This window comes from Neomonachus schauinslandi, chromosome 6 (genome assembly GCF_002201575.2).
Source record: "Neomonachus schauinslandi chromosome 6, ASM220157v2, whole genome shotgun sequence".
Classification (NCBI taxonomy): domain Eukaryota; kingdom Metazoa; phylum Chordata; class Mammalia; order Carnivora; family Phocidae; genus Neomonachus; species Neomonachus schauinslandi.
In genome coordinates, this window is record NC_058408.1 from 103,247,543 (window position 1) to 103,319,014 (window position 71,472).

The following is a 71,472-nucleotide window of genomic DNA, read 5'->3' on the forward strand; positions in this document are numbered from 1 at the left end:
ATTAACCAGCTCAGCTGGGGCTGAGGCCTAGATCCTTTCCCCAGGGAACAAGGGAATCAATTCCTTGTCACTGCTGTGGAGCTGGGAAGGTCTCTCCTGCCCTTTCCAGAGGTCCCAGATGTTAGAAGCTTTGGCCAAGGGGCCCTTGGAGTTCCCTGTCTGTAGCAACTAGTCAGTACAGACACCCCACCTTCCTTAAGTCACTGGTACTTGGGACTTTGTAGGGATGGGGACCACAGAGTGCACCTAGGAAGGCCCCACAACCTGGCAGTTCATCTCAAGTCCCCTCCTCTGTTACTTCCAGGGCTGGTCCCCAGGTCCCTGGTCCCTCACAGTTTTGGGTGCTTGAAGGGCAGAGCCCATCTCAAGAATGAGGGGTCCTGGGCCATGAAATGGATTTGAGAGCATCTCCATACAGAGTAAGCTGATGCCTCTTAAGGGCCTGAGGCCTCACTTGGGGTAGGTCCCTATTTTACATAGGAGGAAGCTGAAGGTCAGACAGAATGTTTTAAGCGATGCCCAAAGCTGTGTGGCTGATAGGGAGCAAGGCTGGGGTTTCAATCCAGTTATGCCCCTTCAGTTCTGTCTCCAGGCCTTCCAGTTGCCACCTTTGGAGACTCCAGAGAGTGGTCACTAACCCATCTGTCTCTACAGGGGAGCCTGGCACTGCTGTCACACATCTACCTCCAGGCCCTGGGATTTTCCTCCTTACCCCCATGACTCAGGCCAGTGCTGCAGGTCAGGCCTCACCCAGGTGGGGTGGCTTGTGTCAGGAGTCGGCTGTCTGGGGGTGTCCGGGCCCCTGCAGAGCTGGGAAGTCAGTGGCACCAGAACCTTCGGCTGGTGCGGTGCTGGGAAGGAGTGCCTATCTTGGCTAATCGTCCCTGGCCCCCTCAACCAGTAACTAGGGAGGGTACAAACTGGGAAGAACATCCTTTCTCTTGGGTAGCCAGTGACAGGACCAGGAAGAGAAATGGGCACCCAGGAGGCCACTGGCTTGGCCAAGCTCACCCAGTGGGTAGCCGGTGGGCAGGGTGGAAGTGAAGACCCAGCTTTCCCCTTCATCCCCCACTGTGACCTCTCAGGGCAGGCTGAGTGGCCTGCCACCTACCTAGGGCATGGCCTGGGGCCAGGAATGGGGAGTGGGTACAGGGACGGGACTCAGCACCCAAGCGGAACCTGGCCAGGGTGGGTTCCTCCCGGAACACAAATGCTGTGAAGTGGCTAGAATTCCAGGTCCTTCCCTTGGAGCCGGTGGGGGTGGGGTCTAAGAGCAGACCTAGGCCACTGTGGACTGAAGTGCAGTCCTTCCAAACCCCCAGGCCCCGCTCTGCTTGGCATCTCTTTGGGACGAAAGGCTCTTGGCCCGGGAACTCCCCATGGACATGGGAGGCTACCTGAAGTGGTGGAAAGAGAACTTCGGAGGGAGGGAGGAGAGCGTGGCCATAGCTCATTCTGTGGCCTCCAACAAGTCTTTGCTCCTGTCTGGGCCATGGCCTGTCTGTCTCGTGTGCGAGATCCTGGCCTTGCCTGAATTTAGGATTCCCTGGGGGGTCTGACCTGAGAACGAGAGCAGCGGCTGGGTTTGTGGTAACCACAGGGTAGGGAGCAGCATAATGTGTTGGGGGTGGGGAAGGCCCCAGGCCCCAGGCCCCAGGCTTACCCAACAGCCACACTGGTGTGGACCCAAAAGCTGGGGCTGAGTGAGCCGCAGGTGGGCTTGAAATGGAGCTCCGGGAAGGCGGGCAGGCCCACCCCGGCCTCTGAGCTTGGCGTGGGGTATGGCCGCCACCCTGTGGCCAGTGGGTGAGTTGCAGCCCAGCTGTGCCGGGGAGCAGGCAGCCCAGCTCTGGCTGAGACAGAGCTGGTCCCAGGGGGCTCCCAGGAAGAGAAGGAAACAGCATAGGGGTCAGGAATTGGGGGCTGCTAGGCCACAGTTCATGTTTCAACCTCTGAGGGGCCTTAGATCCAAGTCTGGAGAATGGGGCCTTTTCCTTGGCCTTAGGGGCTATTCCTTGTCTGGTCCCACCTAGAGCCTCACACCTGATGCTCACGGATGTACGCCCACACCTGTCTGCTTTATCCCCCTGGGGTCCAGCCCCCTGCCCAAGGGCTCATCCTTCAAGCTCCAGACACACCCAAGGAAGGCAAGTTGGTGGGCGAAGCATGGGCCCAACATTTCGTAGGGACGGGCCAGGCCTGGCTCTCCTCATTCCCTCCAGCCTGCATTCTGCCTCCTTCCTGTGTCTTCTCCCTAAGCCCAACGGCTGCCTCCGTAGGCAGTTGCTTCTCTGCTCTTGTGCTGTTTACAAGCTGAGGCGCTTGTTTTCTGCCTTTGTGTCCCTCCTCCTCTCCATGTGGCTCTCCGCAGCCTCTCATAGGAACTCATGCTCTTCCACCATGCTCGCCACACCGCCCGGCATTGCCGTGGCCTCAGGCACAGGCCTCCTCAGGGCAAGGGGGCAGCTGCGGCCATCCACCTCCTCAGCTCCAGATGTTCCCGCCGGTCCTTCCCTCCTACCCAGTCTCTCTGCTTCCCCCCTCCTCCGCCCCCCCCCCAAGCAGATGGGACTGTGGCCACAGGACAGTGGAGGCCAGGGGATCTCAGGGCAGGACGCAGGAGGAGTCTGGTGAAGGACGCCTTGGGGCAGGTAGCAGGTGGGCAGCCGACGGTGAGCTGCCAGTGGGGCTCAGCACTCAGCTTGCAGGCCCGGGAGGAGGACAGATCTGGGCAGAGCTCTCAGGTCTGGTATTTGTGTGGTCTTCGCTGAGCCAGTTCCTTCATGGGGCTGCTGTGAGAATTTCATGAGGTACTAAATATAAGGCCCCTTCCCTAGAGCCTGTCTTATGATAGATGCAAAGGGTGCATCTTAATATTATCATTACTATTATTATTACTCTTATCCTTTCAAGCCTCAGCCATATCCTGGCTGGAGGGTAACCTCCCCGCAAGGCAGTGAGGCTTAGTCTCCATCTCTTTGTGTTTCTTGAGGTTTCTTTCTCTCCAGCAATAATTGTAATTATATTCGCCACTTACTAAGGATGTACTATGTATCAGACAGAGCTAAATGCTTACATTTTCTCATTGGATCCTCACAGTACCCTTATGAAGCAGATAATATTATCATCCCCATTTTACAGATGAGGAAACTGAGGCTCAGAGAGATTAAGCAATATGTTCAAGGTCACACAGCCAATTAACATGGGATCAAGGATTCAAGACCATGTCTTTCTGACTCTGCTTTGTCTGTGCTCTGTCTCTAACCCAGTCTGTCCTCCAATCTAACCCAGTCCCTCCACAACACACACAGGCCCAGGTGCCCTGGCCCTCATGACCCAGCATGCTCCGTGACCCCCCTGAAATAGGGGCCCTCACCCACCTGTGGGGGTATCTGGCCCAGGCTGTGGTCTTCTCTGACGGGCACTTTGTGCTGTCTGCTTCCAGCTCCCTGTCTCCGCACACTTGATGCTGTTTCTATTTTTTGATTTGAGTTTAATTATAAAGCATGATGTGCTGCTCCCCTCTTCTGGCCTCCCCCTGACACTCCCAACTCACCCACTGGTCCCTGGCATGGTCAGTGCCAAGCCCAGCCAGGCACCTGGACTTGCCGGGGGTGGAGGCAGCCCGCAGGGGTCTGCTTGTGGTCTGGGTGTATGCGAATGTTGATTGTGGGGCAGAGAGAAGGAAGATCCGAGAAGCCATTTTCAAAGCGCTCTTGACCTTCAAGGGTGGTGCGAAGCACGGGCAGGTTAGAGCTGGAAGAATCTTCCATGGAGGAGGACAGAAAAGAGACTAGCCCAAACCACACGCAAACTGTCAGCAAGGCCAACAACAGAACCCAGATCCCCGGGTGCTTGGCTGGGAGCTGAGAATTATAGGACTAGCCCAGGATTCAGCTCTAGAAGACTCAGGCTGAGGAAAGTGGGGATACACTTACAAAGGTGTAGGTGAGGTTCAGAGCAGGCCTTTAGAACTGCCCTGGTCTGTAGTCACAAGCTGTGTGTCTAGAAGCCACTGTGCCCTCTGCCAGGCTCCTCCCTCCCCCAAAAGGCCTTCCTAACCCAGACCTCACTGTCCCTTGAGGCCAACCAGATGGTCTTTTAGGTCCCTCCCAAGGCCACTGGAGTCAGTTAAGGACCTTGGATTTGGGCCTGTTAAGAACCCTCCCTGCTTCCTGTCAAGAACCTCTTCCCGGAGACGCTCCCCATATACTCATATACTTCAGTATACTCTTCCCCACTCACACTCCCAAATGACTGACACAGAGACCTCTGCATTCCTGCAGCCACACCTACACGGGGTCTCTGAAGTCTGAACTCCAGGAGCTAGGGCTCAGCCCCTGCTGGGGTTCCCTGAGCCCTGGGGAGAGCTGATGGACGCAGCTGCGGCCAAGGGCTATCACGAACACTTAGAATCCCCTCCTGCTCTCCTCCCATCCTCGCACCCCAGGGAACTTGGAGTCCTGGCTGAGGAGCCTCAGGGATTGGCTGAGAAGGCAGCCCGTTCCCACCTGTGGGGACTGAAGACAGTAGCCGACCCGGAGTGCAGGCAGCAGGAGGAAGGAGATGGGGTAGCAGGCTCTAGGGCGGACCACACACTGGCTTCTTACCATCTTCTTGGTATCCACCTGGGCCAGAGCCTCCAGCAGCACCAACAGGGCCAGTGCCAGGGAAACAAAGTGGCACAGCCCCGTGGCAGGGAGGAAGGACCAGCTCTGGGGGAGAGATGAGCTCCATGTTATAGGCTGGCAACCCAAGGCCCAGACTGGCTGGGACTTGTCAGGGTAGGGGCAGGAACTGCCACCTAAACCTGCCTCTCTGCCTTGAGCCCTCTGTGTAAGGTCAGGTGGGTATGGGTGCTCAGAGAGAGAAGGCAGGTTTGGGGCCCAGGGCTCATGGAGAGAAATGACCTCTCCCCATCATCTTTCAGAGTCCCTGTGTATGGCCACATAGGTTGCACACTTCGTAACTCCTGGGGGTCCAGTTGCATTGGTGGATGGCACCTCCAGGACTTGTGCAATGCTGCAGCCTGACTGATTTCCCCAAAGCCAGCTGCCTGATGGGAAAGATGCTGAGGCCAGAGGTCAGGGTATTTAAGGGCTCCAGGCCAAGGAAGTGGGGCAATTGGGCATAATCAGAGATTTGCTGTTCTACCAGTTTCCTGAAACGTGTTTAGAGGAGAGAGCAGGATGGGAACATGCCATTCCTGTCTCCCTCTTGGCTCCCCATACCCGCAGAGCTCCCCACAACAGTTTCCCACCCAGCTCAGCCCTGGGCCTGATCCCCAAACCAGCTATAACCGTGATTTTCTTCCATTATACTCACCCCCAAACTCTAAATCTAGTTCTCTGTCCTGCCCTAATCCCCACCCCCAAGATGCTCACCCTCCTGCCAGCATCAGGAAGGGGTCAGGGTACTAAAGTGCTCCCCCTTGGTGGCTCTGGTTATGCATTCAGAGAAAACAGCTTTTGGTGGAGGGCTGGGCAAGGGGAAATTCAATCCACACCCCGGGAAGCTCTTGGCAGGAGAAAGCTGCCACTTTTCCAACTCATAAGAGAACCTAGGCCAATCACCCACCCCTAGCTGGCAGACCCTCTGAGCCAGGGGGTGCTGGGGCACACAGCCCAAGTCAGGGCTGAGGAGAGATGAGGGAAGGAGCAGCATGGGTAGGAGTTAGAGGTGGGCTAGGGCCAGTGGAAAGCAGCCCTGGGGCTTAACTCCCTAGCCGATGGCCCTCCGGGGGGATGTGAATGTGAGGAAGGTGGGCTGTTGGAGACAGACAGGAACAGATCCAGCCGGGGAGTGGTGGGAGAAGAAGGGCCATGGACACTGCCGCTTCTCACAACGATGGAGCCTGCACAGCCATCCACCACAGGAAGGGATACCCCTGCCTCCTCCCAGCTGAGCTGGAGGAAAACTTTTCAAAGGTGGCAGTTCCAGATGCCAAGGAAATTGAAGCAGCACACTGGGGCCTCCAGCAGCAATGGGGAGACCTAGGGGAGGAGGTGTTGAGGATCTGTTCCTCGTATGCAACTTAAGGAACGTCTGCTAATGTTCCAAATGGCCTGCACACAGAGCAGCAGGGCAGGGGGTAAATGGAAGCAGAAAGGAGCTGGATAGACTTCCAGAAGACCTCTATGTCCCACAGGGATTCCCCGCAACCAGAGAGGGAGCAAAGTTAGGGAGGCTCCTTCTGTGGATCTCTGAGATCAGACTGTCCAGGGGGGCGGGGGGTGCAGATAGAGAGAAGGGTGCTGGGTCCAAGGCAGGGAATGGAATGGCATGGTGACAGGAGAACTGGGTATCAAGCACGGCTCATGTGAGGGGGCCATGGCTGGTGGCAGGAGCCCCTGTTCTCCTTCCCCATTGTGAGAAGGAGACGCAGGGCTGACCTGAAAATAACTAAGCCTGGAGTGACAGCTGCAGCTGTAGCTGGGGTCCAGACCCAAGGGGAAGGGACGCAGAGCTGTGGGAAGGCCCAGACAGCCCCCAGGTGTCAGGACTGGCTGTGCTGCTACCGTGGTGGGGTTCAGGTGAGCTCACATAGGCTTTTAGCCAAGGAAGGGGGACAGGGCCTCAGGACCTGGTAAGAAGGCCTCACCGCTTCCATTTTATGCTTTCCACCTCTTTCCTCCCTGGCCTTTCCATCCTCTCTGGGGTCTGAAGAATATGGATGGGCTGGGGAGAGCGGGTCCTTCTGAAAGTTTGCCTCTGCCAGGCCCTATTGAGGCCCTGGGCTGGTGAGGGAGCCCAGCAGCTTGAGGAGTGGGCCAGGCCCCTTTCAACCCTCACTTCTGGCCACACACAACCCTGACAACCCACCTCTGAGCTGGTCCCATTCCATGTCCCCTGCCAGCCCTCACTGGTCTTCCCTGCCTCATTCCCTATGCAGCCCTTACCTGACCTCTCACTTCTCATGGCACCCAGCCTTGCCCCTCACCCCTCGTGCCCTGCCCAGCCCTCACCTGGCCCCTCAGTTCCGGCCTGCGCCCCGCAGCCGCTGGTCGAGCTGACAGAGCTGGTGGAGGAAGCCTCGGTTGGGGAAGACCCACCGGTGTTGCCTCACGGTAATCACGGCCTGGCGCAGGGACAGCTGATGGTGCAGCATGAGATAGGCCAGGACCAGCGTGGCGGAGCGGCTCACCCCTACCACACAGTGCACCAGGACCTTGGCTGAGGAAAACATCCTGGTGAAAGACCCTTTCCCACCTGCTGGCCCGCCCGGGGCAGGGGTAGGGACCCACGTGCCTTTCCCTGCTCTGCCATGGGTATACTCTGTAACCCTGGGCAAACTGTTCAGCCTTTATGGTTCTGTTTCCTGATCTGTCAGATGGGTATACCAACACCTATTTAGCCTACCCTTGGGATAGGGTCCAAACTCCTTAACGTGGCTTACAAGACCTTCTGTGAGCTGGCCCCTGCAGACCCTACAGCTTCATCTCAGCCTGCCTAACCCTGACCTTCACCCTGAGGAACTCACTTTCAGTTCCTTGAAGCTGTTCGGGGCTCTGGCCTCCAGCCTTAGCACATGCTATTCCAACCACCTATAAAACTTCTTCTGCTCTTCGTCTGACTAATGTCTATTACTCATCTGTCCAGTTTCAGCTAAGACATGGTTTCCTTGTATAGTCTTTCCTGATCACTCATGGTATCACTTGAATCACAGAGCAGCTCATCCTTTTTGCCTGTGGCCCAGTGAATACTGTTGTAGAGGGTGGGCCCCTCACTTCCCTGGTCCCCTGGATCAAGCACCCTTGCCCTGTTCCTGTTCTCCTAGAGCTCTTCACATTTACCCACTCATTTGAATAGTACTCATAATTATGATTGTCTTTCCATAAAACACATGACAACAAGAGCCATAAGAGCAGGGACTCTGCCTTGTCTAAGTATGGATTCAGTATCTAGCTCAGCGCCTGGCACAGAAAAGATAATAAACAGCGGGTAAATGAATAGATGATGAACAAATGAATGTCAAAGCGCTCTGGATATTAAAAAGTGCCGTGAGCCATAGTCTTGTCTTTCCTGTCAGGTAGACAAGAAACTGAAGTCCAGAGAGAGACACTGGCTAACCCAGGGGCAGGGAGCAAGGGGCATGACTCTCACCCAGGATGCACACAGAGCAGGGGCTCCAGCTTCCCCAGGCTCCTCTGTTCTACCCTGGGGAGTAGAAGGCGTTTTTTTTTTGTTGTTGTTGTTTTGTTTTGTCTTATTTTTCCATTTGAAAATACTTTGGGGTGGAAACCAGACATCTAGGTACTAAATGGCAATTTCTCAAGGCTGAATGATGGAGAGAAAGAACTTTTGCTGTTTGGGAGACTTGGCTTCCAATCCCGGGACTGCTCCTAACTCATGACATGACTTTGGATTCTAGGCCTTAGTTTCCCTGTCTGTTGAAGCAACAAGGTTGGATAAATTGCTGGAGCACTGAGCAGAGGATTTTTACAAACCTGAAGTCTTTTTAAAAACTAAAGATGGGAGGGCACTGATATTTGAGGGGAAACTGGACATCGCCCCCCATGAGTGAGCAGGATGGGATATGGGTTCAGACCCAAGTCCTACCCCCAGGTGTGCTGAGGGCACGGTGGATGAAGTCGGCTGCGGAGGAGAAGTAGGCACTGATGTCGAAATTGGGGAGGTCGTGGGCTGGTACCCCCAGGTAGCTCACACTGCTGCCGTAGAAATCAGGGCCACCCTGACAGTAGAGTCCCCCGTGGGCTGCGTTCAGCACGTGGGTAATGCCCAGCTTCCATAACTCAAAGCGGTTATTTGCCGTGGCCCTAGGAAGAGGAAGAATAGGGCTGGGTGCTGGCTGAGCCATGGGGTCCAGGAAGGAGGTTTTGCCTGGCCCCCTGCTTCAGAGGGACAGAGCCATAAAGGCCCAAAGGGAGCCACAAGGAACCCAGTAAGCTTGAGCCCCACCCTCAGAGCTTTCTGGTGGAAGAGTTGGTGGTATAGGGAGTTATCTTTAGACCCTCTTCGCTTCCTGAGGCCATCTGCTCCTGCCTTGGCCAAGACAGGAAGGAAAGAATTGCTTCAGTCCTGGAATCCAGCTGCCCCTCCTTTCCTGCCCCATGCCTTCCCACCCACATCTGGCCTCTCCTGGCCACTACCTCATACCTGTTTCTAATTTGCTAATGTGTAATGGGTGACACCTTCCCTGATTCACCTCTTTTACCCATTCTGTGTCCAGAGGAGGGAGGCTGGGACCAGGAAGGGGGGCTCTCTGTCCATCCCATGTCATACCTGGAAGCACCATTCCCCAGGCCTCTGTCCCCGAGACTCGCCAATTGTCTTGGATATATCAGAATGACTTCAGGATCTTCTGGGAGTTCCAATCATCCAGGCAGGCAAAAGCCCTGCTCCCCCTGGTGGTCACACCTGATCACTGCACTGTCCCCCGCACACTGGGGTCCTGGAGCAAGTCCCTGGCCTGGGATGTGCAGAGCAGAACTATTCCTCCTTGTTCCACCCGGCTCCCATCTCTGGTAAAGAGCCCAAGAACTGTCTCTCCTTGTCCCCTTCCCCACACCCCTTCGATCAGCTACCACTCACGCATCTCCTATGTAAAGGTTGGGCCAAACTTCATCCACATGGCTGCAAGAAATCTTCCCTGCCCTCAGGAGCTCCTCCAGTTCCAGAACACTGGGGCAAGGTGTGGCTTTGGCATCTCCCTTCAGCTCTGGGACCGAGGCTTCAGCCATGGGCCAGCCCACCCACCGCTCTGTCTCTGCAGTCACTCCTCTCTGCCTCTCCAGTGTCATTTCTCCTTCCCGGAGATTGGCAGGAACAGGTGGGACAGAGGCAAGTGACTCAGCAAGTCACAGAGGCCTCCAGAAAGAACAGGACATTTTTTCCCCAAGTCACCCCCCTAACCCCAAACTCCGTGACAACATGGAATCAGTCATATCTCTGCAAGTCACTTTACATTTCTACCTCAGTTTCTTCAACTGTAAAGTAAGGATAATTACACCTACCTGAAAGAATTATGAGGATTAAATGAAACAAAGGATATTCTGTGTTTAACACATAGTAGATGCCTAAGAAACATTTGTTGAGCTAATAGGGTTAGGGCCCTGAATAAGGCTATTTAGTTCTGAAGACTCAGTTAGAGTGGAGATCCAGGGTGGAGCGGGGGGTGGTTGGTTTCAACAATGAATGATTTAAAAAAAAAGCTCTGCAGGTCTGGGTGGGCCACAAACTGGGTGGGAACCATATGGCTGCTGAGTGAGCCTGTGGATTATGCAGCTCAGGGGGGAAGTTTCCTGCATTGTAGAGTCAGAGAAATATGGAGAGGAGGCATGGAGAATTTCATCTAAAGGATGATCATGGGGTTTGTGGGGGAAGGTTTGAACAATGGTTCTATAATTAAAATAGCTGATTTCTCAAAAGAGAAGGCTGAAATGGGCCATGTATATCAAAGTGGGGAGAAGGGAAGTGAATGTTGCCCTAGACCTTCTGAAGAGCCAAAGGGACTGTCATCAGAAACATTTTTGGGGTGGAGATTCCCCTGCTTACAAGGGGATCCGGTGGGAGAAGTATGCACTCATGTCCACTCTAGAACCTGTCTCCACCCCATCAGAGCCATTGAAGTCTGCCCTGCACTGGATGAGGAAGACAGTCAAGGAGGATTTGGAGCCCAGGTTGCAGGTGGTTTGGGATTTGGCTTATGCCAATTCTAGGCCTGGGTTGGGGACTTTCCGAAAATAGAGAGGAGCAGATTCTGAAGTTAGACAGATTTAAGTAGGAATACTAGCTTTAGGACATATTAACTGCGGTACCTCAAGCAGGTTACCTGGCCCTTCTGTGTTATAATACCCTGCAAAGTTGGCACAAAGATTAAGCGAGATATTTATATAGCATTTGGAATAAGGACTGTCAGAAAGTAAAGGGGCAATAAATGGTAATAATGATCATTGGATGCTGGCTCTTGCGGAGGAGCTGGCTTCCTCCAAAGGAATTTGGTAACCTCTTCTTGCTCCCATACCTCATCTACTAATCTCACAGGCCCCAGGCCATCTTCACCAGCCCCTTATTTTCTCCCACTTTGGCTCTCGGGCTGACGCATGCGCTCTCGGGTTTCCTCGCCGCGGTTTTCCTTCCCTCGCCCATCTTGAATCCCGCGACCCTTCCGGTCTGGGCCCCGCCCCCGCCGGTATGGCTCCGCCTCACGCCCATAGGGCCCCTCCTCCCGAAGCAGTTCCGGTTCGGATTCCAGTGGCTGCGGGAGCCGCAGAGACTAGCCGAAGCGATGCCTGCGCGCAGCCGCCACCGCCCCCGCCTCCACTCCGGCTCGCCTCCCCGGCCTCCGCCTCCGCCGCTCGAGGCGCTTCACGCTGGCCAGGCCGGAAGGGCCGGTGATTGCTACGGCGGTTCGGACGCCGACTCGGAGGTGGGTCGGGGAAGCCCGACTCGGACCGCGGAGGTGAGCGGGATCAGTGCCTGAGGAGAGGGGAGTTTGGGGAGCGCCCGCAGCCGGGGATGAGTTGGGAGTCAGGGGCGGAGCCGGGCTGCCTAGGACTGGGATCCGGAGGGGCCGCAGGAGACGGTTGAGGGAGCCGGGAGAGTCTGCCCTAGAATGGAATCTGGGAAATGGAGGCTGTTGAGCCGAGGGCCTGAGGAGGGTGACGATGGCTGGAGGCTGAGGGGCGAGGGTAGTGGGATACCTGAGGGAGAGGTGGCTTTGAAGAGGCAAGGGCTTGGAGGGTATGGGAAGCCGAGTAGTGAGGGAAGCACATGCAAGGGGTTCCGCGGGAATGAGGGGCCGGAGGAAGGGATGCTTTGGGATTTGGAGGTGGGGGCGAGGGATCGGAGCAGCCAGGACCGCGGTCGGTATTATGGCCTGGCGAGAGAGACGGGACCGGGTTGTGACGGACGTGGTAGCTGACCGAAGGTGGGGGGCGGGGGGAGGTTTGCTAATTAGGAGAAGGATTTAGGTTTGATTGGAAGAGGGAGGGGCTGTCTGTTAGGAAGTCATCTGACCTGAAGGGCCAGAAAAAGAGAAATGGGGTCAAGAAAGAAAAGGAGCCCTTGGGGATCTAATTCAAGACTTTGGCATTTTCACAGGTGTTTTTGAAAGCGCCGAAGATCACTAGGGTAATATGCTTGGATTGTGGGGCTTTCTCGTTTGTAGACAGTGGATCCTTTTAAGAATCTGGGACGGTGTTGAACACTGATTTGCCGCAACGGCTGGGGGAAAGTAGTAAAAAGGAAGTGATGTTTGGAAAAGATAGTGAAAGGAGTGATTCTGACAATAAAGATATCATTTGGGGGCGCCTGGGTGGCTCAGTTGGTTGGGCGACTGCCTTCGGCTCAGGTCGTGATCCTGGAGTCCCGGGATCGAGTCCCGCATCGGGCTCCCTGCTCGGCGGGGAGCCTGCTTCTCTCTCTGACCCTCCCCCTCTCATGCTCTCTCTCTCATTCTCTCTCTCTCAAATAAATAAATAAAATCTTAAAAAAAAAAAGCTATCACCTGGGTTTCTTCTAACAGTAATAGTGTGGGTTTTTTCTTTGTATTTTTTTTTCTTAAAGTTTACTTTAGATACCAGACAAGTTTAGATCTTTAAGAAAAAAGATTTAATACGTTACCTTTAAATTTAAAAAAGCAGAACAAGAATTTGGACACTTAGGTTTTACAGATACTCCGTATTGACTGGTTACACTTTGACAACTTGAGTTGACACATATATTTACTACAGGGTAAAAATATGGTCAGTGCAGGTGTCTGGTTAAAAGAGTTTATAAAACTACAGTTGACCCTTGAACAGCAGGGGTTTAGAAGCATGCAGTCATAATCCCCTATAACTTTTGACTCTCCAAAAGCTTAGCTAATAGCCTGTTGACCAGGAGCCTTACTGATAACATAAACAGTTAACACATTTTATAAATTATGTGTATTATGTATTATATTCTTATAATAAAGTAACCTAGAGCAAAGAAAATGTTAAGAAAATCATATGGGAGAGAAAATAAATTTACAGGACTGTACTGTATTTATTTTTTAAAAATCTGCATATACGTGAACCCGTACAATTCAAACCCTGTTGTTCAAGGGTCAGCTGTATATGTGAAATCACCACAGTCCGGGTGTACCAGCTCTTTCTCTCACTCATAACTCCAGGATTGGGGTCTCTTGAAAATTGAAGGGGTACTTTTGACAAGTTTGCAGGACCAATATTAATGCAATTTTGCATATATTGTATGAATAATATATATTTTTTAAGATTTATTTATTTGAAGAGAGAGACACAGCGAGAGAGGGAACACAAGCAGGGGGAGTGGGAGAGGGAGAAGCAGGCTTCCCACTGAGCAGGGAGCCCGATGCGGGGCTTGATCCCAGGACCCTGGAATCATGACCTGAGCCGAAGGCAGATGCTTAACGACTGAGCCACCCAGGCGCCCCTGAATAATATTTTTAATAGAGTGATCTAGAAAAATAAGAATAGAGGGTGCTTGTAGTAGGCAGTAAACAGAACTGGGATAGGTGGGTACCATAGATACCTTTTATAGAAGACATAGTACCAAAACAATAATTGTGCCAGAAAAATGATTGCAATACTTACATTCACTTTAGTAGAAATAAGTTAGTTTCCTTTTGTAATTGTTAAATTATAACATGGCTTCAGGAAGTCTTTAGCTATGTTTCATAAGATTACTTTTACAACTTTTTATTTGGTTATACATTTTGCAAATTCGTTGGCCATTTCAAAACAAACTTTTAATCAAGTGTTTCTTCTCTAAATGGGTATCTACTGTTTAATCTTCATGCAGTGAAAATGTACTGATTGCAAAATCTTTTAAATATTAGTTTATGTGTATAGACTGTGTCATATCTTCAGTGTACTAGTAATTATTTTTTCAAAGGAGAGATAAATTCTCTTTCCTTTAACTGTTGTCAAAAGATTAACTCCCTTTTCTCTAATTTAATACAAATGATCTTTAGTTGGAAGTTACATAGTATTACTGTTGTTTATGTTTCTGCTTAACCGACACCAGACTGAGATTCTCTAAAGACCGTGTCTTCATACTTAGCTCTAAATAAAAGTCTCAGCATTTAAAAATTTATGGAATTGAACTGAAATAGAACTCTCTATTAAGGTTACATCTTAATATTACTATGAAATTAAGTAAACCATTAAATGGAGTTGTACAATTAATATATTAGCATGCCTAATAGTTATTTTTGTTTCCCTTTGACAGTTCTCACACTTAGTTGTAAAGAAAATCAGTTTTGCGCTTGAGCTGTTTCCCTAAGACAAGAAGAAGCCATCATGACCACAATGGCAGAATGTGCAGATATACTTAGATAAATCAGTTTTGATTTCAGTAGTACTCTCCATTCTGTAAAGACTCTAATTCACATTGCACAACTACTTGTAAACATTCTTATTTTGTTAACCACTAAATCTTCACTGCTTTTTCAAAACTTTGCCATAGCTGATTTAGAGACATTTTCGTGGCTTTTTTGAGAATTGAAGTTTGAACATTGTTTTTGAGAAGTTGTTGTATCACAGATGTTCTAATGAATATTATTGTTATTTTGTCTTATAAGAATGACCATATTAATTAGATATTCTTTGAAAATTCTTACCTCCAGGCCTGAAGGATATGAAGTTAATAGTAGTGTGAATCTAACATGGCCATTAATCATGACAGTGATTCTTACTTTAGGTCTTACTGTGCTCTTAGCTTTGAGAAGTCCAGAAGTTAACAAAAATTGGAGAGCATGAACCAGACTCGCTTGGAGATCAATTCAGTGTTTACGTGATGCTTCTGTCACTGGTTCGTAATTTGTTATATGAGTATGGGATATGGATTTGTGACAGACTTGTGGTGTCAATATTCCTCCCCCCATATATACAGTACCATCATCACTGGATCTTAAGCCTGACCCCTTCTAGCTGACTCTAGACTTCATGCCTCCGTATTGAAATGTTCTGTTACTTCACTACACACTGGGTCCTCCCAGTAATAAAATCACTTCAGTACAGAATGTAACATGAGTTTATCTTTGCTCTTGCTTAGGACAGTAGAAACTGGGAAAACTTGTTTACAATAGTTTAATCACAGTGTTTCACAGAACAGTTTTTTATCCTATGTACCTCAAAGGGGTGTTGTGAAGGCAGTGACCTATATTTATATTTGTCTCAAATTTTTATAGTAGGTTTAATTAAGCATTTGAATTGTGGCAGTGGTCAAGAGAGGTACTAATGTATCTATTATCTTGACTCTTTGTACTCTTAAAATTCTTGACAGCTAAGACATTCTAGTAGGAGATGAGAACCATGAATTCTACTAATTTCGGGTCTTCTTATAAGTGAAACTGTATTACTGAGTTATTGGAAATGCCTGCAAATTAGTGGTAGTTTGAGACTAAATTAAATCGATGTCAGTTTCATCAATATAATATTGTCATAAAAGTCAAAGATTGCCAGAACCATACTTTAAATTGGGGGCCCAAGTCTGGTATATTTTCGCAATATTGTAATAGATTTTGAAATCTTGAGCCAGTTTCTCCTTTTCCATTATGTTGATTTGATTTGGAGGTGTAGCATATTTAAAAGTAAAGATTTTACTAATCAATATGTCAAACCACTAGCCTTTCTAAATATCATTTTAGTGATTAGAATAAGAACTAGAATTTTATATGCTTCTTTGCTGGTGTATTTCTTTGTACTGGCATACAGCCAGATCAAGAACCCTTCATCAAATTTACTACTAAATTTTCATCATTGTGTAAAAACTTTTACTGTAACTGAGGATTTAAACTGGGCAGTGTTATCTATTAGATTCTTACTCGTTGAGCTGAGACGGTTTTGGATGTGATACAGAATTAGGTGCAACCTGCTAGTGGGAGTCTTAGTCTAAAGGCAAGTTGGAGCCAGAAAAAGTTTGTGTTCTTTGGTATACATGACAACTTTTTTTTTTTTTAATAGCGTAGTAAGAGTGCATGGTCCAGGCAGCAAAAAATATCTGAGAACTGAAGTACAGCCTTTCTTCATATGTGCTGCCCCAAACTCTACTGCTTAAAAGTGGAACATAACAAAACAGTAGAGAATCACTGCTAGAGTTTCAAAAATTGATGGTAGAAATTGGTTCAGGGTCTTCGTAACTGTCTTGTAATTATAGAAGTTTTCATAGATGTTTTGGAAACAATGCTCTGTGCTTATTAAGAAAAAGTAAACTATTTTTAGATAAATATAAAGAGACAATAATAGTTTTGTGTTTGCTCAATGAAAAAATTTTAATTTAGAATTAAAGAAAATAAAGATGAGATTAGGAAAAAAAGCTTCATAGTCCTAAATACTACAAACTGCAGGGTTAAATGCCCAAAGTAAACTTTGTCCTTCTACATTGTAGTTTAGGCTTTTTACTTTCATAGAAATTAATTTTGTGCTCTGGTTTATGGATCTGCAGACTGGTATGATTTGTCTCTGTTGTGTGCATTATAATTAAGCTTTATTAGGTAAAATTAGACTTAAGCTTATTTTAGTGTGAGTTCAATTATAATGTATAATTGCCTGAAGGGGAATATATTAACATTAACTTTATATAATTTTAAAAAATCTCTTCACCCTTTTTTTCTCTTGAGATGTGGATATTATGTTTTAGGTTTTATACATCACTTGAAAATTATAATTTTTAAAAATTTTACTGAAGGGGGGGCACCTGGGTGGCTCAGTTGGTTGGAAGACTGCCTTCAGCTCGGGTCATGATCCCAGGGTACTGAGATCGAGCCCCGCCTCAGCAGGGGAGTCTGCTTCTCCCACTCCCCCTGCTCGTGTTCTCCCTCTCGTTCACTCTCTCTCTCTTTCAAATAAATAAATAAAAAGAGTTGGATGCTTAAAAATAAAATTTTACTGTAGGGGTGCCTGGGTCACTCAGTTGGTTAAGCATCTGACTTCAGCTCTCATCATGGATTGGGCCCCACTTTGGGCTCCATGCTCATAGCGAGGAGTCTGCTTGTCCCTCTGCCCCTCCCCAGGCTTGTGCTCTCTCCCACCCCCCCCAAATAAATAAAATCTTTTAAAAAATAAAAAATAAATAAAAATTTTACTGTATACCAAATCAGTAATAACTTTCAAAAATAGCACATTTTATATTTATAATTTATTTTTTTATTTTTTTTTATTTGACAGAGAGAGACACAGCGAGAGAGGGAACACAAGCAGGGGGAGTGGGAGAGGGAGAAGCAGGCTTCCCACTGAGCAGGGAGCCCGATGCGAGGCTTGATCCCAGGACCCCAGGATCACGACCTGAGCCGAAGGCAGATGCTTAACGACCGAGCCACCCAGGCGCCCCACATTTTATATTTATAAATCAAGTTTCATCAGTTGTTCTAAATTCCTTTAGGGGCATTTTAATGTATGATTTTTAAAGACGGTGTATGTTTTTTAAAGAAGATAATTGCTTCAGGCTGTACTCTAGTATTTTATTTTATTTTATTTTTAAAAATTTTATTTATTTATTTGACAGAGAGAGAGAGAAAGCGAGAGAGGGAACACAAGCAGGGGGAGTGGGAAAGGGAGGAGCAGGCTTCCCACCAAGTAGGGAGCCTGATGCGGGGCTCGATCCCAGGACCCTGAGATCATGACCTGAGCCGAAGGCAGTCGCTTAGCCGACTGAGCCACCCAGGCGCCCCTGTACTCTAGTATTTTAGAGTACACATGATCAAGTGAAACCACAAGGAAAATCCAGCATATTTAAAACCACTGTCACTATATGAACCTAGGCATTGTTTCTATAAGACACACAGAAAGTAAAGTTTTCATTTTACTGATATATCCTTTGTGGGGTGTTTTGTTTTGTTTTGTTTTTTAGATTTATTTATTTATTTATTTTAGAGCACACAGAGGGAGGGGCAGAGGGAGAGGGAGAGACTCCTCAACTGAGCACAGAGCGCAGGAGGGGCTCAATCCCACAGCCCTGAGATCGCGACCAGAGCTGAAATTAAGAGTTGAACACTTAACCAACTGAGCCACCTGCGTGCTCCTGTTGATACATCCTTTGTATTCTAAAGATTGCATAATGATAAATTAGAAACACGTAACCAAATTATGTGTTTGCATAATTAAAACCAACAGGATAGTTTGTGTCTTTCCAGTTATTAGTACCTGTCACTTGAGGAAATTTTCCCAATTTCTTCCCAAATTGTTAGAAGTATAGAATATTTATTTTTTTTTTAAGATTTTATTTATTTGTTAGAGCACAGGCAGGGGGAGCTGCAGGCAGAGGGAGAACTAGGTTCCCCGCTGAGCAAGAAGCCTGATATGGGCTCGATCCCAGGACTCCGGGATCATGACCTAAGCCAAAGGCAGACGCTTAACTGGCTGAACCACCCAAGCGTCCCTAAGATTTTATTTTTAAGTAATCTCTACACCCAGTGTGGGGCTCAAACCTACAGCCCCGAGATCAAGAGTCACATGCTCCACTGACAGAACCAGCCAGGCACCCCTAGAAGTACTTTTAGATACCGACAATAATCAGTTGCATCAACCTATAACATTTTTTTAGAGGTTGTTATGCTCTTGTTGAAATATTTTTATTAAGTTAAACTTGGTATTAAACAAGTCTTTATATGAGGAACTCCTCTCCTGTTGAGTTGAATTCTACTCTGATTAACTGGAATCACTGTTGTTATTTTGGTTTTTTGTTTACGTTATTTTATTACGCTGTTGATTCCCTAAAAGGTAATTCCACCTTGAGCAAAACCTTTATAAGACTTTACAATTGTTTTCAAATACTCAAAATTATTTCATATTAACCCAAAGATTTCAAAAGTTAAGAGTGGGTTTGACTATTAATTATAGATGACTATCCTAATGATTTAATTTCAGGCCTAGGGCAACACTAGCAGAAAGAGGAGTTGATGAGGATGACAATACTAGCTTACATTTACTGAGCAGTTTGTATTTGCCAAGCATTATTATAAGTGCATTACATGTATTATTCCAGGTAATCTTAACAAGGCTGTGGAGTAAGAACTAATATTCTCTTCATTCTCTTCCAGAGCCAGCATTCTTAACTACTATGCTTTCTGGGTTTTATATCAAATTCTGTTGCAGAATAGCTGTCTGAAATTTATTTAACTTTCAAGCCTTTATTGTTTCTGAAGAATTATACTGGATCTTTCAGATCATTCCTAATTCTACCATTTTAAGAATTCTGTCATCCTGATTTACAAAACATTATATGTTTAATGTTTCTAATTAGTTTCTGTTTGTAATCTCTTGGTCTCAAAGTATAAAGGTTAAGTCATTTTCTAAAGTCATACTGTTAATGGGTGATGGAGCTGGATATATAATCAGATGTTCTTTTGGAATTCTTGGTCTTGTTAGTTGCCTCAGTATTTCTTACCTTTTATTTAGTGTGTATATGTATACATGGGTTAATAGTTGAATTTAATTGATTTTTTAAATTTTCTATTCATATCTATTTGTGTGATGTGCTTCAAACAGTTGAGAAGTAATATTGTTTTCATTTTCTTTTTTTTTTTTAAGATTTTATTTACCTATTTGAGAGAGTGAGCGAGAGAGAAAGAGAGAGAGTGCACTAGCAGGGAGAGGAGCAGAGGGAGAGGGAGAAGCAGACTCCCAGCTGAACAGGGAGCCCAATGCGGGGCTCAATCCTGGAACTCCGGGATCATGACCCAAGCCTAAGGCAAATGCCCAACCGACTGAGCCACCCTAGCACCCCTTGTTGTCATTTTCTTGAGTCTTTTCCCTTTGGATATCAAGTATTACATGCTCATTGTATAAAATTCAGGAATTTTAGAAATATTTAAGGTAGAGACTGAAAGAGTTCACTGGAGGAGTAACTATTAATAGTTGGACATTTTACTTATTTAAAGATATATGCATAGGCTACATGTACTATTTTTTAGGACATTTTGCTCCTTTAAAAGTTTTTTCAACTTTAATTTTGAAATAATTAGATTCACAGGAAGTTGTGTAGATAGTACAGAGAGATCCCACTTACCCTTCACTCAAGTTACCTCACTAGTTATATCTTACATAGTTACAGTACAGTATCAACACCATTCAAAATGTGTGTATAGTTGTGTGTCATTTTATCATGAGTAGATTTGTTTAACCATTGTACCAATCAAGATATAGAGGGGCGCCTGGCTGGCTCGTTGGAAGAGCATGTACCTCTTGATCTCCAGGTTGTGAATTCGAGTCCCACGTCAGGTGTAGAGATTACTTAAATAAATAAATAAATTTAAAAACTTAAAAAGCCTAAAAATTTTTTTAAAAACATAGAATTATTCCATCACTATAAAGATCTCCCTTGGGTTAACCTCCACACCCCTGATACATACTCTTCCTAACTTCTGGCAACCTCTAATCTCTTTTCTACCTATATAATTTTATCATTTGAGGATATTATAAAGGGAATCATACTGTATGTGACAATTTGAGATTGACTTTTTTCACTTAGCACAATGCCCTTGAGTCCCATCGATTGTGTGTATCCATGGTTTATTAATTTTTATTGCTGAGTAGTATTCCATGGTATGGATATGCCACAGTTCCACAGTTTAACTGTTTACATATTGTGAGATATTTTGTTTTTATACACAGTTCAGCTATGACAAGTAATGAAGCTAGGGACATTTGTATACAGGTTTTGTGTGAACCTTAGTTTTCATTTCTCTGGGATAAATGCCCAGGAGTAGGAGTACAGTTGCTAGGCTGTATGGTAAGTGTATGCTCAGTTTTTAAAGAAATTGCCAAACTATCATCCAGCATGGCTGTACAATTTTACTTTCCCCCAGCAGTGTGTAAGAGGTCCAGTTTCTCTCCATTCCATATTGGCCCAATTTATTTTAGCATTTCAACAGGTGTGTAGTGATACCTCACCATGGTCTTAATTTGCATTTCCCTAGCAGCTAATGATGCTGAACATCTTTTCATGTACTTCTTTGCCATTCATATATCCTATTTATTTTTTTAAAAGATTTTATTTATTTGTCAGATACACAGGTGCGCGAGTGCACACAAGCAGGGGGAGCAACAGACAGAGGGAGAGGGAGAAGCAGGCTCCCCAATGAGCAGGGAGCCCGATGCAGGAGTCGATCCCAGGACCCTGCGATCATGACCTGAGCCGAAGGCAGACTCTTAACCGACTGAGCCACCCAGGTGTACCTCATATATCTTCTTTGATGACAAGCCTATTTATATGTCTTTTGCCCATTTTTTCATTGGATTTTTTGTTTTTTTACTGTTGAATTTTGGGAATTCTTTATATGTTCTAGATATGGGTCCTTTCTCAGGTATGTGGTTTGTCCAGGGAGTAATAGGGAAAAGTATGTCTACTCCATCTTCCCACAAGCAGAAGTCTACATATGCTGGGTTTTTTTTTTTTTTTAAAGATTTTATTTACTTATTTGACAGGGACACAGTGATAGAGGGAACACAAGCAGGGGGAATGGGAGAGGGAGAAGCAGGCTCCCTGCTTAACAACTGAGTCACCCAGGCGCCCCTACATATGCTGTTTTTAAAAATGTATTTGTCAGAAAGAGTGTAATCGCTGCCATTTTTTCATCTCGTGTAGTATTTCCTTCATCTCTTGCATCATCATTTTTATCATCATTTTTTCATCATCATTTCATCATTTTCATCTCTCGCATCATCATTTTTCATCATCATTTTTTAGAAGCTCTTTCCTTCATTCAGTCTGTTAAATACTTTTATGCTAGCTTCAGTCCTCATAATCTGTTTTACACTTTTCTGACAATTATTCTCTGTAAAGCACACGCATTATGTGATCCTCTTGTTCAAGAATCTCTAGTGTCCAGGGGTACCTGGGTGGCTCAGTCGTTGGGCGTCTACCTTCGGCTCAGGTTATGATCCCAGGATCCTGGGATCGAGCCCGGCATCGGGCTCCCTGCTCAGCCAGGAAGCCTGCTTCTCCCTCTCCCACTACCCCCTGCTTGTGTTCCTTCTCTTGCTGTGTCTCTGTCAAATAAATAAAATCTTAAAAAAAAAAAAAAAAAAGAATCTCTCGTGTCTATAGAATATTCTGAACTTGACAATTAAAGGTTTCCATGATCTAGCCCCAATTTATATATATATATATATATATTTTAACATTTTATTTATTTATTTGACAGAGAGAGCGAGCAAGTGTGCTTACAAACAGGGGAGTGGCAGGCAAAGGGAGAGGGAGAAGCAGGCTCCCCACAGAGCAGGGGAAGCCCGATGTGGGACTCAATCCCAGGACTCTGAGATCATGCATGACCTGAGCCGAAGGCAGTCACTTAACCAACTGAGCCACCCAGGCGCCCCCAATTTCTATTTTCAACTTAATATTCCAGTACTCCCTTATGCCCTGTGAACACTAATGGTTCTTCATTGTTTTTTGTTTTCATACCCTTGTTCATGCAGTTTTCCTCTACTGGTGTACTTTTATTTCTCCGTCTCTATCCACAGTTTCATCTCTCCTTAAAGGCTCAGCTCAGATGTCACTTCCAAGAACTCTTCTGATCTTACCAACTGGAAATAACTTCTCTTTTACAACTCCCTTAACTTTCCAATTTTTTTAAACGTTTCATTAAGTAAACTGCTTTGTTATGTTTTATGGATTAAGCGAGCTAATGTATATAAAGAACTAGCAGCTGTAATTGATTTTACCTTTTTTTAAAAAATGACTTTCTTTAATATCCCTTTCTAGATTAAAATCATTGGGGGCAGGCTCTGTTTCAGATTCATCTAGGTAAGTGCCACTTGCCTAGTGCAATACCCTTCCCATGGTATGTGCACAATAAATATTTAATAGGTGAACAAACATAACATGAGGGCATTTTAATACTGTCTTTATCCCCAATGCCTTATTATTTGACATCTGCATATAGCAGACAGTAAATGTTTGAGACTGAACAGTGTAAAATTTGTGATTCAAAAAGCTTCCATCAAAAAAAAAAAGCTTTCATCATTAGGCAGTCTCATTTATGTAACCTTTATGTACTGTAACTGAAAACCTTTGATAAATTCCTCTGCTGATAACTAGAAAATATTTAATATTTATGAGATTCAATCCCTACAGAAGTACAAGAGCCTTCAGCTTATGTGAGATGGTGTGGTGTAGTGAGTAAGAACATGGACTTTGAAATGAGATTGCCTGGGTTGAAAACTTGTCTGTAGTAGTTACTAGTACACATTTATCTTGGCAAGTTATTTAATCCATCTGCTTCAGTTATCTCATCTGTAAAGTGAGGAAGATAATAATACCTACTTTATATGGTTGTGAGAATTATTTGAGCATACAAGTAAAACACTGAACACTTCCTGGCACTTTGTAAAAGTCTTAAAATGTTAGCTCATCTAATTATTGCCTCTTGTTACTTCCTGAAAATGCACTGAACACAGGTCAGAATTTAGAGTGTGTGATTTAGGATATAGATATAGAGACTTCTTAAAAATAAAGTCTTAAGAATAAAAAAATTTAAATAAAAAAAATAAATAAAGTCTTAAAAAAATAAATAAAAGATAAAACAGGTCCAGTCAGGCAGAGTCCCCAAAGCAACTAGGCAAAGATCAAGCAGGAATTATTATTGCTATTATTATTACTGTTATTATTAAATGAAATCACATGTGAAATAACCGTGGACGGTGTCTGACCTGTAATAGATATTCATAAGTGTTAGTTTCCTTCTATTAGCTCGCTCTTTCCCCCCTCATTTTATAGATTAGGTATTTAGATGCCACAAAGTTTAGTCACCTAAAGTGTTAATATTAATGAAATTAAGCTCCAAGAATTTTGACAACCAGTTTGCTGCTCTTCACCATATCATGCTGCTTTTCCTTAAAGCTAAAGGACAGGTTGAAAATAAAGCTATTAAATCCTACCAGGGACTTACAGATTTAAAAATATTATAGTTTTTTTTTTAGCATTCTTACTATATTTTGAAGACTTATTTCCTTATAATTATCAGAAATATATAAATTGTGGATAAATTTGATCAGTTATTTAAAAATAATAAAAATTTTCAGGGCACCTCGATGGCTCAGTGGTTAAGCATCTGACTCGGTTTTGGTGCAGGTCGTGATCTCATGGGTCATGAGATCAAGCCCTGGGGGTCCCTGCTCAGTGAGGAGTCTGCTTAAAGATTCTCTCCCTCTGCCGCTCCCCTGCTCGCTCTTTCGCGCACTCTCTCTCAAATAAATAAATCTTAAAAAATAAAATAATAAAAATTCTCTGTTTTCTGGGTATTAGGTTTTGGTATTATAAACAGATTCTAAAGAATTATTTTTAGTATAAAATAAATGCAGTTTTTCTTAATACATATCAGCAGTCAACCCTAGAGTGTGATACTTCTTTACCAGCAGTTCTGTGTATATGTTTAACTGTTTTATTCAGTTGTATCATTTAGATTATAATATAGGAGAGACAGCTATTCAACACAAAATTAACATATAATGGATAAAATAAGATGTGTGTGAAGGGACTTGAAAGGTTAAATGTTAGCTAAGCCAGAAATAGAAGAACAAGCAGAATTAGATTGGATGGTCTAATATAGTGCTTCACAATCACTTGGGGAGCTTTTAAAAAATGCAGATGTCAAGCTTCTGTCCCCTCAGGGATTCTGATCCAATTGTTCTGGGGTGGGGCATGGGCAGTAGAACAGGCATGTTTTTAAACTTCAGATTATTCAAATGTGTAGCCAGGTTGAAAACCATTGTATATATCAATTCCTTGGAGCATAGGCAAAGGAGTCAAAGGCTTTTAAGATTTGTTTATTTATTTATTTATTTGTCAGAGAGAGAAAGAGAAAGAGCACAAGCAGGGGGAACAGCAGGCAGAGGGAGAAGCAGGTTCCCCACTGAGCAGGGAGCCCTCGATCCCAGGACCCTGAGATCAAGAGTCACATGCTCTTCCAACTGAGCCAGCCAGGCACCCCAACTTTTTTAGTGTCTTTTGAGATAATCATGTGGTTTCCCTGTTTTAGCTTATTAATATGGTGAATTATTTCAATTTTCAAGTGTTAAACTAACTTTGCATTCCTGGGATAAATACCACTTGGTTATGATGTATTAATTCTTTCTTAAATATTGTTGGATTTGATTGCCTAAGATTTTAAAATTTTTGCATCTATGTTCTTAAAGGGCTATCAGGCTATAGTTTATTTTCTTCTTGTGCTGTCTTTGCCTGGTTTTGGTATTAGGGTAATACTGGCCTTATGGAATGAATTCAGAAATATTATCTCCTTGGGGCACTTGGGTGACTCAGTCAGTTAAAAATCTGACTCTTGATTTCGTCTTAGGTCATGATCTCAGGATGGTAAGATCATTTCCCATGTTAGGATTCTCTCTCCCTCTCCCTCTGCTCCCTTCCCCTCCCTCAAAGAAAGAAAGGAAGGAAGGAAGAAAAGAAAGGAAAGAGAAGAAAAGAAAAAAGAAAAGAAAGAGGGAAAGATTGGTTCTCTCCTTTTCTGGAAGATAGCAAAAAATGATATTTCTTGTATTTCATTTTGAATAATTCCTATTGTTATGTCTTCAAGTTTATTATTCTTATCTTTTACAGATAAGAATCAGCTGTTAATCCCATTCAGCATATTTTTCATTGCATATATTGTAAGTTCATCTTTAGAAGTTAGAACTGAATGTTCTTTGTGTCCATGTCTTATTTTTTGAACATACGTAATAGAGTTCTTATAACTTAGTTAATTTCCTTGTCTGCTAATTCTATTATTTGTATCAGTTTTGGGTCAATTTTGGCTGATTGGTTTTCTATTCATTATAGGTGAATTTTCCTACTTTACATGTCTGGTAATCTTTGATTGGATGCCAGATATTATGGATTTTATCTGGTGCTGAATACTTTTGTATTCCTAGTAATATTCTTGAGCTTTGTTGTGGGAGGTAGTTAAATTACTGGAAAACAATTTGATCCTTTTGGATCTTGCTTTTAAGATTTGTTTGGCTGGACCAGAGACATGTTCATTCTAGGGCAGGGTTTCTCAATATCAGCACTATAACATTTGGATCAGTTAATTCTTTGTTGTGAAGGGCTATGCTGTGCTTTGTAAAATGTTTAACAGCAACCTTTAGGTGACCCCCCCAGTTGTGACAACCAATAATGTCTCCAGAAATTGCCAAATGTGGGGAGGGGTGGCAAATTGCCCCCAGTTGAATAACTACTGCTTTAAGATTCATTTTGTCTCACTACTATGACAAGATCTCCTGTGTGCTTTGCCCAATGCCCCATGGATTGTGAGATTTTCTTTTTTTTTTTTCCAGTCTGGCTGTTTGGGGTAGGCACTTTTATTGGTCTTCTGTGTATATTGGATGTTGTTCCCCCCTAATCTTTCTGGGTGGTTCTTTTTTCTGTCCTATTTTGTTTCCTCATGTATATGTGATAATCAGTATTCAGCTGCATATTCAAGGGAGAGTCTGCAGATCTCTGGGGTTCTGTTTTAGTCTTTTTTAGTTACTATAACAAAATTACTAAAATTACTGTAGACTGAGTGGCTTAAACAAAACACACTTATTTCTCACAGTTCTGGAGCCTGAGGAGTCCAAGATCAAAGCCCAGCAGATTTGGTGTCTGGTGAGGGCCTGCCTCCTGCTTCATAGTCAGTCATCTTCTAGCTCTGTCTCTAAATGGTGGAAGGGGTGATAAAACTCTCTGGGATATCTCATATAAGGGAACTAATCCCATTTATGGGGGTTCTGCCTCATGACCTAATCACCTCCTAATTGTGGGCTAGGATATCAACATATGAATTTTGGGGAGACACAAACATTCAGTCCATAACAAGTTCTCTCTGTTCATCTTTCTGCTCTCCAGTATTCTATTTCATGAACACTAGCCACCTGGATCTCCCCAAACTCTCAGCTCCATCTCCTCAACTCAGCAAGTCTGCCAGGCCTCACCCATTTTGTGTCCTGTGCCACACATCACTTGGAAGCTCTCAAGGCAGAGGCGCCTGGGTGGCTCAGTCGTTAGGCGCCTGCCTTCGGCTCTGGTCAGGAAGCCTGCTTCTCCCTCTCCCACTCCCCCTGCTCGTGTTTCTTCTCTCTGTGTTTCTCTCTGTCAAATAAATAAAAAATCTCTTATATATCTATATAGATATATATAAAAAAAAAAACCCTCAAGGCAGTAAGCTGGGGCAGTAGGGTTACTTTGTTTCCCGTCTTTCAGGGATCTTTTTTGTCCGATGCCCAATGTCTTGAAGCTAGTTTTTCTCCCCCCCATATATTTTGTCTATTATTTGGTTGTTTGAGGTGGGTGGGTAAATTTGGTCCCTCTTATTATATCTTGGTCAGAAACAGTCCCTTTAACTGATAATTTATTCATATTAATTATTGATTAAAGTTGAAAGTGTTCTGGGGCACCTGGGTGGCTCAGTCGGTTAAGCGTCTGGCTCTTGATTTGGGCTCAGGTCATGATCTCAGGGTCATGAGATAAGAGTCCTGCATCAGGCTCTACGCTCACGTGGAACTTGCTTGGGATTCTTTCCCTCTCCCTCTGCCCCTCCCCCTCAAAAAAAAAAAAAAAAAGCTGAAAGTGTTTTTAAAAACTTACTAACCTAATTTCTTCATTTTTTGGATTTGTATGAAACTTCAAACTCTCCTGTTTCATGTAGTTTCTATGGCACAATAGAAATATTAAATTGGCCCTAAAGCCTTTTATCATCTTTTTAATATACCTCTTTAGAGCAGGTTTTCACAGTGTTAGATAAATATGGGTCTCTAACTATATGTGGTAGCATACAATTAAAGGACATGTCCTGACCTGATGAAGCACATTAGTGGAGTGTGTCATGTTTTTAGGGCATTGCCACAGCAGACTCAAAGACTTCCGGAAGGCTTCCTTGTGTAACTCATATTTTCTAGCAGCTAAAGCACCAGTTTCAAAGCCTGTTTGTTAGCCTGATTGAGGGTGTAGAGAACTGGTGATATAAGATGGGGGAAAAAAACTATGAGAGAGAAGATCATTTTGAGCAGTGTATGAGACAAAACCGTAATACTGAAGGATAATGCTACAAGGATGGGAGTGACTTGGAACCCATTGGTGGTAAGCTGTTTGAGAAAGGAGAAAGGCAGCAGAATAGAAAATAAAATGACAGAAGAAATCTGGCCTTTTTGTGTGTGAGATGAGCTTACCAAATTTGCTACATTGTTACTGCTACAGAGTTTGTAGCATGTGCTTGTTGGATATTCAAAGATGAAATAATTTATTCAGAGCATATCTTGGGAAAAAGATGTATGTAGTGGGTGGGATGAAACCATCTGGGTATATATATGAACTAAAACAGCAAAATGATATTTTATTTTATTTTATTTTATTTTTAAAATATTTTATTTATTTATATGACAGAGAGAGAGCACAAGAAGGGAGAGTGGTAGACAGAGGGAGAAGGAGAAGCAGGCTTCAGCAGGGAGCCTGATGTGGGGCTCGATCCCAGCACCCTGGGATTATGACCTGAGCCGAAGGCAGACGCTTAATGACTGAGCCACCCAGGCGCCCCGCAAAATGATATTTTCATGGAATTTTATATATGTAATAACTTATATAAAATGATATACATTAGTATGTATAAAATTCAGTGTTAAACTGCATAAAACGCGTAATTCCTTGGCCTTAGGAAAGGCAGTGTAGCTAGAAAGAGCTGAGTAAGAGAGACTTCTTGTAGCTCTATAGTATATAAGAATTAGACAGCCTTTTAAAACATACAGATCCTTATAGGTGGATGTGCTGTTAATTTCCTCAGACTGAAAAGCTGCTGTGGATTGATAGTATGAAAAACTCTGTTTGGAAACAAAATATGATTTAAGGCTTCCAAAAACTAGGATTGCTTTTTAGCAATTAAGAAATATTTAGTGAGTGTTTCTTGCTGGCTGAGTATTTCTGATGGTGTAAGTGGTGCTCATGTAGTTAAGTATCTGCCTTTTTCAAGTGATTATGAGTCTTCGTGGCAAAAGTTTGTGTGGATAGGGGAAGAAAGGAGGACAGTAGCAGTTTTTCACTTTTTTCAGCATAAGTAAGCATAGGTTTTTCATAGCCAGATATACATGTTATAAAGAAATGATAAACACCAAAATCAAGAATTATTTTATCTGGGGGCGCCTGGGTGGCTCAGTTGGTTAAGCGACTGCCTTCGGCTCAGGTCATGGTCCTGGAGTCCCGGGATCGAGTCCCGCATCGGGCTCCCGGCTCGGCGGGGAGCCTGCTTCTCCCTCTGACCCTCTCCCCTCTCATGCTGTTTCTCTCTCTCTCTCTCAAATAAATAAATAAATAAAATCTTTAAAAAAAAAAAAAAGAATTATTTTATCTGGAAAGGGGGAGGAAGAGGATGATATCAGAGAGGGACAGTCACTTGTATTGATGTTTTGGTTTTGGCTTTTTAAAGCAAACTTTTAAAATATAGTTTAACATATGTAGAGAAAAGTGTAGATCATGAGTATACAGCTTCTTGAATTTTTATAAAGTGAACAGACCTGTATAACTAATACCCAGATTAAGAAACAGAACATCTGTATTGGAATTATTTTATATTTTTTTTCAAGCTGGGTAATGGGCACTTGGGTATTTCTTGTTTCATTCTTTGTTGTTGTTGTTGTTATGCTTTAAAAAAGTTTGCCTACTGTGTTTTTTAAAAAATCATCTCAGAAGGAAATAGGATCTTCAGAAATCTGGAAAATGTCATAAAACCCACATGCTTTAGTAATTGAGAAAACATACTTTAGGGAAATAGGGTTTTTTTGATGTAGGCCTTTGTCTCCTGTGTATCTTATAAACCTGATAGAGGCCCAAGTTACTGAAAGTTTTAAAATGGAAAAAGAACATAAACAACTGTGTGGATCAAAGTAGTAAAAATTATTAGTACTTCTTGAAACAGTACATTATTGGCCTTTTACAAGCCAATATAAAGTTTGGGTCCTCAAATTTGTGAGTACATCAGAATGACAGTTTTCTTTTAAAAATTTTGTCACTGAAATCTCAGTGATAGTTTAAGAAGGAAATTGCTTATTCGGTTCTATAATGGTATATTCAAGGTATAGGATGAACTGAGCTATTAAGATACAGATATTCATATTTGGTTTATAGGCTTTATATCTATTGTAGAAATCGTTATTTGTATAGTGGATAGAAATATGTTTAAGGAGTTTCCTAAAACTAGTTATCTGTCTGCCTTTGTGTTGTTTTTTGTTTTTGTTTTTGTTTTCTCATTTTGGAGAAGTAGGAGATCCTTATTCGATCAAACATGAAGATTTCTGAAATTTGTTTTATTTTTATGCATTGCATATCTTTCTATATCTCATTTTATGAAAAGCATTAATATATGATTTTTCTCAATTATTCCAACAGTAGGCTTTTTCTAATTAAATTATGGTTGTTATGGTATGGAAAGGCCATTTGTAGAGTAATTTTTTGTAAAAATGTTTAGTCATTAGCCTTCTGCTGTTGGGTTTATATGCATAAAATTATTAGAATGTTAATCTACTGAAAACCAATCATTGAGTAATTTTTGTTCCTTTTACTCTCTTCTAGAAGCCAGTAGATCAATGTAAATAAATTATTGTTTCTGGTGTGTTTACATGTATTTGATCTTTTTTTTTTTTTTAAAGATTTTATTTATTTATTTGAGAGAGAGAGCACATGAGAGTGGGGAGGGTCAGAGGGAGAAGCAGACTCCCTGCCGAGCAGGGAGCCCGATGCGGGACTCGATCCCGGGACTCCAGGATCACGACCTGAGCTGAAGGCAGTCGCTTAACCAACTGAGCCACCCAGGCGCCCTACATGTATTTGGTCTTAAAGGAGTTGTTAGGACCCACTGAAGTTTCTGTTTTGTTTTCCTGTTTTCCCTGGACAGGCAGTGGAGGAGGAAATGGCTGTTCCTAATCACCTCTGTATTCGTCGCTGGACTACCAAGCATGTAGCTGTTTGGCTAAAGGATGAAGGCTTTTTTGAATATGTGGACATTTTATGTAATAAGCATCGACTTGATGGAATCACATTATTAACATTGACTGAATATGATCTCCGGTCTCCTCCTCTGGAAATCAAAATCTTAGGGGACATTAAAAGGTTAATGCTTTCAGTCCGAAAATTGCAGAAAATACATATTGATGTTTTAGAAGAGATGAGATACAACAGTGACAGTCCCATAGGTTCCATGACACCTTTCATCAGTGCTCTTCAGAGCACAGAGTGGCTCTGTAATGGGGAGCCTTCACATGACTGTGATGGACCCATTACTGATTTGAATTCTGATCAGTACCAGTACATGAATGGTAAAAACAAACATTCTATTCGAAGATTGGACCCAGAGTACTGGAAGACCATATTGAGTTGTATATATGTTTTTATAGTATTTGGGTTTACATCTTTCATTATGGTTATAGTCCATGAACGAGTGCCTGATATGCAGACCTACCCACCACTCCCAGATATCTTCTTAGACAGGTAAGTTTTGTTTCTATTTGCCAAGTTTGTAGAAAATTGCTATAACAGCAATTGATAATAATGTATTTATGATAATTATGTTGTTTATTATTATTTTGGTTGATATACACTTTCTGTTTACTTTATCTGGTAATGCATGAAGTTGTGCTTTGAAATTGCCTTTTTGTCCTAGAGTAAATTAGACCTTAGGCCTATGTGAGTGGGAAAGGCTACTGCTTAGTTTTTTGTTTTTTTTTTTAATAGCTATATTATAGCTCCTTGGGCAGTTCAGATTGTAAAAGGGTTTCGTGGAATGTTTTCTCTAATAAATGAAATTTGGTTACATTTTTTTTATGATGAACGGGTTTCAGCCTTTCCAAAAGTAGGGGGAGGGCTCCTCTATCACCACATAAATTGAAATTATCATAAATAGTACAAACTGATTCATTGATAGTATCTTGTTTTTATGAAATGCTGAGTATATAAAAAAGAATATAGTATATGCATATGAAAAATATGAATAGAACAAAATTCAAAACTATTAGTTTTTATATTTGTGATTTTTTAAAGCTTTTAAAGTTTGTAGAGCTTTCTTGTTTGTTTTTATAAAATGTTTTACCCTTCTGAAAGTGCCTTATAGTATATGTTTTTGTTTTTAAGAGTTTATTTATTTATTTGACAGAGAGAGACAGCGAGAGAGGGCACACAAGCAGGGGGAGTGGGAGAGGGAGAAGCAGGTTTCCCGCTGAGCAGGGAGCCCGATGCGGGGCTCGATCCCAGGACCCCAGGATCATGACCTGAGCCAAAGGCAGATGCTTACTGACTGAACCACCCAGGCACCCCTAGTACATGTTTTTTAAAATGAAATGAATCAAAGTATCCATATTAAGATGTCAGAATGATGTACATATCATATTTTGTTCCTTTCAAACCCTGACTAAAAGTATAGTAAAGAGGGGTTTTTTTGTTTAAGTTGTAAGCCTACAAGGATGGGGCAGATAAGAGAGGAGAAAGCAGTCATACATTTTTGGAAGTTTGAAAGTAGATGGATGAGTGGCAGCTAACAGACCTAAAATAACCTAATTCTAAAACAGCAGTTAGGAAAACAAAACCAACCCAGTCTATGTTACAGATTTCTCAAAGTTCTGGATACTGCAGGTGAAAGGGTGGTGCTAAAATAAGAAGAATTGAGTGAAAACTGTTTAAGAGGCTGTTAGATCCCTATTCTATACAGTTTTCCCAACTATAAACAGAAGAACTTAAGGAAGTAAGGAAGAAAGCATGTGGATATCTGGGGAAAGAGTATTCTAGGCAGAGGAAATGGCAAGGTGCAAAAATCCTGAATTGGTAGTATACTTAGCATGTTCAGGAAACAGCAAGTGAGGGATGGGGAGAACAGTTGGAGATGAAGTCTGAGAGGAGACAGGAATCCAGATTGTATAGTGACTTGTAGACCATATTATGCACTTTAGTTTTCATTCTGAATGAAAAGGGAAGCCGTTGGAAAGTATTTAAGAGAAGAGTACAGTGATCTAACTTCCATTTTAAAAGGTAACTGTAGTTGTTGTACTGAGAATTGCCTGGGTATGGATGTGGGTGTGGGAAAGCAGGGATTAAATTACTGAATTCATCTAGACAGAAATGAGGTGAACTGGATGAGGATAGTAGTGGGAGAGATGGTGTGAAAGAGTCAAGTTCTATTCATATATTTAGAAAGTGCAGCCAACAAGATTTGCTGATAGATTTGCATGTAAGGTGTAAGAAAAAGAAAAGTCAAGGATTACTCTTAAGATTTTTGACCTGAGTATCTGGAAGGATGGAGTTGCCCTTTACAGAGATGGGAAGATTGTGGAAGGAGCTGAGTTGGAGAGAAAAATAAGGATTTGGTTTTGGACATGTCAAATTTGAGATATCTTTTACACAAAAGCAGATGTCACATAAGAGATGGAAAGATGATTTCTTTCTCTGGATTTCAGAGAGATACAGGGTGAAATTTGGAAGTTGCCAAAATAGGTAAAGCCATGATGTAAGATAAGGTCTTCTAGGGAATGAGTTTGGAAGAGGAAAGAAGATTGAAGATGGAGCCCAAGAACATTATAACAGAAGTCTGAGAAGTTAGGCAAAACCAGCAAAGACAACTGAAAATGTCAGGGCAGAAAGAGAAAGTAGTATCCTGGAAGCCAACTTAAAAGAAGTATTGTAAGGGGCGCCTGGGTGGCTCAGTCGTTAAGCGTCTGCCTTCGGCTCAGGCCCTGATCCCAGGGTCCTGGGATCGAGTCCCACATCGGGCTCCCTGCTCGGCGGGAAGCCTGCTTCTCCCTCTGCCACTCCCCCTGCTTGTGTTCCCTCTCTCGCTGTGTCTCTCTCTTCAAATAAATAAATAAAATCTTAAAAAAAAAAAAAGTATTTTAAGAGGGCAGGAATAATTAATAATTAACTGTGTCAAGTTCTGCTGAGGGATCAAGTAAAATGGATAATTGGCCACTGGATTTAGCAACGTGTTGGTTATCTGTGACCTTCACAAGAGTTAATAAGAATAAAAGCTAATTGTTATGGGTTCAAAAGAGAATAGGAGACTTTCTGGAATTTACCTAAAGATATATATCCACAAATATGAAACAACATATATACAAAGTTATTCATTGTGACGTTATTTGTAGTAATTGTAAATATTGGAAATAATCTAAATGCTTATCCATGGAAAACTGGTTGGATATACTATAGTACATCTATATAGCAGAGTACTATTTAATCAAAGAAGAGTGAGGAAGATTTCTAAGAACTGATTTGAACTGGTTTTCAGTGTGGGGCAAGGAAAGTATAAAATGAGTGAAACAGCTCTTGTTCCATAAAGCAAGGGAGTGCACAAAATCAATGAAAGCATGTCAAAAGAGCATATGAGTTGGTTTGAAGGGGCTTGCACTGATCAAACTGGGACAGTTGGAACATCAAAAAGCATAATGATGGTAGTAGATTCTAATATATTGAGTAAGAGAATCTGTGAATCCATAATGATAAACAAAAAGTGGTGGGTTGAGAGGGGATATTCTTCAAAATAATACGAAAAAACATAGATGGCCTATTTTGCAACATCCCAACGTAGTAATTGATTCAGGCAAGTCATCAGTAGATGCTGAACTCATTAGGTGAAAGGTCAAAGATATTCACATAATCTGAAAATATCACACATATTACTTAATTACAGGGAGAAAAAGGTACCTTTACAATGGCGTGATCTGACATGCATCGTTTTAACCACGTGATCAAATGTAGCATTGCTATTGGACAAAGTGACATGTGCATTGGAGGTGATGTTCACAACATCACCTATATAATAATCTTACCCCCAAAAAATATAACCTAAATCTAATCATGAGGAAATTATCAGACAAATCCAGAACATGGAACAGTTCTGAGGCTGAGGTTTTTTATAGACTATAACCAAGGCATAGTGGGAGAAAGGAGGAAAACTGGCCTGGAAGAAAAATGAGGATCTTATTTTTAAAGTATACAATTCAGTGGTTTTTAGTATATTTGCAGTTGTGCAACTATCACCACTAATTCCAGGACATTTTCATCACCCCAGAAAGAAACTCCTATCCATTATCAGTCCCATTCCATTCCCTCCTCCCTCCATTCCCTGGCAATCACTTATCTACTTTCTGTATCTGTGGATTTGTCTATTCTGGACATTTCATGTAAATGGAATCATACAATATGTGGCCTTTGTTTGTGATTGGCTTCTTTGATTTAGCATAATGTCTTCAAGATTCATCCATATAGTAGTATGTATCAGTACTTATTCCTCTTTATTACAGAATAATATTCCATTATATGGATATACTACATTTTGTTTATTTGTTCATCAGTTGATGAATGGTTGTTCACTTTTTGGCTACTGTTAATAATGCTGCTTATGAACATTTATGTACAAAGTTTTGTGTAGACCTATATGTGATTCTCAGTTTGCAGTGGGATTTGAAAGTTTTGCCTAACTCTCTATAGTGCCTCCCACTACAAATCTTCATGCTCTTAAGCATGGAAGCTTTATTCATAGGAGAATTATAGTTGGTGCTGTCAGTGTTCTTTTTCATTTTCTCAGATCTCTTTTTCGTTTTCTTGCACACGGATACTCCCAACATCCAGCAAATGTGTCTCTGTTGAAAAGCTGCATCTGAGCTGTTGAACACATTTTACCTGCTTGGAAAGAGAGGCAAACATGCTTAGGACTTTACATCCCACCAGCAACAGCCCTTAACCAATGACTGATGAGATGGGGTATAAATATTTTCTCTTTACTCTATTTGGGACAACTTTTACGTCAGACCTACACTGTCTCACAAATTCTCCACAGGATTGAGCCATAGTTAACCCTTGCCATAGTTACTCCACAAGGCTTTGTTTAATGTCTCACCCTTGCCTTGCTTACTTGCCTTCCTGATCTCATTTCCTCACTACACTAAGGTTTCTCTTGGAAACACTCCTACTCACTTTCACACTGGTCTTTATTTCAGAGTCTGCTTCTAAAGCTTATGTCACGCAATTCCAAGACCTTCAGCACATCATAAATAGAAAATTAGAAGGAGAAAGGGATGGATGCCTCTGTAGGCAGGCCCACTTACAACAGTGAGAAGGGATAGCTGATAGCCATAAAAGCAAGGGAAGAACCAGAAGCACTATAAAAAGCAAACATAAATAAAGGAAAAACTAGTCTGGAGCTTAACCTTCATTTCTTAGTAGTCCCTGAGGTCATTACTGTGTTCAATGCAATAATCAGTGTTCACAATCATGATTAAATTACCAAAGAAAATTAAATTTTTATCCAGAAAAAAAGAGGCATATCCATGTAATAATGCGTTTCAGAAAACTTTGCATCAAAATAAATATGAGATAGTGAATAAACATTTCCTCACAACACTTCGCTAAAATGACAGTAAAAGGAGATGAGGGGGAACCCTATAATCCCATGAAGGCAAAATCGGTGATAATGATGAAAACTTGGAAAGTAGAACACGGAGTGCCTATTGTAAGATTGGGAATGGGAACTAGGAGTGTCCAAGAGGTGAGTTTATTTGTATTTCAGAGCTCCAGAAAAACTCCCAGAACAGGTGGCACCAAGCATCTTTCACAACCAGGTACAGATAAGTATGGGAGAATTGGCTGAAAAGCAATTTAAGAAGCTTTTAGACCTCTATTCCAACAGAAGGTAGGTGGTATATTCTCCAGACTAGTTAAATGTGAGGGACTCTGGGATACCATGCCCAGATGAGAACAAAGGTGCCTGTTTTCAGTATGTTTTCAAGGTGATTACTCTAAATTTACATACTGATCACTGAGACTTCTAGCTCTCTTCCTTAAGTAGCCAGACTTCCCATTCCCACTCCCACCCAGTGCCAGTTCTCTAAGCAGAACAGATTCCTCTCCTTGGAAAACCTGCACAAGAGAAAAGGACTATAGATACTGTGGTAGGGGAGATATCTCCATCTCATCAACCCGACCTCTGCTCAATCACTCTACAGTGAAACCCACAACATAAGCTCAGTCTGTGTACATAGAGCGTCAAATTATTATTATTATTTTTTTAGTACTTCACTGTCAAATATGAATGGTCAGTCAAGAATGACCAGACATTTAAGGAAAACAGACCAATGCAAACAGAAAAAAGCAAAGTAGGAAACACAAAATAGGGAGCAGAAGAACACTTCAAAAAAATACGCATATTCTCACAGATAAGAGATGTTGCATTTTACGAGACAGTAACGGTAGGCTATAAAAAAGGAAAATTCAGAGGAAAAAAAAGCTTTTGGAAAATAAAAAATGGAAGTAGAAATTTAAAATCCAGCAGAATAGCTGGAACATAGATTTGATGAAATTGCCCAGTGTGCAGAACAGATGAAAAGTAGTGGAGAGGGGCTCTTGGACAGCTCTATCAGTGGAGCATGCGACTCTTTATCTCGGAGTTGTGGGCTTGAGGCCCTTCATTGGGTGTAGAGATTACTTTAAAAAAAAAGTAGAGGATGGGTGCCTGGGTGGCTCAGTTGGTTAAGCGACTGCCTTCAGCTCAGGTCATGATCCTGGAGTCCCGGGATCGAGTCCCGCATCAGGCTCCCTGCTCAGCAGGGAGTCTGCTTCTCCCTCTGACCCTCCCCCCTCTCATGTGCTCTCTCTCTCTCTCAAATAAATAAATAAAATCTTAAAAAAAAAAAAGTAGAGGAGAAAAAATAAGATCAGTCCAGTTGGCCCGGCAGTAAATAGATATGGGTTCTAGAAAGAAAGCGTAGTTAGAAAAAGGGAAGATATTATTTAGGATATAATACAAGGAAATTTCCCAGATTCAAAGGATGTGACTTTCCAGATTGAAAGGGCCCACTGAGCACCCAGTACAAGAAATGGAGAATTTCAGAACACTGGGTTTAGACTGAAGATCCTAAAAGCTTCTTAAGAGACAGAAAAAGTAACATACAAAGATTAGAAATCCAAATAGCATGCAACTTCTTTACTACAGTGAAAGCTAGAAGACAAGAGCAATTTTCTTTAACTTTCTGAGAGAAAATAAGGTCTGACCTAGAATTCTCTGTCCAGGCAAACTACCAATTAGTTATAAGGCTAGACCCAAGGAAATTTTTAAGTTTGCAAGTCTTAAAATACTTACTTTCCAACCCCACAGCTACTAGAATTGCTAAAATGAAAAAAATTGGTAACAACGTCTGATGAGGATCCAGAGCACCTGATACTCTTCATATATTGCTGGTAGAGATGCAAAATGACAGAACTGCCTTTAAAAGTTTGACAGTTTCTTAAAAAGTTAAACATACCCTTAACATAGGACACAACAGTTTCTTTGCTAAGTGTTTACCTAAATATGTTCAAGCAAAGACTTGTAGTGGTCTTTATTCAAAACCAGCCAAAACTGGATATATCCAAATATCCATCAAATATCCAAAATCCCCATCAACCAGTGAATGGATAAAGAAATTATAGATAAAGAATGGATAGACTTATACATGGAATAACATGGGTAAAGCTGAAATATATTATGCCAAGTGAAAATAGCCAGATACAAAAGGTATGTAGATAAGTACTGTGTGATTCCATTTATACGCCATTTTGGGAAAGGCAAACCTATATAGGACAGAAATCGGTTGAGTGGTTGCCCCAGGGCTAGAAATGAGAGAGGGGATTGATTACAAAGGGACACGGGAGCTTTTTGAAGTGATGAAAATATTCTATATCTTTATTGTGGTGGTGGTGGTTATATGACTGAATATGTTTGTCAAAACTCATTGAATTGTACACCCAACAGGGGTGATTTTTTCTGGTTGTTAATTAAACCTCAATAAAACTAACATTAAAAACAAGTTTAGGGGGTGCCTGGGTGGCTCAGTCAGTTGAGTGTCCCGACTGTTGGTTTCTGCTCAGGTCATGATCTCAGGGTTGTGAGATGGAACACCGCGTGGGGGCTCCAGGCTGGGCACGGAGCCTGCTTAAGATTCTCTCTCTGCCCTTTCTCCCCCTTAAAAAAACAAACAACAACCAAGTTTATCCTTCACCTGTGTTTCTCAGAAAACGACTGGAGGATACACACCATAAAAACTAAGGAGTAAACTGAAAAAGAGGAGAACATGGATTCAGGAAACAAAGAATCTAATACAGAAAAGAGGAATTTCCAAGATGAAGGTCAAGTTTTATTTCAAAAAAGAGCCATACAGGAGGACTAGAAAATGCAACCATGCTAAATTGGGGAAAAAAGGAGAAGAGCTCTAGGAGAAATTGCCCCAAAAGGAAAAATTGAAATTGATAGAATAGTTTGAAGATGAATGGTGATAGGCACACAAGAAACAGAGCAAACTAAAAAAAAAAAAAAAAAAGTTATATTTTAGCTCTAGAGAATTATAAGAATTTCTACTACAAGAAAGGGATTTAATCATTGTTCTCTACTGACTCAGCTGCAAATGATAATTACAAACTTAAGTAAAAGCCAAAAATTATTTTTAAAAATATTGTGAAACAATATTGAGACTAGGGGAGAGAAAATGGGAGTGGGGGGCACAAATAAAACACAAGAGTGGAAGTGATTCCCTCTGGGGAGCAAGAATTAGGTAGGGGGTGGGGCAGAAAACTTAGTCTCATCCTAAACATTGTAAAACTGTTATATATATATATACACACACACACACACCTACATATATTTTTGGATATGCATATATATGTATACATACAAATACAATTTTTTAAAATGTTCATTTTAAAAGTTTGTATAGTTAAAAGTCACTTAAAGGAATCTCTTAAAGATGTATTTATTTGAGGGGTGAGGGGCAGAGGGAGAAGGAGAGAGGGAATCTCAAGCAGACTCATGCTGAGCACAGAGCCCGAGACCATGACCATGACCATGACCATGACCATGACCATGTCCTGAGCTGAAACCAGGAGTCAGATGCTCAACCGACTGAGCCATCCAGGCACCTCAGGAATCTTTCTTTTATCTGAAATTTTCTGATACGTGAAATAACCCTTTCCTCAGTAATGCAATAAGGCAGCAGTAGATTAAAAATACAGAAGAGGAGTCTTATTTCTGAGGTAATAAATAAAAGATAAGTCCCTGACTAAAGATGATTGACTATCTTTACTTTGAATAAGGTTTGGAGTAGACTGTTAATATCTTTCTTTCAGATTTCATGTTTTCTTTTTAATAAATACCTTTATTTCCTTAGTTATAAAATTAACACATTGTACAAGAATTTTTAGTGGAAATGTACAAAGAATAAAAATAGGACAATAATCCTACCAGATGTCCTGTTTGCACTCATTTTCACCTTTACCCCGTTCCCTCCTCTGTCTTCTTTTTCTTCTCCTCCTTCTCTTTTTATATATTTATTTATTAAGATTTTATTTTTAAGTAATCTCTACACCCAGTGTGGGGCTCAGACTTACAACCCTGAGATTGAGTCGCATGCTCCACGGACTGAGCCTGCCAGGCGCCCTCTCTCTTTCTTTTAAATTAAGAAATGTGCCATGTATTTTACTAATGAATAACCACAAGAGCTGTGGATTTGGTGAAGAAAGAGGAATCAGTGGAAAAGAGAAGAAAACAGGGATATAAAACAAAAGAGGGCAGAGAGAAATAAAGGAGTAAAGCAAAACAAAAACTCTATTTACTGCCTCTAAAACAAAACCAAGTTTATTACAAGGAAAAAAAAAAAAGAGGAGTCAAGTTCAAGCCCTGATTCTTCAGTTAGCACATCATGCAAGAATTGAAACTTTTCCCATTGATGTTTGTGGACAGTTCTGTATCCAGGTCTACCTTGCTGCAGGGAGGAAGAAAAGGGTTGTAACCTCTTCACAGAGAACCATTAATTGGGAATCACAGACAGCAAAGAAGGTTTGGTAAATGGAATACTTTATGAAACAGTTTTTTCCCCCAGTTTCTTTAAATACCATCTTCTAAAAGAGATAAAAGTTATAGGAAGCAATTTAGAAGAGTATCTTATTGCAAAGGGTGTCATTTATGTACATACACTTCTTGTCAGTCCAAAATGTAATTTTTTTCTGTTCCAGTGTTCCTAGAATCCCATGGGCCTTTGCCATGACAGAAGTATGTGGCATGATTTTGTGCTATATTTGGCTCCTGGTTCTTCTTCTTCACAAACACAGGTACCTCAGTTATGCCATTAAAAGACAAAATATTTTGACTGTCTTGGATAAAGTTCATCAAACCTTGTTTCTCTCCTTGTTAATTTCCTTCTTTAGTCATTATGAAAAATTTTTGGGTTTGATCAACAAGAAAGTCACTGCGAGGTTAAGACCTACATATTTAGTAGTATTCTGAATATATTCTGCAAAGATCAGAGATGGTGATGTTCAGCCATGAGCCAACTGCTGATAGTCTAATCGGAAATGTCATTTTCTGTAGAAGGATAGAAACTCCTCCAAGGACAGTCTTTGGTCAAGGATAGTGTTTGGATGAAAGAAATTCTCTGCTTGGAGGACGCCCATTAGCAAAGGGATTATTTTGCTTACCATGTACATCTAGTCAGTGTGGTTTGCTTAAGATGATACAGGAAATTGCTGAATAGGGAAAGTGCTTCTTTGGCACTTTCACTAAGAAATATAAAGGAAAGAATTTTTTTATTAAAATGAAATGTAAAGGGAGGCTTCTTTCCTACTTTAATGAGGGGAAATTACTTGATTTACGTAAAAATATAAGGCATAATGAAGAAAAAGTTTGAAGAACTATGAAGTTTGTAGATTTGCTATCCGTTGTCTATGGACACTAATGAGAAGTAGGGACACTTTCTTGAATTTATTATCCTTTGTCCTCACCAGGAAGTAGTTGAGGTAAACCAATGATGGGCTTTAGGTCCTAAGCAGCAGTTATTTCATTGCTTTGAAGGTGAAAAGTTGATCGTTGTTATTGTTGTCACACTTTTAGGCTGTATTGTGCTTCATTCTTTCCCATTTTCCAGCAATATTTTTAACTCTGGATTGCTTAAAACCAGAGGTGGTTTAAAAACATGTAATATCACTGCTACTTTCTGGTTTAACTTAGGCTCATAAGACCCCGTGAATTTGAATTTATCCACTCTTCAGACCAAGAAAGAATTTACCGTATGGGAAAGTTTGATAGGTTTAGCAAAGTATAGCAGTGGCCAATTATATGCAAGTTTTGGTGTTTAATTGGTCAAAGAAAGTGTTTCTCTCTAATGTGGCCTTTGTACTGCTTTCGTTAGATACGCCTGGCTTCTTAAGATGTAGATTCCTAGGCTCCATCCCAGGTGTACACACTAAAATTTGAGATCTCTTGTGTTCAATGCTTTTTTGAGGGTGGGAAGAGCATTTTGAAAATGTGTAAAGCATAGTCCCTGTGCTTAAGACTATTATAGTCTGTTTTCGTTTGGACATTTAAAAAAATACTATGACAGCACAAGTGATATCACAATGCAGTTCAAAATTTTTGCTAGGTGTACTTAATATAAAACTTAGTATTTAAAAAAACTTAGTATTTTTATACTTTAAGTTAGGAGAAGTTAGAGAATGTTTAAGATAGCTACTATCAGTAACCAATTTACAATGTTATTAATGAGCAAAAATTCCCTAGAATCATGTTTAATTTTACCTCTCATAAAGTAAATAATTTATGAGCAATATATGAATAACAGCACTAACATTAAGCTAAGAGTCAGGCTAGGTGCTAGTCTTCTTTCTTGCATATTTACTTTGTCTTAGCCTTATCTTCTTATCAATGAAATGGTGCTCTTAGGTCAGCACTGTCTAACATGGCAGATACTAGCCACATGTGGCTATTTAATGAAAATGAAATAAAATTAAAATGCAGTTCCTTGGATGTATTAGTCACATTTCAAGTGCTCAAGAGCCACATGTAAATACCTTATTGGATGGTGCAGTTATAGAACATTTCCATCATTACAAAAAGTTCTATTGGACAATGATGCTTCAGATCTAAGATTTCTCTAAGATTTCTGTCTTCTTCAAAGAGTCTAGTTCTAGGGGTTTTTCTGTCTGCTCTCCCTTTAAGTAAACGCTGATACCTGGAGTTTTTTGGTTTGCTTTCTTCTGATCTTTCTCTCTTTTTGGTCGCTCTGTTCACAGGTCAATACTTCTCCGAAGGCTCTGTAGTCTGATGGGCACTGTATTCTTGCTTCGCTGCTTTACCATGTTTGTGACCTCCCTGTCCGTGCCAGGACAGCACCTGCAGTGTACTGGAAAGGTAGCCTGCTACCTTCTTTATCATTCTTTCTTATTCTTGGTGGGTTGATGGCACCATATATATAATAGGGCTAAGACTTTGCTTTTAATATTAGAATGCTTTTTAGGGGCGCCTGGGTGGATCAGTTGGTTAAGTGTCCAACTCTTGATTTCAGCTCAGGTCATGATCTCGGGGCTGTGAGATTGAGCCCCCTGCATCAGGCTCATATGCTGGCCATGGAGCCAGCTTAAGATTGTCTCTCTCTGGGGTGCCTGGGTGGCTCAGTCGTTAAGCGTCTGCCTTCGGCTCAGGTCATGATCTCAGGGTCCTGGGATCCAGCCCCGCACCGGGCTCCCTGCTTAGTGGGAAGCCTGCTTCTCCCTCTCCCACTCCCCCTGCTTGTGTGCCCTCTCTCACTGTGTCTCTCTCTGTCAAATAAATTAATTAAAAAAAAAAAAAGATTGTCTCTCTCCCTCTGCCACTCTCTTCTTTCTAAAGAATAAATAAATAAATAAAGTTTAAAATGTGCTTTTTAGTATTTTCAATATCTGTAATAAACCTGTAGAAATAATTTGGCAGAAATCTTAAGCCAGAATCTACCTCCCTGTTACATCTGTCCACTGATACTGGTTCTTTGCTGTGGAGCTGTAGAAAACAAGTGTCTTTCAATTATCATTTTCCCTTTCCCACCATCCTGAGCATCTTTAGTTCCTCATATTGATGTGGAAATGTTCTGTTTCGGAGCAAATGATTAAGAAAGAATTCTTGAGACATCTTTGGTGCAAAAAGGTGGTTTTATTAAAGCACAGGAACAGGACCATGGGCAGAAAGAGCGGCACTGGGGTTGCCATGGGTGACGGATTGATTATATTCTTTCAAGTTGAGAGGGGGTTAGGGACTAGCGTCGTCTCTAGGGAATTTTGGAAGCAAGTTTTCCAGGGCCTTGAGGGGGCTAGCTATTGTTAGGAAAAGGTCATTTATTACTGTCTAGTAAAACCTTAGTCATGAGACTGTTCAGATATATATCAGGGGTCCATTATCTTGGAGGATGGCTGCTAACATATATCTTGGGGGTTAGAGATAAAGGAAGTTTCCAAAGGAATTTTTATATGTTAAAGGAGACTTAATAGGATCTTGGAGGTCAGGATAATGTTAAGCTAAAATTGCCTTTTGCCCTTAGCAAAGTGTTAACATTGAGGCCCCTGAGTTCCTAGAGAAAGGTCACTCTGCCTGTCTCAAGGACTTGTCAATGGACTGTAAGTTGTAAGGAAATTTTCTTTTCCTTTGCCTTTGTTCTCCACATCAATATAACATGACTGTGGTCCCTTCAATGTCCTTATCACTCCTTTTTAAAACGTTTTCAGTTTGACCACATCCCATTTAAAATAAAGTACCCACTATTCAAAACTTGACTCTTTGCTGGGATATACTAAATAATGGCTGACTTATTGTTTTTGTTCTAAATTTTGTAGCTTGTTTTGGTATATTATAGACAGTATCTTCTCTTCTGACTAAATTGAGAGAGGAGAGACTATGCAGATGGGGAAAAAAAAATTTAAAAACCTGAAAATCACCTGTACTTTATATACAGAATTGGCCTTTGTGATTCATTAAATTTGGACAAAAGAATTTATTATCCTATTTTTCTAAGCCTCTGTGCTTTAGTTATATATTGCCAAATATTCAAATATATGTGTTAGCACATTTGTTGTTATTTTAATATTGTTTGTATAAGTGTACAACAAAATTACATATCAGTTCTTCTGTTGCTGTATAAATAGCTGAAATGCCAACAAGGGAAGATTAAGCAGCCAAAGATCAATAACTAAAAAGACAGCCCTGAGCTGAAGGGTGACAAAACTCTCTCTAGGTATTAGGAGACTGACCAGTAAGGGAGAAGGGTTAATATGACACTTAGGATTTATTGTGAAGGCAATGTTTTATTTTTCTGAAAATATATAAATTAAAAAGTAAAAGTTCACATCATTCCCTCTTCTTTCACCCATCCTATAAACAGTCCTGTTAACAGTTGGGTATATAGCCACATAGACTTTTTTTTTTTAAAGATTTTATTCGAGGGACGCCTGGGTGGCTCAGTTGGTTAAGCATCTGCCTTTGGCTCAAGTCATGATCCCAGGGTCCTGGGTTCGAGTCCTGCATTGGGCTCCTTGCTCGGCGGGGAGCCTCCTTCTCCCTCTGCATGCCACTCTGCTTGTGCTCTCGCTCTCGCTCTCTCTGACAAATAAATAACATCTTTAAAAATATGTATTTTACTTGAGAGAGAGAGGGCACAAGCAGGGAGGAGGGTCAGAGGGAGAGGGAGAAGCAAATTCCCGGCTGAGCAGGGAACCCCATGCAGGGCTTGATCCCAGGACCCTGACAGATCATGACTTGAGCCACCCAGGCGCCCCCACAAAGACTGTTTTTATATAAGTTTATATAGTAGATACTTTTTAAATAAAAGATAAGATTATATTGCAGACATTGTTCTTTATGTTTTATTTAATAGTATGTTGTTTGCTTTTTTTCTGAAGGAATACATATGGCTATATCTCATCTTTTTAATAGCTGCAGTGTTCCACTGTATGATTTACCAGGTTCCAAATCCTGTACATTTGTGTTGTTTCCAAATCTTACTATTATAAACCGTGCCATCATAAATGTTCTTGTGCATTTATGCATTTTCTGTTATTTAATCATCTACTTAAGATAAATTCCTGGAAGTAGAATTATGAAATCAAAGAATATGCACATGGGCGCCTGGGTGGCTCAGTTGGTTAAGCGACTGCCTTAGGCTCAGGTCATGATCCTGGAGTCCCGGGATCGAGTCCCGCATCGGGCTCCCTGCTCGGCGGGGAGCCTGCTTCTCCCTCTGACCCTCCCCCCTCTCATGTGCTCTCTCTCTCATTCTCTCTGTCTCAAATAAATAAATAAAATCTTTAAAAAAAAAAAAAAAGAATATGCACATTAACTACATATTGCACAGCTGTCCAGTAGAAAAAACAAATTTTTCACTACTATCAAAACTGTATGCATGTCAGTTTTCCCACTCCCATGCCAGCACTACTTAGTATCAATTATTGGAGTCATTGCCATTCTGATTAATGAAAGATGATGATATGAGACTTTTACAGTTTTATGTTTTAAAAATATTTATTTATTAGAGAGCATGAGCAGGGTGGGGGGCTGAGGGAGAGAGACAGAGAGGGGGAGAGAGAAGCAGACTCCCCGCTGGGTAGGGAGCCCAACTCTGGGCTTGATCCCAGGACCCTGACATCATGAGCTTAGCCGAAGGTAGACCCTTAAGCCACTGAGCCACCCAGGTGCCCCTACAGTCTTATGTTTTATATTTAGATCTTCACTCTTAAATTTATTTCTGCACATGGTATGAAATAGGGATAGAACAGTTCCCCCCAAATAGCGTGGTAGTTGATTAGAAGAGATTTTAAAGAATAAAAATAAAAGCTTATTACACTGAAAAGAGAATTTCCTGTAGCTGAGGGGTTTAATTGTGTGGGTCATCCACTAAAGAGAATGTTATATGTGCATAGGGCTGTAATGTGTGCTACAAAAATAAATTAGATACCATTCCTCTACAGTATGGATAGCCCTTTTTCTGTCTCTAATGACTGTTTTTCATTATCAGTTAGTTATATATGGACATTTCTATTCAAATCTGCCCTAAATACTGTTAATTGCTTTACATTATAATATAACCTACTTATTGACCTGTATTATTTGTAGCCGTTGTTAAAAATAGAAAGTTAAGGTGATAGTAACTAGCAATCAAGTCCCTTACAGTAAACTCCATGGGGCATTTTCATTGAAATAAAGTAATTGCTTGAAATCTCATTCCCAGAAGTAGGAGGTTTAGGGACAGAACCAAGAACCTACCTGTTTTTGAAATGTAACAATGGACCCACCTTAAGGAAAGAACATACAGAATATTTGGGACATTTAAAATTGGAAGGGATAAGGAAACTTAAGTAACTGAGCAATGATTGCTTTCTTTTGACTGGCATCACTCGATTTCTGCCCTTGTCAGAGAGATTTTCCTAGCAGTCTCAGTTCTTCACTGCCTGATTTTTTACTTTCACAAGAGTACCATCTCCAACCCTATTCTCATTAGAGGTCTTAGAAGAACCAAACTATGTGGATTTTAGTAACTTCTCTTTCTTTTTCTCTAATAAATCCCTTTTCCTGTTCTGCCTTTCACTGAGGCAGAAAGGAAAAGCTAGGTAGTATATAATCAGCAGGTGGGATTTCTAATGAAATTGTGTTATCTAATGAGGTTGTTTCTGTTGTTAATTAGCCATAGTAGAATTTTTAAAACATAGGACTTTGGTTTTTTTTGTTTTTTTGGTGTTTTTTTATTTTGTTTTGTTTTGTGAGGTTATTTTTTTTTTAAGCCCTAACTGACTTTATTAAACATTTCGTGAATTCGGCAGCACCCCATCTAGCAAGTAGAGAGGCCCTTTAAGACACAGAACTTTGGAATTGGACTTCTGGATTCACATCCTGGTTATGTTACTTACCAGCTGTGTGACCTCTCTAAGCCAGTTTCCTCAGCTGCATAATTGAATCACTTTATAGGATTGTTGTGGATATTAAATACAGTAACACATAAAGCACTTAGCAGCATGTCTTACACATAGTAAGGGCATGTAAAATTTTAGGAATTCTTTGTACTGTTACTATGTGTTAAATGCCTTTTTTTAAAAGAAGGACCATTACTCAAACTCTCAAACTCTTCCTCAAAATGGATTACTTTTTTAAGCTTATGTATGGGAGTTGGGATTGGGTTTGGCTGTTAATAACAGGAAATTCAAGATGGCATGGTTTAATAAACAAACAATGGTTTATTCTCTCTCATAAGAGAAATCTGAAATTAGGTCATGTGTAACTATATGGACTTACCAAAAACCCATGATTCTCCTTTTACTCTCCTGTCCTAACACTTGGCTTGCGTCCTCAAGGCCACTTAGTGGTCCAAGATGGATGCTGCAGCTTCATCTGTCATGTCTGAGTTGTAGGCTGGAAGAAGGAAAGGTGAAAAAGACTTCCTCCTACTTGTTGTCTCTTTCCTTTATAAGTAGCCTTCCCAGAACTCTTTTACACTTCCACTTACATCTTACTGTATAGAACTTAGTCACAAAACCACACCAAGCTGCAAGGGAGGCTAGGAAATGCAATGTATTGGTTGAGTTCATTCTGTTACCAGTGAAAAAGGGGAGAATAGATATTGAATGGTAGCCATTGTCTGTGTCATAGCCTATTTCTTATTGGCAGAACAATCAGCAAATACTACTGTATTATTGGATTAAAAACTTGAAAATATTTTGTGTAATAGTGACCTTTTCATTGTAAAGGAGCTCTTAGTAAAAGAAATTTGAATTACATTGATTTCATGTAATTACCAGAATATTTCTGACCACCCTTTCTTGATGTCTGGAATTAATTAGACTGGGAGTCTGGTTGCTTTTGTTTAGATCTTATTTCTAGGTCATTTAGCATTTGAATTTCAATGTGAATGGATGTTTGGAAGCGCCTACCTCCCTAAGCACTTGAAGCACTAATTTGTAGCTTTCTTTATAGGTATATGGCAGTGTGTGGGAGAAACTGCACCGGGCCTTTGCCATTTGGAGTGGCTTTGGTATGACCCTAACTGGTGTTCACACTTGTGGAGATTACATGTTCAGTGGCCACACAGTCGTCCTAACTATGCTGAATTTCTTTGTCACTGAATGTAAGTATCTCTTTAGTTGACTTAGATGACTGGCAGCAGAGGAGGCTGTGGGAAGGGTGTCAAGTTCTATGAAGAATGAGAGTAACAGACTGACCTAAGAAACATGTGACTTAGAAGCATTGGAAAGGGGCGCCTGGGTGGCTCAGTCAGTTGAGCGACTGCCTTCGGCTCAGGTCATGATCCCAGGGTCCTGGGATCGAGTCCCACATCGGGCTCCCTGCTCTGCGGGGAGCCTGCTTCTCTCTCTCCCACTCCCCCTGCTTGTGTTCCCTCTCTCGCTGTGTCTCTCTCTGTCAAATAAATAAAATCTTTAAAAATAAAAAAGATAAAAAAATAAAAAAAGAAGCATTGGAAAGAATGTGATTTTAAAACGATCTTTCTGTCCTTTTCCCAGATACACCAAGAAGCTGGAATTTCTTGCACACTTTATCTTGGGTTCTCAACCTCTTTGGAATCTTCTTCATTTTGGCTGCTCATGAACATTATTCCATTGATGTGTTTATTGCCTTTTATATCACGACAAGACTCTTTTTGTACTACCATACTCTAGCCAATACTAGAGCATATCAGCAAAGTAGGAGAGCAAGAATTTGGTTTCCCATGTTTTCTTTTTTTGAATGTAATGTGAATGGTACAGTACCTAATGAATATTGTTGGCCATTTTCAAAACCAGCAGTAATGAAAAGATTAATTGGATAAAGTCTATCTTTGTAATGGGTTCGTGATTAAATATACAGTAGTTGTTGAAAGTGAGTAACTTTGCTTTCTCCCCCTAAGCTGTTCCTGGATACCTTCCTTTTTGGCTTATATGTTGACAAAGTGAAGTTCCATGTTCTGAGTAAGGCTGTGATTGTAGAAATCAAGAAAGAGCAGTCAAGAGTCCTTACATCTCCGTTTGAATAGGAAGCTTAAGTAGATGTTTCTGACCCTTCTCTTTTGGCAGACTTAATGTTGTAATTGAAGTCAGGCTGTACCCTCACCTGTTGAGTACTTGCTTATGGAACTTAACCAATTTGCTGATTGAAAGTGTTTTTGTTTTTTTTTAACTTCATTAGGACTGTAGTCGAGAAATAATTTTTTTAAGGTCCTTATTATCTTCAAAGGAAAAACCCCTACCAAATGAGCAGTATTTGTTCTTTGAACTAATCTCTGTCTTTTTAAAAAATGCAACTCTAGAAAGTGATCTGTGTTACTAACAAATGATTTCTGCCTTCTGAACCATCTTTAAGAAAAGTATACTGAACATACCAGGATGCCTGAAACAGGAAGAGAATGGAAGGGGCCATACATGAGGTGACAAAGAACAAGTATAGTACTGGCATTTTTCACCAAAATGCAACAAAAGATGCAGTTCCTATTTTGTTCTGAGGGTTCAGTATGACTGTCAGTAAGTGTTTATGAGGGAAAAATGGCTGCATCCATAAAAATAAAGTTGGCTTAATTTTAGTGAGGTAGGTACCTGGAACAACTTTGTGCTATAATTGTTAGTTAGACATATGACAGTCCAATTTTATGCCTTTAAATGATGTTACTTAATGAGCAAAATAGTGGAGTGTTTTACCAAATGTTAGATAAAGTTCTTGTGTCCGTAAGTAGGGAGGTATGCATGCAAAGAATATTTTTTCTATTTTTAAAAAATTTATAACAGTTGCAGGCATAATAAACTTCTGGTTTTTGAAATTTGTCATTCTTGGCCATCAAAAGTAAATAGTCTCAGACATATTTGGATATGAAAAAAAGATTTTGTTGTTTTTCATTTAAATTGTGTACATACATTCTTTCTATTTAGTCTTAATTTGGCAGTCAGGAAGTGATATAACTTAGTTGCTGTTTACAACACTAGAAATTTAGTACCTTAAGTAATTTGACCTTTGTGGTAACATTTGTCACTTTACTTTTAATGATTTTGGTTAATAGTTATGACAGTAGAATGCTTATGGAATTGGATTTTGAGCCCCAACTGATTGAGCTTAGCTACTTGGAATATTAATTGTATAGTTTTTACATTCCATTTTAAAGCAAGGAGTTAGAAAAAGTGCTGGCATATTGAGGTCTAAAATTAGGCCACTTAGCAGAAACCTGCTCCTGATGTGGGTGAAATATTTTATTTTTGCACTTTGAGTCATATTCCCACCCCTGTATAAGCTACAGAGGAGCCTGAATGGATTGGGCAGGAGAAGAAATTTATGCAAACAAATTTCAGCCAGTGCTGAATGACCCCAATTTGAGTCTACTCTGAATATTATTTTTTATTTCTCACCTGAAAAATGGCACAAGGCAATTCAAGTTTTATTATGCTTTTAAATCTCATACTTGAGAATCTTATAATATCTTAAATTGTTGATTCTAATACATGCTAGGGACAAAAATGTCAACATTTCATCTAAGGAAACTGCATAATCAATCATGAAGGGTGAAGGATGTTGGCTGTACCATTTAGAGTACTTTGACCTCCAAGGTCAAAGCTGTGTAACTGCCATTCTTTCCAAGTGACAGAGCAAGACCTTATATTTAGCTAGGGAGGGACAAATGTTGGCTTTTGGAAAAATGTTTGAAAAAAATCTGTAGCAACATTAATTCAAGAATGTTAGATAGCTACTTAATGGTAAACTTCCTAAACATCAGTCTTCTTTCCTTCATGTGGATTCTATTCTAGAACAAAATAGAAAAAAAAATTGCAAGTAACTTTGCAGAGCTGTTGACATTGAGAGTGCCTAACAGCAGACTGCCATGAGGATTGTAAAATAAGTTTTCAGCTTGCATTTCTCATATCTGATTTGGGGAAAAGGTAAGCTAGATTTATAATTTATTGTTGTAACTAATACAAGGCAGTGTTTACATAAATTCATCATCTCCAAGTCTCTTTCTTGGAAAACTTTGACACAAAATTATTTTCCTTTTCTTTTTTTAATATGAAACCTATATTTTAGTTGTTTTTTTGTTTTGTCCAGAAATTTCCAGATTTTGTCTTTGTATTTTTTTTTTTTCTTGTTAAAGTGTAAAGTGTAAACCATTGGAAGGGTGGTATTTAAATTCACATTTTGGGTGTGAATGTGCCTAGGTGGAGAAGCTACATACATGTTTTTTGATCCTATCTACAGTTGCAGACATATGAGAGGCTTATATTCTTAAATACTGAGACCTTAGTATAGAAGGAACCAAGAAGGTTTTTGGTTTGGGGATACAAACTGGAGGTTATATTGAAAGTCCTTGAGGCATTTCTCTATATTCCTGGGGGCAGTGTAGCCTTTTTTCTTTTTTTATTTTCTTTGCTTTCTTTTTTTTTAAGTCTATGCAGGGCATTGTTACTGAAGCGTAATTGAAGTTCATAGGGAGTAGGAGGTTTTGAAGAAGGCAAGTGTGCTGTTAACGCTGAATAATTTGGGAAAAACCTTTTTTGGCTATGCTGCAGAATTCTCAAAGGGCTATCCTCCTTAGTTCTCAGTGGCCAGAATTGCTAGAGTAAAAACAACTTCCACATGCTGGGTCTGTTTATTAGTTCTTTTGTTTTTGTTTTTGTTTTTGTTTTTAAATCAGAAAGCAATGTGAGTAGCCTTAGAACCAGCCAGCTAAAGAAATGTGGACTGTTCACTAGAAAGAATCCATTGACTGAAGACCTGCTGGTTCTGTAACTCTGACACTATAGGTGGTGTTCTTTCTTACCCTGTACCTGCCCAAGTGCTGTTACTTAGAATTCCAAAAATCTTATATTTGTAAACAGAGAACAGAGAAGCCAAATCCTCTTATAGCTGATATGAAACAGTCTGTTTTAGAGACATCTGTTTGAAAAGTGTTACTGATATATTCAAAGTCATATTCATAACACTAACCTGCTTTGAGTGTATTCAGCAAAAGGCAATTTCATCATGAGTTTTATAGTAAACATTTTCTAAAGATTCTTGTTCCAAAATGCTTGAGAACGTTAACCATATTCTTGTTTTAAACTCTGTGATCTAATAAATTTAATTCTTTGATAGTCTTTTTGTAGACTTAAGTTATCCCTTACTAAGAGTAATTACAGTAAGAGTCATGTGTCAGTTCTTTAAGGTATTCAGGCATTTGAGACAAGAAAGTTCTCCTTTAGAATAGTCTGATAGCTTTCTTAAACAGTATCGGTTTCTTTTAGATAGTTTCAAAGCCAACAAAGCATGTCAGTTTTAATGCCATCTTCACTTGGCAGTTAACGATGGTTTGCAATTGTAAAAAGTGTAGCCTGAATTACCCCTATACCTCTATAGAGACTTGTTAGTAACATCAAAAGTCAGACTGCTTCAGGTGACCAGTGAGAAAGGAAAGAGGTTGAGGGTTTTTCCCTCTTTGTGTTTGAGTGGCTCTGAATGACTGAAATTACTATGAAAGTAGGTTTTGGTCTCCCCTCTCACCTACCCCTCACACCCAGTGAAGGCCACCAATTTCCAATAACTAGAATGTGGCCTATTACTATACATCAAGTTCAATAAAAATATCTATGAAATCTGTAAACCATAATTCAGCTACCAGTAAAGTTGGTTTTAGAATATGTTCTACCCTAAATTAGCCAAAAGACATTTTATTCAGTGTGTTCCATGTTTAAGCATAAGGAAGGTTTGTGCCTGATAGGAAGGGAGAGGGAATACTATGATAATTTCATTATTATTTCAGGTCTGTTTCAATATGAACTACTGGGTTGTCTGAATGGTAGCCAGGCCATGTTATTAATGTCATCTCACAAATGCTTAATTTTAATAATTTTTTATTCAGAAATCTATGGATTGTTAGGACAATTGAAGTGTTTCTGATATGGAACAAAGAAATGGAAACTGATACTTAGTGGGGGAAGCAAAATTAGCTTGGACTAAAGTGGGCATGTTTTGTTTTAAGAACTCTACCTAAATGTAACTCTGTCCACAGAGAAACTAGTATTACTTGAAGATGTGAACGTTTCTATGGTAGCCATACCTTGAAGCACAGTGTTGTATATAAGTAAATATCTTGATTCTAAATTAAATCCAGATTTAACTAATATATTATTTTATATCTTTGTTGTATTAAAATGTTCAAAAATACTAAAAATAAAACATTTGAAAGTTGAATTGCAGTCTCTTATTTGAATGTCTTTGCATTACTAATGCAGCTCATCTATTTTTTATACAGTAAATTTTTATTTTTGCAAATGATTGGGCCCGGCAACTTTAAATTTTAATATAGTATCTAGTTCCTGGCATTTACTAATTCTTAGTTGTCTATTAGATAAGCCATTTGCCCTTTCTCCTTTCTTTGTGTAAACTAGGAAAGAAAAGTAATCTTCCTGAGGGTATTAGAATAACTGCAGATTAAGATGAGAGGGAGGGAAAAGAAGCAAATAGCTAATTATTCCTGGACACATTAAAGCTTTTGTTTGGTTGGTTGGTTTTGATTTAATTGTAGATTATATGGGAAGATGCCTTCATCCTGGCAGGTCAGCTTTGGAAATAATGATGAACAGGGAAAGAAGGGAAAAGAGCTGTTCAGAGTAGCTCAGTAGCCCAGAACCATGGAGTAAACACTAAGAAACACTAAGCATTGTCATAGGACCATATGGACTTAATCCATGACTGAACTTATTTTCATGACCACTACTAATTGCAGCCTCTCTGGCCCCAGATAGTCTCTCTCGGGAACTCTGGGAAAGAATAGTCCAGGACAGATCTAGAGGCTACTTGGTGGAATAGAAAACGCACTGATTTAGACTCTGAAGGCCTGAGCATGAGTTGCATCTCTGCCGCTGATTAAATTAGGTCTTTTCTTCCAGCTCCACTTAACTTTATGTATAAGGAGGGGAGAAAAAAATGCCTTTCTCATAGGTTGTATTAAAGGCCAGATATGAAAGTACTCTACCCTTGCTGGCTTAGTAGCTGGAACATAATGCTGAAATATTAGTTGAATTTAGGAAAATAAAACAGGGCCTATGCCCCCAGGAAATTAATAATCTAGCTGGGAAGTTGACATGAAAAGGTAGCCAACAACATTCATTGGTGGAATAAACCTACAGTTTTAAAACTGCCTGGTTGAACATCTTCAGGGTTAGGGGAAAGGGAGGTGGGGAGTTTGTACCATTTCCATGCAGAGTTGGTGTTTTACATATTTGATTTTCCTTGTAGGCTTTCTCTTTGAAAAAAGAGTTGAGGATAGGGTGCCTGGGTGGCTCAGTTGGTTAAGCAACAGCCTTTGGCTCAGGTCATGATCCCGGAATCCTGGGATCGAGTCCCTCATCGAGCCCCACATCGAGCTCCCGGCTCAGTGGGGAGCCTGCTTCTCCCTCTGGCCCTCTCCCCTCTCATGCTGTTTCTCTCAAGGAAATGTTTGGAAACAGCTGAGTCAATAGATAATTTTACTGTCTTCGTTTAATGTTAGGTTGGGAGAGGAAGGGCTTAGTAGGGACTGAGGGCCCAAGCAGAATTTACTAAGCATGTAAAACTTGAACTGAGCCTTCCCTGAAGGAAAAATTGATAAGAACATGATGAAAGGTTTAGAAGACTTACTGTCATGCAAAAAAATTGGATTTGTATATGTATTAGAGAATTGTTGACAGGGTATATGTTTTTATTTATTTTTTTAAGATTTACTTATTGGGGTGCCTGGGTGGCTCAATTGGTTGGGCGTCTGCCTTTGGCTCAGGTCATGATCCCAGGGCAGGATCGGGCCCCACATCGGGTTCCCTGCCTAGTGGGGAGCCTGCTTCTCCCTCTCTCTCTGCAGCTCCTCCTGTTATGTTCGCTCTCTCTCTGTCAAATAAATAAACAAAATCTTTTTTTTAAAAAAAGAAACGTATGTGTTCTTAAAAAATAAATAAAGATTTACTTATTTATTATTTGAGAGAGAGAAAGAGCAAGCAGAGTGGGGGGGGGGGAGCAGAGGGAGAGGGAGAGAAAGAATCTCAAGCAGACTCCCTGCTGAATGCGGAGCTCGATCTCACAACCCTGAAATCATGACCTGAGCCAAAATCAAGAGTCAGATGCTTAACTGACTAGGCCATCCAGGCACCCTGACAGGGTATGTGTTTTTAATAAGACAGAGGAGTTAGTAAAGGGCACAAGTGTAAGTCAAAAAGAGAAAGGTAAGATGATGAAAGTACACAAAAGATCAAACTGGAGATGAAGGAAAGGCTACAGACCCTAAGATAGTAGGTCCAGGAACCAGGTTCCTACAGTCTGCTTCTCCCTCTCCATATGCCCCTCCTCCTGCTTGTGCTCTCTTGTGCTCTTGCTCTCTGTCTCTCTCTCTGACAAATAAATAAATAAATAAAAGCTTAAAAAAAAATAAAATAGAATAAAACCACCACGAACTGTTCATATTCCAGCCTTAAGAGTCTTGGATCCCACTCTAAAGAAAACACATGTACCTAATGGTTTTTCTTTTTCTTTTAAGATTTTATTTATTTATTTGAGAGAGAGAGAGAACACAAGCAGGGGGAGCAGCAGAGGGAGAGGGAGAAGCAGGCTTCCCGCCGAGCAGGGAGCCAGACTCGGGGCTCCATCCCAGGATCCCAGGATCATGACCTGAGCCGAAGGCAGATGCCCAACCGACAGAGCCACCTAGGTGCCCCCTAATGGTTTTTCAGTACAGATTAATCAGCAGCCTTCATCAATAAGATGTCAATGTACCTGAAATTTGATCCTGTTTTTCCACAAAGACTGATTTTGTAGGCTGGAGAGCAGTTGGCAGTAGTGATGTGATTTGAGGGACTCCAACATGGTGGAAATCACACCTGTAGAAATTTGATAAGCCTAACTGTCCAGGCAAGATTCTGAATTTTCACTATTGATCACAGGGGTATTTGTGATTCTTACTATCTTTTTTTTTCTTTTTTAAGATTTAGAGAGAGAGCACGTGTGCAAGCAGTGGGAGGGAGGGGCCAAGGGATGGAAGCAGACTCCACGCTGAGCCAAGAGCCCGATGTGGGGCTCAATCTCAGGACCCTGAGATCATGACCTGAGCCGAAACCAAGAGTTGAATGCTCAACCAACTGAGCCACCCAGGCACCCATGATTCTTAGTATCTTTTTAAAAAGTTATTAATAGTAAGTAATTAATGAACATAGTAACAAACTATATAAACTAAAAACTTTTCTTCCTACCCCTGTGCCCCAGCCTTTAGTTCTCCTTCCAAGAGGCAATCATTTTTAACTAGATGTTTTCCCAGAGGCATTCCATGCATATTCAAACAAATACATATTTTTCTATTTGTGCTTATATTATTTAAACAAATTGTAGCATATATACATATATGCACATATATACATGGTTTTGCACCTTATTTATTTCACTTAACATATGCCAGTGCCTTCCCCTCCAATGACATAGCTTAGTTGAATAAGTTAGATTTATTGTTCATTGAAATGAGGAAGAATGCACACCATGGTAAATTATAGGGCATCTCTGCTGGAGGGTGTTGGGAAGGGACTTTCAGGATTTGGGTTTGGATTAGGTGGTTTGGGAGAAAAGGTTTAAGGAAGCATGGATTTGCTTTGGGTTGAATGCTATCAGGATGCTGGGGTAATTCTGATTGGGTATCTTAGTCTTAAAGCAGGAGGCATGAATTGAGGCTAATGTTATAATTGGTAAAGAAACAAAAATCACTCATATTAGGGTAGAGGGATATTTGGTCATTTTTGTGATTTCAATAATGCTCATGTTTTTATCTGTGTTCAGACATGATTATTGATAGGCTTGTTTTTATCTTGATCTATCATGGTCACAGGTCTCCTTGTCATATGTTGGTATTCTACGAAATGTTTTATGTTCAACAAGAAAACAGTAGTCCTAGCTGTGGGTGCCAGGCCAGCTTCTAGCAACATCCAAGTTCTAGCTGATGATACCAGGCCAGCCCCCCAATGTCAAGAACTGCTTTTCTCTTTCCCACCTGATACATTAGGGTTCTTTCCATATAAGTACATAAAGAATGCCATTTGCTTCATTCTTGTTAATGGCAACGTGATACTCCACTGTATAGATGTCATTCATAATTTATTACTCATTCCCTGAAGTGACTTTTAGATTGTTTGCTATTCAAACACTGCTACAATAAATATTACTTTGCATGTGTGCAAGTTCATCTGTAGAATAAATTGCTAAAAGTGAAGTTGTTGTGTCCAAGCGTTTGTGCATTTTAAATTTTGTTAGATATTGTCAGATTGACCTTAATAGAAGTTGTACCAATTTATTCTTCCACTAGCAATGTATGAGTTTGCCAGTAAATCCACACCATTGCCAAAATATTGTATTACTGAACTTTATCATTTTTGCCAATCTGAAAGGTTTAAAAATGATATCTTAATTCCCTTTCTACATAAGTAAGCTGCAGAAGTATTTTTAAATAGTAATATAGTAAGGGAACGTGACAGCTTTATTGGGATGCATATCTTTCTGGAGGACTAACTGCATTGCAGACTGTGTCATATATTTTGTTAAAAGCTCATATGACTATAAAATATTGAATGGGAAAAGGAAGATGATTTAACAGATTGAGAAGGGTTTCTCCCATTTTATTTATGGCATAGTCTTTACCTTGTCCATCTCTTGCCATGGCAGGGGGCAGGGGGTTGATAATTGTTTTCCCAAGCACCCGAAGGAAGCTAAGTCCTGTCTAGTCTAAGGGAGAGTCTGGAGGACTCAGTTGCTTTCCATTTTAAAGTTCTATAAAGGGTAAATGTTAATACCTGCCTGCCCACCAGCAGCTAATATTTACTCTGCCATGACCTATGAGACATTCCAAGGATCTGAATTTACCCTGTCCATTATAGGGCTCCATTATAGGGCTCCATTTTAGATATGTAGGACCTGAAGTATGGAAAATGTTTTGAAAGAATATTTATCAAGCATTTATTGAGCACCTACCATATGCCAGGCACTATTTAAGCACTGGTGCTTCAGTGGTAAATGAAAGTCCTTGCCCTCAGGAAGCTTACTTTCTAGACAATAACATATGAGAAAGAAGCATCCCTGACAGGTGTCAACTAGTAACTGACAGTGGTGTTCCCTTACTGAACATGGACAATGTTGTAGAATATCACAGCAGATGAGGGCTCTGCATGATTGTGATGGACCATCTTCACTCACAAACGGGCCTGGATAAACATATGCAACACAAAAATAACCAGATACCCCTCTCCCTATTGATATGAGTAACTAAGATACTGAATTGTCCCAGTTTTCTAAAAACACTCAATCCAGAATAGCATCCCACCTCCTTGTTTCCTTAAACCCTCCACAGCATCTCCTAACTCAAGCCCAAATCTTGTGCAAGCCCCTCCTAACACCCTCTTACTGAGTTTTCCTATTCTTTTCAATAGTGTTTTGTCTCTCTTGCTACATGAATTTTAAAAAACTTTGATTTGTGCCCCCCCACACCATGATCTTTGCTTGGTGGGAACTGACTCTTGGTAGCCAAAAGTGGATACACACACACACACACACACACACAGTAGAAAAGTTAAGTTAAGTTAAAAGGATAGAGAGTGATAGGAAGCATTTGCTATCTGACAGCACTGAAAGGCTTTCTGCAGAGGAGACATTTGAGTAGAGCCCTGAATGAAATGAGGGAGGAACCACGTGGATATCTAGGGGTTGAGGGAAAAGGGAGTGCATTGACCTCTAGAATAGGCTTGGCATGTTCTCCAAACAATTAAGAGGCCGACTTAGCTTAAGAGTGAGCAAGGGAAAGAATGATTGGAAGTGAACTTAGAAAGAAGTGGCCAGTGCTCTAATCATGCAAGCCTCAAAGGTCCTGGGGAAGACTAGATAGATTTTGCTTCAAGTTACAGGAAGCCATTGAGAGACTTTGGGTTTGGAGTGACTCACATCTCCATTGTAGCCAGAGTGACACTGCCCTTAGGCTAAGGCAGAGAAGACCTCCTATGTGGGTGACTTGCCTGGCCTTGGAGACGGTTGTCTCTGAAAATTTCATCAAACTCTTCTGGGTCCTTTATTAGAAGTCTAGAAGAAGGAAGGATGCACAAGGAAATGAAAGCCACAGCAGAACCAAAGGAAAATGCACCATGATCTCAGAAATTCTATGGTAGAATGAGGCGTCAGTGGATGGAATAGGAAACAGGATTTTTCTTAACATTCCTTCACTTGAATAAAAAGTTCACAGGCTAGCAAATTAGTTACGCGAGCCTTGTTTTTGGTTCAGAGGTTGGCCTTTGGCAGATGGGCACAGCAGAGGATGCTATAAACCTCAGCAGCCTGGATGCCTTTGGACTCAGGCACAGAATTAAGTATGGAAGTTGCTGTTTTGAACATAGTGGGTGCATCAGAATCACCTGGCTTTCCCTCCCCCCTTCCTCTGTTTCTAACAGGTTCCCAGGTTAGATGCAGATGTTAGATGCTGATGCTCCCAGTCAGTTTGTTTCTCTTTCTGGAGGTGATAGGAATCCCCTGAAGACCTTTCAACAGTCTGAGGCCCCCACCCCTAAGGGCATTTCAGAATGGGGTGGAGTGAGAATACAAGTGTTCCTGCATTAGTTCCTTCTTCCCTCCTCTTAGACAGTTGTAAAAGTACTCTGTCCACTGAAGCTCTATACAAATAGTTACCATAAGCCTCATACTTAGCTTTTTTGTTCTCTCATTCCATCTTTTAATTTTGGTTTCCAATTGTACAAGTGTACAGAAATACAATTGACTTCTGGATGTTGGCCTTTTATCCTGTGACACTGCCAAACTCATGTACTGTATTAGTTGTAGAAGTTCTTTTGTAGATTTCTTAGGATTTTGCATATAGTCATAGACAATCTTGTCCATCAATGAATAGTGACCATTTAATCCTTCCCCCATTCCAACTTGAATTCTTGTTTCTCTGGTGGCCAGAACTAGATTTGCTGACCCCATTCTGTCATGATATTCAGGAGCAGTCAACACACCAAGTCACAAAGCAATTGACAGTATTCTGAATTCTAAGTGACCACTGAGGACACTTAAGGGAAAGACATCTGAAATAATGATGAGGGTGTTGGCCCTGAGATGAGAGAGACCTGGCCTTGAAATAGTTCTCATTGGCCAGAGCTAGAGAGTAGAATCCTACCTTCCTACAGTGGGGAGGTTAGGCTCTAGCCAGGAGTGGGAAGAGTCTAGCCTTTAGCATAATCCTGCCACTCTGAGCCAGGAGTTCCTGTGTGGGTCAGGTACCTGAGTTGTAGCATCCAAGGAGACTCTTGGATTAAGCCTTGGGGTGGACCAGGGCTTGGCAGAGGTGAAAGTAGACCTCAGCCCATTCGATAGGTCATGGGAATTGGTAACTGCATTCTCATGGAGGGCTCCAAAAGGAAAGCAATAGATTGGGCTTCTTATCTAGGCAGCAGGCTAGAGAAATTTGCCCTTTCTTGAGTAGTAGATGAGTGGAGATAAATGACATCCGGGATCAATGTAATTCATTTGTGCTCTCCCTGCACACTGCCTGATGCCTTCATACATTGGCACTGGGAGCATGACCTTCCTCGGCCCTCCCTTTGTCAAGCTCCTTTTCCTGGGGACTAGCTTCTAGGGTCCGTTCACTAAGCAGCTCCCATTTTCACAGCTTCATCCTTCCTTTGCTTCAAAACTTAAAGATGGCCATTGTCTTCTCAAGAAAAATAGCATGTCTAAAATGCATTATGTTTTCATTTCCCTAGCTGTAGTGTAGCATGTTTTGGAATAGATTCAGAATTGGTACTGCCTTTGGCCTCCCACTCTGGGCTTAACCCCCACCCCCACCCCATATAATCCTTCCTGTTAGGAAAACCATTTCAAATAGAAATGGCTGATAACATCAACTGTTACACTGTAATAGGGCTTGATTTACAGGGGGAAAGCCTGGCTTCTGTCTCATACGTGACGGCATGGTACTGTGCCTCAGTTTGTGCAAGTCACCAAATCACTGCCTTAGTTTCCTTATTTGGTGTGATGGGATGATAATATTTGGAAAGCAGTATAGTATAGTGGTTTAAGGGCATAAACTGTGAAGCCAGGTACCTAGACTTAAATCTTGACCCTTCTACTTACTAGCTGTGTAATCTTGGGAAGTTACATAGCCTTTTTGAGTCTCAGTTTTGAGTTGCTAATAGTACTTAAGTTCATAGAGTTATTATGAGGATTAATGAGTTAATACATGGAAAGGATATAAAATAGTACCTGGAATATCATAAGATACCATCATCATCACATTATAAGGATCTGTTGAGTTCATAGTGTGAAAGTACTTTGAAACCGAAAAGTGATATCCACCCTTTGACTATAACCTTACCAAAGCCATTTAATAGTGGAATTAGTTGTGATTAGCCTGCAGGTTGAAGAGGGCTGTTGGAAGGAGCGGGCGGTTTGGAAGGAGGAGGGGGCTGTTTGTTTTATTGAAGTATAGTTGACACATAATGTTACCTAATGCTTCAGGTGTATAACATAGTGATTCCACAAGTCTCTATGTTATGCTGTACTCACCACCAGTGTAGCTACCATCTGTCACCACACATCTCTATTACAATACCACTGACTATATTCCCTATTCTGTACCTTTCATCTCTGTGACTTATTCATTCCATAACTGGAAGCCTGTACCTCCCACTCCCCTTCACCCATCTTGCCCATCCCCCTACACACCTCCCCTCTGGCAACCATCAGTTTGTTTTATTCTTTTTTAAAGATTTTATTTATTTAACAGAGAGAAAGAAAGAGAGAGCACGAGCAGGGGGGGAGTGGCAGAGGGAGAGGGAGAAGCAGACTCCCCGCTGAGTGGGGAGCCCGACATGGGGCCCAATCCCAGGACCTCTGGGCTCATGACCTGAGCGGAGGGCAGACGCTTAACCAATTGAGCCACCCAGGTGCCCCCATCAGTTTGTTTTCTGTATTTATGGGTCTGTTACTGTTTTTTGTTTATTCATTTGTTTTGTCTTTTTAGATTTCACATATAAGTGAAATCATATGCTGTTTGTTTTTCTTTGTCTGTCTTATTTCACTTAGCATAATACCCTGTAGGATCAACCATATTGTCACAAATGGCAAGGTCTCATCCTTTCTTATGGCTGATGGATATTCCATTGTGTACATATATACCACATCTTCTTTGTTCCTCTATCAATGGACACTTGAGTTGCTTCCATATCTTGGCTATTGTAAATAATGCTGCAGTAAATATGGAAGTGCATATATCTTTTTGAATTAGTGTTTTCATTTTCTTTGCATAAATACCCAGTAGTGGAGAAAAGGGCTGGTTTTGAATGTCACCTTCCCAAGGCCCCAGTAAGCTGCCCTTGTCCAGGCTATTCCTCTGCCCACAAACTGGCATGGAGGACCTAGGTCCTCATTACAGAGAGGGAGGGTGTTGCAGAGGGAGACCTCAATAGGCATCAGAGACAAGGACAGTACCCTGGCATAGGACAGAGAACTGAGAGGGAATTATGAGAAGTCAGTTGGCACTGACTCTTGTGCCAACTTCTGGAGGACTGGAAGTAGTCCCTCCAGGTCCTAGTTTCCTTATTTCTAAAAGAAGAAGAGGAGTCCTATTCTCACTTCACAAGGTGCTTGAAAGAAGACAGTGAGGTAATAGTCCCAGATATAAAAGAGAAAAGGTGTTTTTGGAGTATAAGGTCATACTAGTTCAATTACCATACCTGAACCAAACCTCCCTAAAAGTTGAGTTCTGTCAGAGAGTCAGGGTGTGAGGGTGAGCAGTATGCCCTGTTTTGATATAGGGCTCTCTTGCTAGCCTTTATGTTTGCCCTGATTAACCTTTTCTGCTAGATGGCCCTCTAAGTTGTACTCACTGAAGGCTTTGGTTGAAGTTTGGCCACTCTGCCACTCAGCTTTGCCAGTGTTCTGTCTCTGCATGGTCAGGGAGTGGGGGGAAGGCTCTCTTTTCTTTTTCAGCCCTTCGGCACTCCCCCACATCATACAGGTGTTTTAGCAGTAGGGATCAAGCCCTCTGGGATAGACTCACACTCTTGTAGTATGACTTTACCGCTCCCTCCATCAAGAGACAAAGTCTGTTTCCCCACCCCTTTACAGGAGTGTCTTTGTGACTAATAAAATGTGATGAAGTGCTGACCTGTGACTCATTAGGCTACCATTTTCACCCTCTTGGGATGCTGGCCTGAAATTGCTGTGCCATAAAGTAAAGTGGAATGAAAAATCTTGTCAGGAGAGAGACGCCCAGCAGATCAAACTATCCCAGCTGAGCCCAGCCTCTAGCTGACCCATCAGCTGAGACAGCTGCCTGAGTAAGCCCAATAGAGATCGGGAGAACTGTCCAGTTGATGTTCAGAATCATAGACATAAATTACTATTATTTTAAACCACTAAGTTTTAGTGTATTTTTTAGGTTGCAATAGATAACTGGTATACCTAACATTTTATTTCTAATCCTCCTTCCCACTGGTCTTCTATATTTTGAAAGGCCTGGCTTTCTTTAAGAGGTCAGAGTTTGTTTTTCCAGCCTTCTTGGCCAATATCCAGTTCCATATTGTCCTGAAATCTGTTTTCACAAGGCTGGTCTTGGCTCTGAGGCTGTATATCTTAAATGCAATCTCACTGGTGAGTCACTGATGCATTCTCATTTGGCTTTGCCTGGAATTAAATGGACCAACACATATGCTTTCAAAATTTTTCTATTAAGAAATCACAAATTTAGACTTTTGCCTGTAGCCAAGATGGAGTATAGGGACCAGACTTACCCTCTCACTTCGTTGTTGCCCCCTAGTTTGTCACCATCATCCTAAATATACTCCAGATGTGGTATGGGCCCAGTACTGAGGACAGCCAGCCCCTACTCCCCTTGATCTGGCCTCTGCTGACCTCTCCAGCCTGCCCTTGTTAAGTAACCCCTCTTCCTACTATTTCCTCCCCTGACATCCCATCTGTTGTACCTTTCTTGCCATATTACTTGCAGTTTGTTGAACATGCCATGCTCTATCATGCCTAGGCATCTTTCCTTATGTGCTGCCCTTTCCCTCCTAGCTGGCCACATAAACATGGCCTGCATTTTTAAGAATCTGTTTAAATCTAAGGCCTTCCTGATGCTCTTGGGGTGAAGTGACTCCTTCATAATCCATGGTCCTGTTTTGATATAGCAATCCTTGTGCTTACAGCACTTTACAATACTTGTTCATGTTTGTCTCCCTTTCTAGACTGTGAGATTAGTCTCCACTGCAGTGTCTGACACACACTAGTTGCTTAATACACACAGAAGGCAGTGTGAGAGGAAGGAATGTATGTCACATAATCTGAAAGGATAGGGATGTCCCCAGGGCTGGAAGAACAGCCCATGCAAAAGCTGAGTGTTGCTTCTGAGTGATGACTAGACTAGCTTGATATCATGGCTAACGGAGCCATTGCGGCATTAATTGGGACTTCGCTAATTTTGAAGGAATTACAAATCGGATCTTTTATTTTATACCATTTATCAACAGAGTTTGTTTAACTTAAATACTGTGATATAAGCAAGACCAAGTATTTCAGGTAACCATTATACACTTGACAACTAACCCTTTCCATATAAACAACTGATGGACTGAATTAGAAAATATCCTCATCTGTTCATTAGAACAGATTTCCCTTAAGATCTATACTGAGGAGCAATTTATGAGCATAGTTCTACTAGATTCCTGAAGGCAATAAAACAATTTCTTTTAATGTGCTTTATGATTCAGTCAAGCCAACTCTTGTCAGCAGGACTTAGTTAATTTGAATTAACTATATTTAAGTCTTGGCATTATAGATTGAGAGCAGAGTGATTCATTCAAATGGTGTGTCTTTGTAGCTTGTCTCATAAAATTGCCGGAAACACAGAGAAAACTGATGCTCTGTTGAAGGAGATGAAGGAGATGTCCCTGATACACTTTGGCCTCTAGATTTGAACCGTAATGAGCTTGGTGACTTACTACCTGTAGGGGGGCTGTAGCAAGAGCCCTGACTTTCCACAGGCAGCCCCTCCCAACTTGCCCCTCCTCCTTGTCCTTAAAAAAAAAAAAAAAAGCTAACTTCTATACACATATACCCATAGAGCTTTCCTGTGACATAAGGGATTTAAATGAAGAGACTATAAGGCCAGTCATGGAAGGTCATCCTGTTAGAACAGAAGGGTATTATCTGGGGAGGGAATCTTTCTACACATGATCACACATCTATTGGGAAAGCAAAGAGGCCATTAATGCTGGGCTGTGCTGCACAAACAGGGCCTTTGGCATTTCTTCCAGCTCTGATTTTTGTACTACTCTGCTAAAAAATTCCTGGAACTGGGGTTTCAAGGAATTGATGAGGCTTTGGGAAAAGCTGAGGTGAGTATGAAGGCCTCCCCTCCCATCAGAGAGCAATGTTGGGCTCCTGAGACAGATGATGACCTTTCCTGAGCTTCCCCAGAGGTGGAGCCATAGCTGGGCATATAGACATAAGATCTAGGAGTTCCAGTAGCTTCCTCCTGCAAAGACCCGTGGCAGATTATTCTGGGGCCACCACTGCTGTGGTTTCCCCCTCCAAGCCAGGCTAAAATCAAGGTGGCCTGATATCCTGGACTGAACAAGAAGGCAATACTCTGGACTTGGATGGAAACCCCTGGTTCTGTATATTCTAATTATGTCTCTTCATTGACACACTGTTTCTCATCCATCTTGCAATTTCCTTCCTTTGCACTTCTGCCATTTTTTCCTAGTTGCACTATGCTTAGGTATGAGGATTTCACTGCTAAACTGCCCTTCCAGGTTGTGTTTACAGGGCTTAGAGTGCAAACCTCTGCAAAGGGGTCTGGGAAGACAACTTTAGTCTTCCTGGCCCTCTCCTAAGCAGTGATTTCTGAAATCATGGTTCTTTTCTATATTTCAATATAAATATATATTAAAACATCTATATAAAACATATGTATATATAAGCATATATATAAACATTTTCTACTTTATACTTGTATTATATATTTTGAATATTTACATTCCTGTACCATTGGCTGACTCTCCTGAGTGACTCTCCTGATTGGCATCTCCTCTTCTCTGAGATGCCCCTTTCCTTCTGCATTTCTTCCCACTTCATTTAACAGGTATTTGTTGATCCACTATGAATAACACCTGTATCTCAGGCCCTTTGGGGGAGTTAAAGATGAAAATCACACTGCCCACCCTCAAGTCCTTATAATTTGATAGGAGAAAGTAGAAAGAGCACAAATGACTGTAAATGATCATTATTCTATTTTTGAGCACCTGCTATATGTTTGGTGCTTTAAATAATAACATTTCATTTAATCCTTGCAAACCTTGTAAAATAATGGTATCCCCCATCCCCATCCTGTTGAGGAATTTCCTTAAGGTTATACTGCTAGTAAATGCAGAGTTGGGATTCAAACCTGGGTCACTATCTCCAAAAGCATCTTCCATGAGCTGCACTACTGTATCAGGAGGCCTCTCTGTGCAGATCATAAAGGCAGATGCCATAAAAGTGATGTGAGGTTCCAAGAAGGAGCTGAACCTGGGAAGACTTTGGAAACACATTTGAGATAGGTGTGCTTGTTTACATCTCCCGAGCAGCAGATGCTGAGGTAGAATTAAATGTGCGAGAGATTTACTGAGGGATATGCCTGTGACAGACAAAAGAGAAAAAGCAGGAGAAGCTTCAGATTTCAACACAGGAAAGAAGATCGAGTAGGAAGAGTCTCAGATGGCAACACCGTTCTGAGAAAGTTTCAGGCAGTCCAAAGGGACATCCTTAAGCCAAGGTCAGCTATCAGAGGAGTCCCGCGTTGCACAGGGATAGATCTGTATGAGGACCCCTGCTCATCATTACACTCGGTCACAAGCTACCCCGTACAGCTCCGCTGGATCCAGAAGGACAGCAGCGAGAGCAGTGAGTCCGCTGTGCTCTGTACCACAGCAGAACTAAGCAGTGCGTTTTCACGGCTGCCATGACAGGCTTAGAAGAATTGGCTAAATTTCAGAGATAGCTATGTTGAGAATGACACTTGAGACAGCACACTTTCTACAGAACACTAGTCTCTTGAGAGACTTCGTAAAAAAACTAAACTGGGACCACATTGCATTATTCTTTCAGAGACTCATCATGCACATTAATTCAAGGCTCTGAGAAATTCCACTTAAAGAATGGGTTAACTAATCCAGCAGCTCCCAAATCTATTTGATCACAGAGTTCTTTCTATATGTGTAAATTCCATTAATGCACTGTGTAAATAGTGGCCAAGAAAACTCTGAAAACTCTGTGCTTGCTTAGAAAGTTAGGTTAGGCCATATTGTGGAGGGCTTTAGCCTGTTTAACCTGGTGCATTGGTGGCTTTATGGAGGGATTCTGAAGAGGGGAGTCATGCATTCAGTTGTGTTATCTGGCGGTAGTGTGTAGTGAGGACTGGAGCAAGAGGGTGGTCCTCAAAGTTAATCCCTGATTACTTACAGCCATAATGAGCCTCAGGATTTCCCCCAGTCTCCAGACAGAGCCTGTCAATCACTTGAAATATCATTGCTTTCCTTCCAGCCAAAGGTCTAAGAGAACTCAACTGGTGGGAGGGATGGTGGGTCACCCAGTAGCAAACTGACCAACCTCCTCCAGCCAGAAGTAATGGCCTATTGTGCCTCTGGCTTCTTCATCAGCTTCCCTCTGTTCTGAGTGTCTAGGCGGCTGCCAGCCAAGTTGTCCTTGTGACTTTCCCAGGCCTCAGAACTCTCCCTCACCCTCCTTCCACGGCTTCCCACACCAGTCCAAGAGATGCAGGGCAGCCACATAGTAGATGCAGGCAGCCATGGGATCCGAGTCATGAGACATTCTCAGCAGTGACCCAGTGACAAGTCCATGGAGAAGCCAGCTTTCCTCTCCCTTCATTGTGGAGGTTCATGCGCCTGCTATAAATTTACCAGGGAAAATTTTTGAAGCCAACTATCTCTGTTAATGCACCATGACAAGGATGGTCCAAAGCAGTGGACTCTGAATGTTCCATAAACATGATTAATTTCCCTCAACGGGTAAGGCTTTGACCGTGGGGAGGCAATGTGAATGGTGGTTAAGAGCGTATGCCCTGGGGGCGCCTGGGTGGCTCAGTTGGTTAAGCGACTGCCTTCGGCTCAGGTCATGATCCTGGAGTCCCGGGATCGAGTCCCGCATCGGGCTCCCTGCTCGGCGGGGAGTCTGCTTCTCCCTCTGACCCTCCTCCCTCTCATGCTCTCTGTCTCTCATTCTCTCTGTCTCAAATAAATAAATAAAATCTTAAAAAAAAAAAAAAAAAAGAGCATATGCCCTGGACTTAGATAGAGCTGGGTTTAAATTTTGTCTCCACCCACTGAAAGAACTAGCTCTGCATCCTGGACCAGTTACCTAACCTCTGTAGGTTCATGTTTCTTATCTACAACAGATCTCTTTATACTAGGTGTTTCATGGCGTTGTTGTAAGAATTTTAAAAAGCATATGAAGTGTTTAGAACGGTGCCTGGCACAGAGAAAGTGCCTGATATGTGTTAGCCATGATTATTTTGATCTCAGGGTCATGAGATTAAGCCCTGAGTTGGGCTCCATGGTCAGCGGGGAGTCTGCCTGAAATTTTCTCTCTCCCTCCCCCAATGCCCTTCCCCCACTGATTCTCTGTCTCTCAAATAAACAAGTAAGTCTTTAAAAAAACCAAATATTAAACTCTAGCTAATGATATGCATAATAAAGTATTTACAGGTAAAGTGTACTAATGTCTGCAACTAACTTTGAAATTTGCATTTGAAAGGGTAAGATGGATTGATGAATGGATAGATGGATAGATATGGAATAAAAACAAATAAAATAAAATGGCAATTGTAGAATCTAGATAGTAGATATATGGCATCCATTATGCATTTCTTTCAACTTTTCTATATGTTTGGAAATTTGCATAATAAAATACTGGGAAACTTTGTAATAGATGCCATAAGGTAACAAATGCCATAGAAGTTCAGAGAAAGTAAAAGCCGATAAGTCAGAAAACACTGTCGCCTGAAAACACTGGAGTCGGGCTTTAAAAGGATTCAGAGGGTTTAACTCAAAACGTGGAGGGGGCTGTTGGGGAAACATTCTAGGTGGGATGAGCGGCATGAGCAAAGGCAGCGAGACTGAAAACACTGATTTGGGAATTGTCTGTGACCTGAATTAGCACAGGTGGTAGGTAGGAAATATGACTGTGATGGAAGGCAGAGTAGAATCGTGGTCCTATTCCTTATACCAGGGACCTCATGCTATGGGCAAATGGGAGCCACTGAAATTTCTTGGGCAGGAGTCTCTTTTCATTTTCCCTGTCACTTTGGGCTAAGCTTTTCCATAAGGAAGGTGTGAGCTTTTCCAAGGAACAAAACAACGTTTCGCCAGTGTTCTAATTGGAGCTCTGAGCCATGAGCACAGGTTGCTGACTGCATGATATATAGCAAAGTCCTTTTATATCAGTCTCTGCATCAAACCAGAATTATTCCACCAGAATAGCACCTGGAAGGGACTGCATGAAACTTGCACTTCCTTTGTGTTCTATTAAGCTGTAATGCCACTATCTTCTTTAATCATCACATCTTATATTAAATAGTAAATCGAAATAGAGTCCACATTGCATGTGATCTGGAGAGCTGTAGAATGCTTCTTTCCCCTAGTCATTGCTGGGCTTTGATAGGCAGTCTAAATCAGTGATTTTCATGCTTTGGTGTACCTGAAAATGATAGCCCAAAGTTATGTGCACAAAACCAGGCACACTGTCCTTTATGCACAATTTCAGAGATTTTTCACAGGTACTGGCTTGACTTCTGAGCCCAGTTAATGCTAGCATGCCCCTCACCTCCAGCCATGGCTGGTAATTCCCCCAAATATTTTTTTTTAAGATTTTATTTATTTATTTGAGAGAGAGAGCATATGAGGGGGGGGGGTGTCAGGAGGGTCAGAGGGAGAAGCAGACTCCCCGCCGAGCAGGGAGCCCGATGCGGGACTCGATCCCGGGACTCCAGGATCATGACCTGAGCGGAAGGCAGTCGCTTAACCAACTGAGCCACCCAGGCACCCTCCCCCAAATATTTTAAGTCCCTCTGTTCACTTGTGCCCTCCTTAGTTTTCACCCCAGTCCTATCTGTGCTTCCTTCTTTTGGTTTTGCCCTCTCACTGCTGCCCTCCCTGCCACCCTCTCGCTTGATGCCCTCTAGAACCTTGTTCTAATGTAAATACTCTATGTCTTCAGCTTCACCGCTGAATGCTCTTTCACTCTTCTCACCTTAACAAAAAAGGACCTTTACCCACAGATGTTCTGTCTTGCCAGAGGGAAGGCTGTTCATTCTCCCATGCCCTCTTGCACTGAAGGGCTGGACCTGGGGATGGGAAGGGTGGCCACTTTTTTTACTCCTCCACCCTCCTATAAAATCACCCTCCTATGAAATTACCTCCATCATCAGTTCTACCATCCTCTACTTGTTATCCTTTATGACCAGCTTCCTGGTTACTCCCCTGTGTTCCCTGAGGACTTTGGCATCTGACTCCCAGTTTTCTGCTCTACCTCTTATCATAGCAACATCCTGGTGACTTCAGTATCCCTTCCAGTAACTTGTGCCTATCCCACCATTGTGTATTGAATGTGTGCAGGGCAGTTAGCTCTAACAACATAGCCTCACCTGTCATCTTTGACCTCCTCAACTCCAGTGAACTTCACTTCCACTCCACCCTTCCATGGCTACTCACCAC

At 41.5% G+C, this 71,472-nt stretch overlaps 3 protein-coding genes across 4 annotated transcripts in view; 1 reads left to right on the forward strand and 2 right to left on the reverse strand.

The window, feature by feature from the left end:
- The window catches only part of LOC110589411 (dual specificity protein phosphatase 13), a 4,285-nt gene extending 3,165 nt beyond the window's left edge, over positions 1-1,120 (reverse strand). The window contains 2 exon segments of the mRNA XM_044916499.1: positions 713-1,089; positions 1,091-1,120. Of these exon segments, the coding sequence (XP_044772434.1) occupies positions 713-1,089; positions 1,091-1,120 (407 nt within the window).
- Positions 1,121-6,973: 5,853 nt separating this feature from the next.
- Positions 6,974-9,701, reverse strand: DUSP13 (dual specificity phosphatase 13). The gene is made up of 3 exons (XM_021700102.1): positions 9,553-9,701; positions 8,560-8,777; positions 6,974-7,173 (listed from the first exon to the last, which is right to left on the reverse strand). Exons 1-3 carry the CDS (start codon positions 9,699-9,701, stop codon positions 6,974-6,976), a joined length of 567 nt encoding a protein of 188 aa, XP_021555777.1.
- Positions 9,702-11,232: 1,531 nt separating this feature from the next.
- Positions 11,233-50,098, forward strand: SAMD8 (sterile alpha motif domain containing 8). Of its 2 annotated transcripts, XM_021700203.2 has the most exons (6): positions 11,233-11,422; positions 30,818-31,410; positions 40,945-41,040; positions 42,997-43,114; positions 48,689-48,839; positions 49,234-50,098. In XM_021700203.2, the coding sequence occupies exons 1-6, from the start codon at positions 11,249-11,251 to the stop codon at positions 49,536-49,538; spliced, it is 1,437 nt and encodes a 478-aa protein (XP_021555878.1). In that variant the 5' UTR covers positions 11,233-11,248; the 3' UTR covers positions 49,539-50,098. The 2 variants fall into 2 exon arrangements, with proteins under 2 accessions (XP_021555878.1, XP_021555877.1); XM_021700202.1 differs by lacking the exon at positions 49,234-50,098 and having other exon boundaries at positions 48,689-48,892.
- The last annotated feature ends 21,374 nt before the right edge of the window (positions 50,099-71,472 follow it).

Excerpts from the sequence above, each read along its gene's own strand:
- DUSP13 (XM_021700102.1), bottom strand. The coding sequence starts at position 9,701 with ATGGCTGAAGCCTCGGTCCCAGAGCTGAAGGGAGATGCCAAAGCCACA. Across the intron at positions 8,778-9,552 it reads AACCTTTACATAGGAGATGC|GGCCACGGCAAATAACCGCT; the intron begins GTGAGTGGTAGC and ends TCCTCTTCCTAG. Across the intron at positions 7,174-8,559 it reads TGCCCTCAGCACACCTGGGG|CCAAGGTCCTGGTGCACTGT; the intron begins GTAGGACTTGGG and ends TGTTTTCCTCAG.
- SAMD8 (XM_021700203.2), top strand. The coding sequence starts at position 11,249 with ATGCCTGCGCGCAGCCGCCACCGCCCCCGCCTCCACTCCGGCTCGCCT. Across the intron at positions 41,041-42,996 it reads CTTCTTCTTCACAAACACAG|GTCAATACTTCTCCGAAGGC; the intron begins GTACCTCAGTTA and ends CTCTGTTCACAG. Across the intron at positions 48,840-49,233 it reads GAATTTCTTTGTCACTGAAT|ATACACCAAGAAGCTGGAAT; the intron begins GTAAGTATCTCT and ends TCCTTTTCCCAG.